This window comes from Neophocaena asiaeorientalis, unplaced genomic scaffold, assembly GCF_003031525.2.
Source record: "Neophocaena asiaeorientalis asiaeorientalis breed wild unplaced genomic scaffold, Neophocaena_asiaeorientalis_V1.1 scaffold202, whole genome shotgun sequence".
Taxonomy (NCBI): Eukaryota; Metazoa; Chordata; class Mammalia; order Artiodactyla; family Phocoenidae; genus Neophocaena; species Neophocaena asiaeorientalis.
Genome location: NW_020172627.1, coordinates 1207085 through 1278346, shown reverse-complemented (window position 1 = coordinate 1278346; position 71262 = coordinate 1207085). Strand labels below are relative to the sequence as shown.

At 46.7% G+C, this 71262-nt stretch overlaps 2 protein-coding genes across 2 annotated transcripts; both read left to right on the top strand.

Annotated features, from left to right (window-relative positions):
• Nucleotides 1-36556: 36556 nt before the first annotated feature.
• Nucleotides 36557-49093, top strand: TMEM273 (transmembrane protein 273). The gene is given in 7 exon segments (XM_024739084.1): nucleotides 36557-36560; nucleotides 37398-37451; nucleotides 38346-38353; nucleotides 38355-38487; nucleotides 39687-39717; nucleotides 43001-43053; nucleotides 48981-49093. Coding segments are annotated over 7 exon segments (396 nt in total).
• Nucleotides 49094-66557: 17464 nt separating this feature from the next.
• On the top strand, nucleotides 66558-68826 carry FAM170B (family with sequence similarity 170 member B). Its single transcript, XM_024739035.1, has 2 exons — nucleotides 66558-66721; nucleotides 68069-68826. The coding sequence occupies exons 1-2, from the start codon at nucleotides 66610-66612 to the stop codon at nucleotides 68824-68826; spliced, it is 870 nt and encodes a 289-aa protein (XP_024594803.1). The 5' UTR covers nucleotides 66558-66609.
• The last annotated feature ends 2436 nt before the right edge of the window (nucleotides 68827-71262 follow it).

Below are 71262 nucleotides of genomic sequence, written 5' to 3'. Positions count from 1 at the left end.
ACCAGAGACGTTCAAGGAGGCTGTAGGGGCATGTCTCGGAGGCAGAGGATGCCTAAAGTTCAGGCTCCTGGCCTCAGTGTGGATGTGGCCCCTTTCAAATGCCCAGCCTCCTGCCAGCTGCCGGTGACATCTGCCACTTACCAGGAAGCTTTGGGAGAGGCAGTGCATTTGTGGGAGCGCACGGAATGCCATCAGCTTCCGGAATGGATAACGTGGATTTGCACATGGCCGTTTTATTTCTACTCCACGTTTCTGGAGAAAGCCTAAGCCTAATGGCTTCGAGCGCTCCTCTCTGCTCGTGAAATTTAAAAGGGGGAACAAGAGAGCACATAATTATAATCCCACAGCAGGGCAATTGGCTTGCCTCTGACTATTAGGTCCCATTAAAGATGTAATATCTGTGGTGTCTCAGGAGAAATTCCTACTTATTTATGCTTAGTATTAGGGCAAATATTAGTTAGCATCAAAACAGGATGCAGTTAAGTCTAATCTGATGTCACCAGCAGAGCTTGCCTTATAAACAAAAGAAGTGGCAGTTACTTTCAAGCTGAACTAATAATTTTTTCAAGTGATTCCACTTGGTGTTCATCAGAAATGTTCACCGAAGGAAGGTGTGTTCCAGGCAAATGTGCAGGGTGTGCTTTTTAATCTCACTTTATTTAAATGTACAAATGAAGGCGGCAGGGCTGGCTTCTCTCTCCTTCTCCCTAGGTTTTCCTTTGGGACAGTAATTAGGAAATATGACCCAATATAGGAAATGAGCATTGCTGCTTTTATGGGGATTTTAAACCAAGTGACTGCTCCTGTAACTGAAGGAGCTGTTCCCCCGGAAGCCCAGTAGGCTGTTCCAGGCTACCTGTACTTCAGGCCTTTTGGAAAATTGTTCCTTAGCCTCCTGCAAAGGCCTTTTGTGCGAGAAAGGAGGGAAGGCCTGGGAGAGAGCCTGGGGGCGGGACCGTGGGTGAGGAGCGGGTCCAGCGCTCAGCCTGGCTGCATGTGACCAGGCTGGCTCTCCAGGTGGCAGTTTAGGGGCAAATCCCCTCCCTTCGCTTCTGCAGTGTGGTCTTCCTGACAGCCAATGACTGCACCTGGACCGTCAGCACATTCTCCTGAAGCAGAGGGTCCTTAGCCCAGAACTTCCTCAGGTTGCTAATGCTGCCCCCACCCAGGACTCTCTGTGCCTTTTTGAATGTGCCCCTGTAGTCTGAGCACACAGCCCCCAGAGAGACGGGCCTGTGGGGCTCCCAGAGGGCTGCACCCAGGCCCCAGGTGGTAGATGGGACCATCCAACCCTCTGTCCTTCTGGAAGGGGCAGCTGCTCTGACTGTTGTCCCACTCATGGGCACTTTCTCTGCACTGGAGAGATGGCCCCAGCCCCTACACTGGCAGGCACTTGGGGGCCATGCACAGAGCCATGCATCTAAGTCTATGTGAGTTGAGCACCCATCTCCCATGGGACCCTGGTTCCCAGCACCGGCCAGGGCTGGCCCAGGCCACGGGAAATTCTACAAGGACTTCAGATTCACTTCCCTTCCCAGGCCCCATCCTTTCTCCACGTACCTCTGTCCCAGTACGCAAACACTGGGCACTCTCTGTGGATCAGGCCTGGTGAGGCCCAGTGGCAGATTTAGAGAAGAATGAAGCCCAGATTCTGCCTACACAGAACCTGCACTTCTAGTTGAGAGAGATGGTAACAGATAATTAACCTAAATTCACCAGGCTGAGATGAGTGCCGCGTGGTAGGTAGAAGGTGGTGTAGGGAGGCATCATATCCATTTGGGAAGATGAGGAAAACCTTCAGGAAGGAGGCCGCATTTGAGACCTTAAAGGTCGGATACAATCCCCTACGAGGAGTTGGCTTCCGGGGATGATATTCCAAGCAGAGGGAGCTGCTGGAGGAAAGGCATGGAGCTGGGAAGTGAGGGGACTTGGACAAGGCCAGGTTGGTGGCTAAATTAGTTACATTTCTTTTATTCAAGCGACAGAGACCCAGTCTGGTTGTGGAGGTTAGTGACACAGATTAACATACCAGCCATCGTGGGCAAAGGGTTGGGGTAGAGTAACATAGGTGTCAGGGTAGGACGGAGGTCTGGGGCAGAGGTCAGACCCTCCGGGGCACTGCTGGGAGTGCCTCTGACCTGTCAGGGGACCAGTCGTGAGCACATTAGCGTGTCAAGTCCCTCCCCTGCCAAACCCACCAATGGCTCCTCATTGTGCCCAGGAAAAGTCCAAATGCCTCTGCTTAGCATGCCCTGAAAGTCCCAGAGCCGCCCTTCTTCCCTTCCACTTGCTATTACCCTTTAGAAATTATTTCATCTGACTCTAGTAGACGCTTCTCAGGGGTTGAGGTAGACAGGCCAACTGAGCTCCCTACAACTGCCCCCCCTCTCCAGGAGCACAGAGCTGATACCCCAGGGCATCCCTGCCTCCGAGGTCCGTGGGTAAGAACCTGACTGAATGTGCCCAATCACACCTGTTCTAGGAACTCGGAGAAGGGCAGAGGCTGGCGCTGGTCCCACTGCAGGGCTGGGCAGGGACGGCAAGGTCTGGCTGAGGTCACAGATGCTGTCATTGTACGGTTTCCAGCTTCCTGCTTCTTGGTTGTTCACGTCTTTCTCAGATTCCCTGAGATATGTGCAGATATAGATATAGATTACTTGAAAATAAGTATTTAAATGCTAATCAGTTCACCCTAAATGCTCTGCAAGGTATCTTCTAAGAAGGAGCCTAGGACAGTCTCGGGGAGTGGAGAAGGCTGGGGCTGTTGTAACAGGCATGAGCCATGGCTGCCCTGAGCCATGGCTGCCCTGGGCCAGTCGCTGAGCCCCTGCTTACTTGCCTGGGAAGTGGGCTCCCCACGTCTCCCCTGGCCCACAGAGTGCCACGGGACTCCATTGTTAATCTCACTCATCCACAGGAGCTGGCCACACCAGAGCCACTGGCTGCCAGGTCCAAGCCCCACCCAACTTTCACCTGCAGCCCAGAGGTGGGAGGCAGAATGTCACCAAGAGGGCAAGGTCTAGTACTAACAGAGAAAGGGGGCAGCCTTGTCAGGTTAACGAACATGTGCAGAAAAAAACCTGGTAAGAAGTTCTATATATGGCACAAATGTTTGAAACATTTTGCATGCCACGCTGGGTTGGTAGAAATAGAATGTAACGAAAGAGCAGAAATCAATGGATCTTCACCAACACATCACAGTCAGCAGGAAGAATGTGTCTTGGTCAGCAAGACAGCAAGAGATGCGGGGCTGATAAAGAGGAAGGGACTCTACAGAGCGGACGTTCTCCCAACCTCCAGAGGGAGGCCCTGGCTGCGTCTGGCCACCGCGTGTTTGTCAGTCGGCAGTGTGAGTGCACGCTGCCTGCACTGCATGGAGGGAGCAGTGGGCGGAGCCGGCAGCGTTCCTTTCCTGTGGCTGCTCTGAGCCGTCTGCCACGCCGGCGACAAGGGCAGCCTGCTGCCTCGACTGCTTCTCTCTGACCCCCACAGTGCAGAGCCTTTCCCCAGAAAGGAAGCAGGATACAGAAGAAGCCCCCCGGGGTCAGGTCACATCACTCTCTTTACCCTTTGCCTTAAAACATTTGAGGGTCCCACCATCCACCTGACAACTATTTTAAGAGCCATGGGGTGTTATCAGCCCGCAACATAGCGGGCTGCCTGGAATTTTTCCCTGGCGTCTATCTGGGAGCCGACCTAGGAAGCATTCCAACGGGCTGCCTCCCTGGGAGAAGGTCATACCCCACAGGCAACAGCTTTAGGTCTGCTGGCAAAGCTCTTTGACTAGAAGAATGGAAGCATTACATTTTCAAAGTAATATTTCAGTGGTCACTTAATCTTATGACTGGAAGGGCCTCCTTTTAGAAATCACCTAATCATAAAGGGGCTCAGCGAGGGACATCGACCTGCCTGGAGCTACTCAGCAGGCAGTGGGGACTGGGATTCTGATCTGAGGCTGCTGTGCCATGGAGGCAGGCATAAGTGAAAAGAGATGGCCGGGTGCCTCAGGGGAGGGCTGAGGACCGATGACCTTACGCTTCACCCCAGACTGCAGGCTGCTGCTGAAGATTCTAGAAGCTAACGCTATGGGATAGGAAATCTTGACTCACTGAGCTTCTGGTCCGGCCTCCTCACTCTGATGGGGATGGGTGAGTATATGGGAGCTGCAGCCCATCTGACCTGAACCCCTAGGCTGGCTGAACCCCTCTCCCATAATATTGGCCAGAGTCGGTCTCATGCACCAGTCCCTCTGCCCGCCTGACACCATTTCTTACTCCCAGGCAGCAAAGCTTGTTGCTTTTCGGGTTCCAGAGCTGTGTGTGTGTATGGGGGCAGGATAATGGCATGACTCTTAGTGTGGGTTATAGCATCACATAGACCTGGGTTCAGATGCAGGCCCCGCTGTGCAGCTCTGTTGAACTTAGACAACAACCAGAAGCCCTAACCCTTGGTACCCCTGTGTGGAAATGGTGATCGTTATAATACGTTCCACACAGGGCTGTCATGGGGACTAAATGGGATGATGAATATGCAGCCTGGGGCACAGTGCCTGCTACACAGTATGGAGCCCCGTGACTGCAGCAGTTTCCACCACTGGCTTCAGACCCTCGCAGTCTTGTGGAGAAGGGCAAAGAGGCTTTAGGAGTCCAGAGGACCCGAGGTTGTGTCCCAGCTCTTCCAACATGTCCTTGGGCAAGTCACTTCCCCTCCCAGCCTCAACTTGCCAACGTGTACTGGCGTTTAATAGTTGCACAACAGATACCTTCCCTGCTACTTAGGAGAAAATTTGAGGGTCAGTGTGAATATAGTTTAAAACACCTCTTTTATCTTTGATCTTGTGACACTTGATGCCAACGTTAGTATTCGGTAAGGTTCGGCTGACTGAAATCGACATGATAAACTGACAGCATTTGCCCCGTGTATTTGAAGTTACTCATTCAGGCTCATCCATGAAGTTTTCTGAATTCAGATTCATTATGATATGTTCGGTGTATTTATTTTTTTGTTTGCTTATTTTTGGTTCCTGAGACACGCAATGAAGTAGGAGTTTAAGTACCATAAAGAAGACTTGGCATAAGGTTGTCGTAATCTTTTTGCAATATATACGTGTGTCAAACTACCATGTTGTACACCTTAAACTTACACAATGTTATATGTCAAGTATATACCAGATAAAGCTGGAAAAATCAAGTATGAATTTTATACTAAGAGTAGATACTGTTAAAGTGTTTTCTGTGGGAAGTAACATGGGCCATTTTATGTTTTTGGTGTGTTTTTATGTCACTGTGGTTGCTGGGTGGGGAAGAGATGGAGCTGGGAGGCCAGTTGAGGGTATTGAAATAGTCCCGGCAAGAGGCGGTGGTGACTTGGACCAGGTTGGTCACAGCGGAGGAGAGCAGTGATGGCTGCGGGATTTGCTGTGATGCTTGGACATGGTATGTCAAGGAGTGGGAATCAATATGTGCACCTCCCATGTTAAGCGATGGAGAAACTGAGCGGGTGAGCGAGACCAAGAGATCGTCTGTAGGGAGGGGCGAGCCAGGAGTTCTCTGTTTCCATCCTGGTGAATTTCAGATGCCAGCTGGAAATGCAAATGGAGAGGCCAGGAAGGCAGTTGGATAGGGGGAGTCTGCAGGTTGGGAGGGAGACTTGATTGGAGAGTAAACATGAGAAACATTAGCATTAGGAGGAGAGTGTAGATGAGGCCCAGGGAAGAAAGACCAGAAAGGTCCTAAGGGGTTAACGTCCATAGAGTTGGTATGACTAAAGGAGCAGTCAATGAGCCAGAGAAGGAGAGTTACCTGGGAGAGCAGGAGAGCAAGGAGAGTGTGGGCACAGGAGCCAAAAAAGGCACTGTGCCAAGAAAGAGGAGTGGCCCACTGTGCTGTTGAGAGGTCAGTAAGAGGAGGGGAAAGACGTCATCTTGGTATTCAACTCTGGGTGGATCTTTGGTAATCTTGACAAGAGCCAGTTCCAATAAAACAATGAGGACGGATGCTTTGGAGCGAGTTGAAGAGTCCAGAGCAGGTGAGAAGAGTACAGAGCTAGTGTCGATGGCCTTATGAGTGTGTGCTGGGAACGCTCCACCCTCTGCATCCTCCCGAGAAAGTTTGGGATCAGAGAGTAGAGAGGATTTACGTTGTACTTGCAATCTCCCAGGAGTGAGCTAGTGAAATCGCTGTCCTGGGGCAACAGAGGAAAAGCGTGGGTATGGCATATCAAATATAAGAGGGCCAGGGATAGTTCCCTTTTCCCCAGTATGTTCTCTGGCTTCCCAAGGCTCAGTATAGTGTCTCAGTTTTTTCCTGGTGGGACATGGGAGTTAAGCAGAGACATAGCCAGCCTGTGGTGGGTCTATACAGAATTTAATCGCTGAGATGGGGGAATGCATGTAGAATAATACAGCTGGGAAAATCCCCTCTGGGATACTGGCTGGAGATACAGCTATGTGTCAGCAGTCTGACAGCTCGAGGGAGCTGCATGGCCATTGAGTCAGTGCCCGGAGACCAGGCAAGCCATCACCGAGAGAGCATTATACACTGGTTATGCTGTGGACCAAGTGGGATGAGTCCTGTTGAAAGCAAGAGGCTGAGTAAGACCTAGTAGAAATTCACACCAAGAAGAGGTCACCTTCATCCCTTTTCCTCCTTTGCCTGGTAAACCCCAAAGTTCAGCATCGACCCCTGAAGCAATGACAAATCACGAAAGAGGGAGAAATCCTGAAAAAGGAAAAATCCCTATATGGCTGAATTTTAACCCTTAAGTGACGAGAAATTACATGTATTTTGAGTTTAAAGGAAAACAGATAGATTGTCTGTAAAAGACAGAATAGGAGTAGGGAGCCAAACATTAAATTGAGTTGTAGAAAGCAACTCATTTTTGCACATTTGTGCTGGGTATCTTTCTTTTGCCTCCATCCCCCAGATACACAGCCCATAATTCTCCACCCACTCTCTGTCCAGGAAGGCTGATCTGTAGGGACCACATCAATGGTTTTCAATTGTGCTTGGCCACTGGGGAATGCTGGAAGGAGATCAGAGGGGTCAGAGGGAAGAGGGTGAGATCAGGGTGTTTCTTACCCAGATCCCTCCTTGCAGCTACCCTGGCCTTTGTTTCTTGATGAAGGTCACAGCTCCTCTGTCAAGGTGACCCTCTCTTAAGGTGACCCTCTCCACATGACTCTCTCCTTCTGAAGTCTATGGTGGTAACAGCCTAGAAATACTGGGTGCCATATTCTATATTAGCCAGTTGGGTCATACTTTTTATCTGCTGTTCAATATTCTTTTTCTGTTTATTTTGAGTTTTATTAACTGTTCGTTTTGTCAGTTGCTGAGGGAGATGTCTTAAAATATCCCACTATGATTGTGGATTTGCCTATTTCCATTTTAGTTCTAGAGATTCTTCTTGTATATATTTTGAGGCTATGTTGTTAGATGCAAAATTTTACGATTATTATATCTTCCTGGTGAAGCTTTTTTATCATGAAGTGTTCTTTATTTCCAATAACAATTCTTGCCTCAAAAACTGGTATTAATATAGCTACCTCAGCTATCTTTTGGTTAGTGTTTGCATGACATATTATTTTCCATCCTTTTAACTGTTCTATATCATATAAATGTGTATTTTGTAGGCAGGTAGTCTTTTTCTCCAGTCTGTGGCCTATGTCTTTTAATTGAAATACTTCTTCCATTTACACTTAATATATTTACTGATACATGTAGGTTTATAACTACCTTTTCCACTCTCTTCTATTGGTCCTGCCTGGTCCATGTTCCTTTTCCTCTCCTTTTTTGCCTTCTTTTGGATTGAGAATTTTTTCATTATTCTATTCTTTCCCCTATATTAGAAAGTTTCTTAAATGCTAGTTTACTAATTTTGATGGTTACCTAGAGATTGCAACATGCATCACTGACTTACTAATGTCTAATATAGATTCATACCTTTACCATTTCCCATACAATGTAAGAATGTTATTCTTTAATTCCATGTACCCTTCCTACCTTATGTGCTTTGTTGTCATGCATTTCAATTCTATACCTTACTTAAATCCCACAAGACACTGTTATTATTGCTTTACACAGTCAAGAGTCATTTATGTTTACTCATATATGTTCTCTTTCTTTTGCTCTTCGTTTTTTTTTTTTTTTTTCTCTTTTCAGTATTTCATTTAGTGACCAGTCTGCTGGTGATATATTCTCTGTTTTTGTTTGCTTGAAAATATCTTTATTTTGCTTTTATTTTTGAAGGATATTTTTGCTGGCTATAGAATTCTAGGTCCACAGTTGATTTCAGAACTTTGAAGACAGAATTCCATTATCCTTTGGTTCCCATCATTCCTATTGAGAAATCAGTGTTTGGTCTTACTGTTGTACCCCTGAAGGTAATGTGTCTTTCTTCTCCCACTTGTTCTTTAAATATTTTCTATTTGTTTTTGATTTACTGTTTACTTTGATATGTGTAAGTGTGGGTTTCTTGGTATTTATCCTACTTGAATTAACCCCCCTTTTGTATCCATCCTTATTGTTCTACTCTAAGTTTGGAAAATTGAGTCAGAGCAAGGATGAAGGATGGTTGATGGCAACCTAGATCTCTGGATCTTTTGGATCAGTATTAACCAGCCCCTCACTGGCAGCATCACACCCTTCTCCATGCCCCCTGATGAACTTCAATCTCACCTAACTCTACTATCTTCTCTCTTATTCCAGGGGTATTTTTAGTCAAAAATGTAGGCAATTTATCAGATCAGGAATAGTTTGAGCTGAGAAATATTCTTCCAGGTCATCACCATGCTCAGGTTGGTAGGATACATCAGACACCTCCAGCCATTTATTGATACCCCTTTTTAGAGATAGTCTAGAATAGTGGTAAAGATCCAGCTTCTAGATCAGATCTGCTGGGTTAACATCCCAGTTCTGCCACTCCTTCCCCCACCGTGTGACCTTAGGAAGGTAACCTCTCTATCCCTCAGTATCTAATGTGTGAAACAGAGGGCAATAATAGTGTCAGCTCAGAGTGGCATTACATCATGTTTCTTTTCCCCTTGAAGAAGCAAGGTAGTTAATACCAAAAAAGTCATTAGGACAGTGTCTAGAATAAAACTTTACATAGTTGTTACTTATTGTGTTTATTATGTGCAAGAGCTCATCCCTGCCTTCAGGGTACACTGTTTTGGGGGCTGGTGACCACGTATAATGACAGACAATGCTACAACACAGGGAAACTGAATGACAAATGTTCAAGGTGAAGCATCCCTAGACTCACTGTAACCTGAGTCCAGCAGAGTGGTCTGTCCCGCCAGCATATGTGTGCAGTACGTGTGGAAAGCCAGGCCACTAAGCCAGCTTGTCAGGCATGCTGGTGACACACTTCCAAGGAAGGAGAATTCTGTTTTGTCCAAACGACATCACGGGACCAGAGGTGTGTGCTGCTCACTATCTCTGTCCTAATAGAGTCTCAATAGCCATTTGGCTCCATGTCTCCATTTACCAGACACTACAACTCTCATTTTCCCTTCCAGCAATTAATAGAGGAGACATCTAGAGCTATTTTATGAACATGAGGAGCCACTCAAAGTGGCCAAATTGTTAGCAGCTGTGCTTGGAAATACAACATAGACATAAGGCTTCATTCCAGGGCAGTACATCACGTGTGTGTGTATGTTTTTTCCCCCTTGAAGAAGCAAATCAGTTATACCGAAAAAGTCATTAGAACAGTGTCTGGAATAAAGCCCTCTATAGTTGTTACATATTGTGTTTATCATGCGCAAGAGTTTGTCCCTGCCTTCAGGGTCACTGGGGCCAGTGAACACACAGGAAACAGACGCTATCCTCAGGTTAACCCTTTCGCTGACTTTATCAGCAATGCTTTTCCTTTGGCCCATCAGGTATTGTGAAAGGCACAGGTTTTGGAGACAGACATGCCCAGGTTTGGATTCTGGTTCCCCCCTGTGTTAACCTTGAAAAATGCCCCAGCTCTCTCCACCCCACCTGTGATATCTTCAATTTGTGCTTCCCAGCCCTATTGGAATGACTTCAGCTGGGCTGTGTGGGGGAAAAGGAGCTCATTGCCCCTCAAGCTCTGGGCAGGATGGCTCATCCCCCAATCCCACCTACCAAGAAAGCCTTGCACGATTCCGGATTCCACCTTCCCATGGCCTTGCATCTTCTTGACCACTTTGCCTGGAGACCTTGACCTCCTTGGGATGGGAGTCTTTCCAAGCCTAACACTGATGCAGGGGTGAGACTCATCCCTGAACTGAGCTCCAGAGAATCCACTCACACACACTGTTGAGACAGATCAGGGGAGACTCACATAGAACACCACTGTTTGCAAACATCTGAAATCACTTATTGATTCTTCTTTTTTCAGAAGTTCCCTCCAGATGCTTTCCACTCAGCCCATCTGTTGGCCTGTCCCTCAAGGGCCCCCACTGGCTTCTCATTCTTCCTTCGCTGCTGCACCTCCCTCCTCCCGTCTGCACCAGATAACACAGGAACACCAAATCCTCTCCCCAGAGTCACGTCTAAGTCACTCGAGTGCTCAGCAAGCAAAACGGCTTTTATTAAACAGCATTCACCTTTGCGAGAATAAATTGCAAAGTTCTTCATTTCGTTTGTTTTGTTTTGTTTTTTTTTTTTGAGATGCTTTTGTTTGTGTTTTTCCCCAAGCAGAACCTGAGACAAATCCTTGGGTGCAAAGAACCCATTTGGGAGGTGAAGCCAGGGAGCAGGAAGGAGGGAGTAAGGAGGATGAGACTGGGAAAAGCTCATAAAATGTGTATAGCAAGGTGATTTCTATAGAGAGCAGAGGCTGAACTCTGCAGGAATCTCTGAGAAGCCTACCCCAGCCAGAATTGTCTGTTTAAAACCGAAGAGGCTGTAGCACGCGAGCTCCCGTCCCCCATTATTTGAGTTGCCCAGGAAGCAGTAACTCCCCCGTATTTCCAGACTGCCTGTGAGCTGAGTAGGATGCCATGTCTTCAAAGAAAGCTCAGAAGCAGAGGCAAAGAGAACCAAGGCTCAGGCTGAAGTTGGGACGCGTGCTTGGAACTGTCCACCCGCTGTGGCTGAAAGTGGAGGTGGCCAAGTCGGCGTGGAGCAGGACACTGCCTCATACTGGAGCACGTGGAGGTGCCTAGCACAGTGCTGGTCCTCAGCAAGAGCTCAGCAGCCCTTCCTCCCCTCTCCCTCCCATCCTCTGACCCTTCCTACTGTTGGCTCGCCATGAGACGTAGACCATGCCTGGACTCCACCCGGGTCTGTCTCTAATCCTGGGATCCCACCTCCCTTCCTGGCTGGGTGCCTGAATATACAGAACACGGTAGAGTGCCTGCACATGTGCCATGGCCCCGGGTGTGCCCTGGGCTGACACCAGCAGTAAAGTTGGATGAGATGGAGGCGGCCTTCAGATTTCGGGAGGGAGGAGAGGAAGGTCCAGTGAGGGACTGTGCTCCCGTGCAGCCTGGGGGTGGTTGGTAGCCAAGGAGAGCCAGCTGCAAGCCTCTTGTGCTGCTGAGACTTAAGGACCCCCAGGGTGGGAGGCGAGGTGAGCGAGAATGTGGAGTAGTTGGGCCTCAAGGTGTCTTTGTCACCAGCGTTGGCTGTCTCTGTCTGGAGAGAAGGCCGTTGGTGGCAAGGTTGAGCCAGCCCCGGTGCAGGGTGTCCGTGAACCCCTTGTTTCTGGCCATCGAGGGGTGTAGGTGGAGGGCAGATGAGGGCCAGGCCATGGAGCTTCCCAGCTCGGAAAAGCAGGAGCCCAACCCAGGCACAGATGGATGTGGGACCAGAAGGAGCAAGGAGGACAGATGGACAGATGTGTTCTCCTTCTGAGGCAGCCGGGAGGTCGGTGAGGACTGAGGTCAGGTGGAATCAGCGTGAGGCATTCCTTCTGTGTCAGATGCCACACTGCATCAGTGAGGGAGCAGCAGTCTGGGCAGGTGTGCTCCTCATGGCCTCAGTGTATCAGCTCTCTCAGTGCCAGGCAGGTCTTACTGTGATCATCTTCCTGATCTGACAGATGAAGAAACTGTGGTCCAGGGAGGTCATGTGACTTGCTTAGGTGACACTAAGCATAGTTGGGGAGGTGGACACTGGGACCCAGGCAGCCTGGGTCCAGGGTGGGCCCCTAATCACGCATGACCCTCCCTCCTTTCTTGGTCTGGTACTGCTGTATGACAACCCTGTGGGACAACTATGGCTCATCCTGCTTCCCTGTGAGCCCTGCTCCTAGATACAGCCGGTAAGGTGCAGAGCCAGGACTCAAAGCCAGCACTTGCCGCTCCAAAGCTCAGAATCTCTGTTTAGACCTCAAGAATGCCTGGACCCCCAGGGTCTCTGCTCCAGATGCTTAGGACATGGCTCAGTTTTCTGGTTTTTTTTTTTTTTTTCAGAGAGCTGTTTCTCCAGCCCAACACTGCTCACGTCTTCCTGCCTGTCTGTTTTTGATCTTGGGCTCTGCATGCTCTCCTAGTATCCCCCCAAATCCCAACTTTAATTAGAGCGCACGATCGACTCACAATCTTGTTCCTTGCATTGGCTCCCCTGGCACTGCCTGCACTTGTCTCTCGGCTCTTCCCGGAGAGAATGATCCGGGGAGTTGAGGGATGGCTTAGAGCTCAGGTAATCAGCGGGATGGACCCCCAAGGAGAGCAGGAGATAATGCTTCCCCCAGAACCCCAAAATCTGCACTAGAAGATGATGTTTGACCCTGGAGAAAGCTCTTCCCAACTGCTACAAAGCAGGCAAGTCTCAGAACGGGATGTGATGAGAACACTAAATTCCAGTGGAAATGACAGAAGGATGCAGATAAACGGTAGATAATTGTCCCAGTTGAGACCTAAGGCAGAAGTTTGACACAGATGGTGCCTCGGTGACTTGCATAAAATAAAATGGAATGAAATCTTGAAAGCAAGGAAAAAACACATAAAGCTTAGCTCAGTTCCATGACTTAGAGTTGCTGTACATTTTCAGAAAGGTTGGATTTAGGGTCTTGTGAGCAGAAGTCACCAGGGGGTTGAACACAGGAGATGGCTTTCCCGTGAAAATCTCCCCAGAAAATCTCCTGGAAAAGATTCACCACAAAGCCCACTTGCCAGTCCGGCCGTGGTTGGCGGGCGTTTGGTGGTGACTCAGATGGTTTGGGCTGAGGGCTCTTTTAGAAGTGAGACCACTGCTGTGGCATCAATAAAAGTTTGGAAAACACGGAAAAGTTGAATGGAGGAGACATTGATTTTCCCATAGGCTAATAGCCCGAACACAGCTATTTTTGTCATTTTGGTGTTTCATTACCATTTTTTTCCCCATGCATTTTTGTGATCATGCTGTGTAAACAGATCTTGTATATAGTTTTCTCCTCAAATGGGCTTCTCCATGTTATCCCTTTGTAAAAATTATCGTTATTAGTTGCACTATATCGCATCAAGTGTGTGCATCCCGATTTGGTGTGTTCCTCTTTGAACGTTTAGGTTATTTCTAATTTTTCATTGTTATAGGTATATTTGTGCATTGGGCTATTTTCCATCTTTGAGGTTATTTCCTTGGAAAAGATCCCCAGTAGTACAATTCACACGTTGAAGAGCACCAGCCATTTTGAAAGCTTTTGTTAAAAATTACCAACCGACCTTCTCAAGGAGGCCCTCGTTTAGTTACATCCCTGGGCAAACAGGAAGCCACTGTCAGGTCCCACCTTATGGCAGAGGCATTGGCTTCTCTTTGCTATTTTCTGGTCCTATTCATTCATTCAACATTTATTGAACTCCTGCTGTATAACAGGAATTGCTGTGTGTGTAGTGGAAATGAAAATGAATCTGACACATCCGTGTTGCTCAGAGAACTCACAGTGTAGAAGAGATGGCAGACAGTGGGCCAGCATGAATGGGTGGTCGGTGGCGGTGGAGCCAGGTGCCATGTTTCCTGTGTCTGCCACTGCCCAGCGTCCAGCACAGAGCTGGACAGCCCTTGTTGAGACATTTGCAGCTCTGCTCCCACCAGGCTCAGGGAGCTCTTCCCAGGCTCTTCCTTTCCCCAGATTCTCTCTCCTCCCACCTCCTTCCCAATGCCTCTTGGACACTTGTATTCAACTCTCAGACAATTGTATTGAACTCTCAGATCTCCTGAGGTCATAATGTGTTTTCAGCTTTCTACCCAAACCATCCTACCTTCTTCAGAATGACCAGGTAGTCAGATTGTCTAATTCATTTTATCTCCTGGGGCTTCTGAATTTTTCCTCTGCAGCCCAGGGACTTTTTCATGGGCTCCCAGAGCCTCTGGGCTGTTTTCTCTATACATCTTAGTCTGTCCTGAGTTTCTCAGTCCCCAGCCTGGGATACAGAGAGGATATTTGGGTAGAGGCAGCAGCAGCATGGCAGAGATATATGGAAACCCCTTAGAGCATTTCCACAAACACCATGCTTCCTGGATGGCCTCTGGGGAAAGACGTGGGCAATGGTCTTTCAGAGAACTAAACAAATCAGGGTATTTGGGGGAAAAGAAGATTGTTTCCTTGCAGCTTCGTTAGGTGCAAGCTGTTGGCCTGGAGTTTTAATGCTCTTTTCAGTTTTTCTGTGTCATAACCTGTTTTGAGGTAAGAACTGTTCATTTAATTTGATTCCTTTTTTTTTCTTTTTTTTTTTTTGCCAGCTCTTGCACAGAGGCAAAGTTGATAAGAAGGAAGTCGTTTCTCCCCAGTCCCAGAGGACTGTAACAGCAACACTTTAGCTTGTCTCTAATTATAGCCACCATGACAGTTCATATGTTGTAGCAATAAAAATAACCATAAACCTTACATAATCATTAAAGTTAAGCAAACAGCCCCTCACTGCATCATAATGTACAGGTAGTTGCTAATAATCCAGGAACAGCATTGGGGCATTCAAGAAACATCTTTCCTATCTCCACAGTTTCTTAAACAACTTTAGAGATATATATTTTTAAGTATATGCAAGGCAGATGATCTTAAACCTCAAGAAGAGTGTGCAGAATAATTGTGTACCTTTCTAATGCTCTCCAAAGACCTATTCAGAGTCCATTCTGAAAGACAATAATATATCAAGAAGTTCTGCAAACTTCCTCCTAATGAAGACATGCCAATTTGAGACCAAGAATGTGGCCTCAAAGGACAAAATAACCACCGCTCCCAGTCTCTTGGTGTTTTGATACTTTATTTCAGAGTGATTCAAAATCTAATTAAATTTCTAAACTCTAATGAAATTACAAGAAAAATCATTTAGGATTATATTATGTACAATTGCTCATTACTGAAAATTACAGTTACTCTCTTTCACCAGGATGGAGTCTCCTGGGAAAACCCTTGTTATTTATCCACCATATAAATCTGACACTTCTCCCACTATTTACAGGTTGGAGGTAAAGCTGAATTAATTAAATGTATATATCCTGAGCTGAAACAGATAGGTGGGGAGGGGGTCAAGAAGAGGAAGATATGGGCTGAGATTTCCTTACATAAAAAAGGCTGGGATTGAGTGAGTAACGACTGACACTAGATTCTGTCTAAAAAGGAGGTTGCTCAGAGTCTGGGATCTCTTGGGAGCAGAAGCATTGCAAAGATTTAGATGATGAGCTTAGGTTGTGGGATGTCATTCAAGTTATGTTTGGCTTTGAGAATATTAGCTTATTTTTTGTAGGTAAGTGAAGACCTTGCTACTAGAAGTTTGCTTAGGGATGGTGGCTTGAATTTCCATTTTAAAAGGGCTCAATAATGTTATCCATCCATGCTAATATCACTAACCAGATGCTTTTGAGTCTTTAGCAGCCCGTTAGCAATTTCATGAAATTCATCTGCTCAAAGTCTTTAATTTCTGTGAATTGAGAGCTTTGAAGTTACCTCCATAGACACAAGTATTGTCTTGTATTGCAATGAGTTGGGCTATGGGGGACTTGGATTTCCAGGAATATAGACTAAATAATTTGGCTCTTTCCTCTTACTAAGAATGACTGGAAAAGCTAGACAAAATATGTATTTTAAAACATCTGTTTACAATTGTCAGAGAGCTAACAGGCAATGAAGAAATATGAGAATAAAATCTGGGAGAAGAAACTCCAAATGAGCCTGGAACTTGAAAATTTTTTCTCCCAGAGGCATCTTTCAACCCTAGAAGAGGTAGCTGAGAGGCTGAGAATTGAAGAGAGCTGTCAATAGATTTGAGGGGATAGAACTCAGAATCTGCTAAGGAAGAGGAACGCTGGAAAGCCTCCCAGCTTGGGGTCAGGATGCTAAAGGGCTAATCCTTAGGAGAAATGGTGAACCAGAAATAAACTGGCCCTCAGAAGACGTGAAGTACAGCTTTTATTTATTTTAGTCTCTGGCATTGTATTTAGTGCTGCTGTTTTTGCCAGTGAAACCTAGGAGACTGTCAAAAGCAATATAAATCTATTTGGAGGAATATAACATCATCCTAGGCTTAAAATTATTTTATTTCTCCAGTTTTTCATATACAATATCAGGGATTTGATAATAAAACCAAGCATATGAAAAGATAATAAAACATACTGGAAAGAAAAAAAAGAAAAACAATAGACAATAGAAACAGACACATAGTTGATCCAGGAAATGGAAGTATCAGAAAATACACTGTGAAAGAACTATACTTACCCTTTTCAAAGAAATAAAAGATGAGACTGTGAATTGGGCAGAGATTTGGAAAGAATAAAAAAGTATCAAATGAAAATTCTGGAACTGAAAGTTACAATAACCAAAATCAACTCAGTAGATGGTTAAACATCAGATTACATGCAGCTGAAGAGAGAATTAGTGAACTGGAAGATGGTTTAGAATAAAATACTTATATTGACACATGGGAAGACAAAAAGATAAAAATGCAGAAGATATTATAACAGTCATAGGGAATACAGTGAGAAAGTCTAAAGTATGTGTAATTAGAGAACCAGAAGGAGAGGATAGAGAGAATAAAACAAAAACAATATTTGAAAAGATAATGGCTGAGGATTTTCTAAAACTAATAAAACACATCAAGCCGCATATTTAAGAAGTCCTAAAAACTCTAAACAGAATAAATCAAAAGAAAACCACACTTAGACACATCAGAGTAAAACTAACAGAAATGAAAGATAAAGGAAAATCTTATTAGCAGCAAGAAAAAGAAGAAAAATTATCTTTGAAAGAACAACAATAAGATAGATTGCCAGAGGGACTTCCCTGGTGGCACAGTGGTTAAGAATCCGCCTGCCAGTGCAGGGGACACAGATTCGAGCCCTGGTCCGGAAAGATCCCACATGCCACGGTGCAACTAAGCCTGTGTGCCACAGCTACTGAGCCTGCGCTCTAGAGCCCACGAGCCACAACTACTGAGCCCATGCGCCACAACTACTGAAGCTCGTGCACCTAGAGCCCATGCTCTGCAACAAGAGAAGCCACGGCAATGAGAAGCCCACGCACAGCAACAAAGAGTAGCTCCCACTCGCCGCAATAGAGAAAGCCTGCGTGCAGCAACAAAGACCCAATGCAGTCAAAAATAAATAAACAAATAAATATATATATGAAAAAAGATAGATTGCCAGAGATGGATTTCTGTGACACCAATGAAGCTTAAACTTCAGGGTCCCTCAATTACATGGTGTCCTTCTGAGGCATCTGTTTACACGGCCATAGTTTTTTTTAATATATAAAACATGCCATTAAGATATTTTAACTTTAATTGATTAAGACTACTCTTTCTCACTCTGATTTCCTTCTATACACTAGCCACCATGATGGATGTGTTACAATATTTTCAGGATTTAGGGGGACCAGGCCAACAGGAAGTTGATTTAGGGATTCATCTAGTTTGGTTTAGTAGAATATAATTATGTGGTTCTTGGTTACTTTCACATATATTGGTATGGTATAGAAACAGTTTTCAGTAATACTCTTCTTTTGCCTAGCATGATGACTTACCATGACAAAGGTATAGTGTTAAGTGTTACACCTTAGTATGAGCATCCTTATGGTGACAGCACTAGAAGTATGTGTGTAGTGGAGAAAAACAAGCAAGTAAGCAAACAAACAAAAGATGGGAAATATACAGAAGCTAATCTATAGAAAATTCTTCCAAATTTTATAGTTTGCATATGAAATAAATTTGATATGGGTTTTCCCAATTTTGACAATAATCATTAACCTTTTTTACTACATTACCAAAAGAGTGATGCTAAAGAAATTTTTATAATCAATCAGTAAGAAAAAATAAATTTCAAACATGCTAGGGGAGTCTTTCCCTATTTTCTTAAAAAATTGTCAAATGAAGTGACATCAAAGAATATACAGCAAAAAAAAAAAAGAATATACAGCAGAAAAATGGAGGAGAAAAGTATAATAGTTTTGTCAGGCAGTTAATTATTTAAAAATATTTTGTTTTTCTAGATTTTTGATGTTTATAGTATATTTAGCTTTTTATAAACTTCTAATTTTCTGTGATTTCTTCTCTCATACTAAATAAATATTCACTATTGAACCTAATTTTGTATTTATAGTTTTGTATTCTCTTTTTTTAAATAAGTGCTCCTGAATTTTATAAGCTTCAGACTACATAAAACCTGGATCTTCTGTTATTGATAGCTGACTTGTAAACAAAAATAATAAACATCAATGAAATATTTTTAAGTAGTACAAAAAATTATTACTTACCTTAAACTCCAGAAATATCCAGGAAAAAATCCTATATAAATGAATGTGAATATGACATTCTTCTATTTATAGCTTTTTAGTTGAATTTGACTTGTTAATACTTTATGTAGAATCCAGCTGTGACATCTGTCACCCTATTGATCACCAGGGTTGATTTGGCTGATCAGGCTCGCTAGGTGGGTGTCCCCTTCCTCCCTCACCACTCAATGCGTGTCCCTCCCAAAGCTGTGCACTCGGATGAAGAGAATGACCTTCCCTGTTAGAGGAGGACCATTCTTCGGCCAAGTGTATACCATTAGCTGCGCTTCCCTGCTAGAACCTCCAAACAAGCTCTCAAGGTCCACTGTAGGAGAACATAGGGTAGTCAAGCTTCCAAGACTACAGATACATCCAAATGAGGCGTTGCATATGGCAGTCTGTCTTACTTAAAATAACTACTTTATGTATAAATTTTACATCTATATTCATATGTGAATGTCTGTTTTTATACTGCCCTTATCAGGTTTTAGTATCATTAATATGAACTTTTATTAAAATGAGCAGGACAGATTTTACTCAATTTTTTCTGTAAAAGTTTCTATAAGAATTATTTGCTCCTGTAGAATTTGGGAGAACTCACTTATAAGCTCATGTAAACATGAGCTTTTTAAAGGAAGAATGTCTTTGATTGCCTTTTCAATTATTTGGATGGTATTGGTATCTTTGTCTACTTTTTTCTTTTTCTTTTTTTTTAACATCTTTATTGGAGTATAATTGCTTTACAATGGTCTGTTAGTTTCTGCTTTATAACAAAGTGAATCAGTAATACATATACATATGTTCCCATATCTCTTCCCTCTTGCATCTCCCTCCCTCCCACCCTCCCTATCCCACCCCTCTAGGTGGTCACAAAGCACCGAGCTGATCTCCCTGTGCTATGCAGCTGCTTCCCACTAGCTATCTATTTTACATTTGTTAGTGTATATATGTCCATGCCACTCTCTCACCTTGTCACAGCTTACCCTTCCCCGTCCCCGTATCCTCAAGTCCATTCTCTAGTAGGTCTGTGTCTTTATTCCCATCTTACCCCTAGGTTCTTCATGACCTTTTTTTTTTTTTCTTAGATTCCATATATATGTGTGAGCATACGGTATTTGTTTTTCTCTCTCTGACTCACTTCACTCTGTATGACAGAATCTAGGTCCATCCACCTCACTACAAATAACTCAATTTCATTTCTTTTTATGGCTGCCACTATGGAGAACAGTATGGAGTTTCCTTAAAAAACTAAAAACAGAATTACCATTCGACCCAGCAATCCCACTACTGGGCATATACCCTGAGAAAACCATAATTCAAAAAGAGTCATGTACCAAAATGTTCATTGCAGCTCTATTTACAATAGTCAGGACATGGAAGCAACCCAAGTGTCCACCAACAGATGAATGGATAAAGAAGATGTGGCACATATACACAATGGAATATTACTCTACTTTTTTCTTGTGCTAATTTTGGCATTTTATGTTTTTGCCAATTTTTTGAGGTTTTTAATTTGCTCATGTAGATCTTTATAAAAATTTTTAAAACTCTCAATTATGTCGTAGTATATTATTTTTTTAATGTTATCTCTCTTTTCCCCTCTGAACAGTCTTGCTAGAGGTCTATTGTATTAGTATTTGTAAAGAATCAGTGTTTTGTTACTCATTTGTATTGTGTGGGGCTTTTTCCTCCCGTTTTACCTTAGTAATAAATCCCTCAATTTTATGCAGGGCACATAGATGAAAAACTTTATTTCCCAGCCTCTTTGCAGTTAAGTCTGGTCAAATGAATAATTTCTTGCCAATGAGATGTAAGAGGAAATGTGCTACAAAATTTGTATTCTTTCTTTATTGAGTATAAATGTATTACTATGAACTTATTTATATGTTATTCAGTTTACTTCTTGCTTACTTTTGTCTACTTGAAATCTCAGTTTCTAAAATAGATGTATGACATTCTTCAACTATAATTGTTTATTTCTCCCTGTAATTCTTTCAGTTGTTTCTTTATTTATTTTGAGATTATATTTTTGGTGCCTACCTATGCGTGATTATTATCCTTCCTTCCTTCCTTCCTCTCTCTCTCTCTTTCTCTCTTTCCTTCTTTCCTCCCTCCATCCCTTTCTTTCTTTCCCTTCCTTTCTTCCTTCCTTTTTCTACCAGTATGTATATCTATCTTTCTCCTCGTGTTAATTTGCACCTTAAATTCTGTTTTATTCAATATTAAAATCGCTACCCTGTTTTTTGTCTTTGCTCTATTTTTTGTTTCTTATTTTCAACTTTTATGAATTTATTTCTAAAGTGTGTATTTGTTCAACAACATATGGACAATGTATGGCAGAATTTTTAAATATTCAATATTAGTTATTATTTTATATTAATTATCCCTATTACATATTTAAATTTTTATTGAAGTTCAATATGCATACAGAAAATGTATATAAAATTTAGAGCTACAAGTATTTTTAAAAAGCATGGCTCATCCCCAACACTGTTTCTCCTTCTAAAACTCTTTGCCTTTTTCCCCATGTCAAGTCTTACTGTTTAGTAAGAAATATTCTGGCAGGAATATTACCCGTGTAGTTAGATCTTTGGGTTTGCGTAGGAAAGGAGATATTCCATTTATATGATGACATTTGTTAACACAAAGAAAATTGGTGTTTATACTAAGCTCCTGTGATTCCAGGGCAGTATGTTAGCTGCAAATTGAGAATTTGTAGATAACTTGCAACTTACTTCCTAGGCAGAGAAGCCAAGAAAGATTTTAATTCCTCCTGAGAAAATAAGGTGGAATGTGAGACTCCCAATGTTTGCTAGCATTCTCTAAGCTTCTTGCATCACCTAAGATGCCCAGATAGCAGACAATCCTTTACTCAAAATTGAAATAAAGAAACAGGCATCTGGGTTGTTTGCAGTTTTTCTGGTCTTCAAATTTAATAAATGCCAACTTCTGCAACCTTCTAAGATATACAGGCTGAGAATGAAGTTCTTTTTAATAGTGAGGGAAATACTGCATACACCATAGTTTCCTAATTCTCACACAGCATGCAGATGGCCAAGTATGGATGGAATTGGATGCCTAGCCTGAGAAAGATGCTCTGTCCCATACCTCCCTTTGAACTGGGCTCTTAGCAAGCCAGGCCTAGGTTTCTTTGGCCAGGAGCCCTTGAGCCAAGGGGGCTTTGTGTTGTTGAACATGGCGTCCATGGCTTCTCCAAAGTCTCACCAGTGGCTGCCCAGCTCCTTGGCTTCCCTAGGGCACTGGAAAAAATTTGAGAGTGAATGTTGCTTTTCGGTTTTGGTGGTTTCATTATTTCAAGATTGATTACTTTAATAATGAATTTTGCATTAGTACCTTCAAGGTACTTTATCCTTTTTATCATGACCTGGCTATATTTGAGAAAATTTAGAATCACAGTATTATTCTTGGGTCATCAGCAGAACTGCCTACAGCCATATGTATGTTAAGGCATAAATATAATTTTTATAATCAGGAAATAGTATTGAAACAACACCACATATATATTTATTTATGGTAAGATTTATGGATCACATTTATGTATAAGATTCCCTGTGGCTCATCCCGAAATGCATACTTTACTCTACCTTATTACTTCTGCTTACCACAGTCCAAGGTTGCACCATTCTTTAATTGAAAAAGATTTTGGACCAGAAGACTATATCACTGACCATGTTTGCCTACAACCTTTACCTTTTTTCTTTTCCTGGAAATAGGTATCTCCACCAATTTCCTTGTTGAAACTCAAGTGAGATGATGAAAGTAAAGGCACACATTTACTGGTATACACCCTCCTGTCTGCTTACTATTTCATTAAAGACATGGGCCAACTTAGGTTGGTTCCTGTCTTTTGCTTGTCATTCTGATTTCTAATTTTCAATAACTGTGTGGTGAGCATCCTTATATACACATCCTTGTACCTTTGTTCAATTATTTCCTTAAACTATGTTTCTTAAAGTGGGATTAATGGGTCAAAGCTTGACCTTTTAAAGCTGTGAATACTTAGGACTAGAATGGTTGTAAGAATCTAAATTTCAATACAACCATGTTAGTATTCACATTTATTTTAATTACATTCTAATTATGTAGCCTTTAATAAATATCAAATTCTCCTTAACATATGTGGATTATGAATAAGGAGACTATATAATTATGATCCAGATCTTTTGGTCTCTGTCAAACTTTTGGGAGTGAAAGGGTTGCTATTATAATTACACAAAGATAATGGAAATAAACCAGGACTTACCTTGGAAAAACTCAGACTATGATTTTCCTACAAATACCCATGTGCCCAACCGAAATTAAAGTGCTAGAACATTACCACTACTGCCTACCTGTGAATTCCTTCCCTTACGCCTCCCTCCTAAATTTCGTGTTTATCATTCTAATGATTTTTAAAAATATTATTCAGTGAAAAATATATGTGTTTTCTAGAATTTTTATTGTTTAGTTTTGCTTGTTTCTGTGCTTCATGAAAATAACATCATTCTGCTTGTCATCTTTTGCAATTTGACTTTTCACACATTATGTTTCTGAGGTTTATCCAAGTTGTCTCTGTTGCTGTAGTCCATTCATTAATAGTTATATAATATTCCATTGTAAAATTCATCATGAATTATTTATCCATTTTTCTGTTGATGGATTTTGTGGTTCTTTCAAGATCTTTTTTGCTACTACAAATCAGGCTCTATGAATATTTTTTCCTGTGTCTCTGTACAGGTGTAAGAGTGTCTCTGGTTATATCTCCAGGAGTAGAATTGTTGGATCACATGATAACCAAATCTTCAACTTTACCAGAGAACAAAAAATTGTTTTCAAAGATGTTATACCATATTTTTTCACAGTCTTAAATTAACTTTAGCATTACCCAAGATTTCCTCCCCCCATCTTCTTTGAGGTATTAATCGACAAATAAAAATTTGATACATTTAAGGTGTACAACCTGGTGTTCTGATATATGTATAAATTGCCCTTCATTGCTTTATCTGTGTCCTTCAAATTTTGACAGGCATGTTTTCATTTTCATTTCGTTAATAAAATTTTTAGCTCCCTTGGAACTTCCTTTTGGACCCATGAGTTATTTAGAAGTATTGTTAGTTTCCAAGTGTTTGGAAAATTTTCCTGTTATCTTTCTATTATTGATTTTTAGTTGAGTCCATTGTGATCAGAGAACACACTCTGTATGATTTAAATTCTTCTAAATTTGTTGAGGTTTGACCCAGACCATAGTCCATCTTGGTACATTGTATATGAGTGCTTGAGAAAATGCATATTCTGCTGGTGTTGAGTCCTGTTCTTTACAGTATGATTGAATTTTTAAATATTATTACTGATTTTCTGTATAGTTGTTCTATCAATTGTTGAGAGAGGGTTGTTGAAGCCTTCAACTATAATTGTGCATGTCTATTTTTCCTTTCAGTTTTATCTTTTCTTAAAATTATTATTTTGCAGCTGTTGTTTGACGTATAGGCATTTAGAATTACTGTGTCTATTTGGTAGATTGACTTTTTATCATTATGTAATGTAATATCTCTGGCCCTGATAATTTTCTTTGCTCTGAAATTTATCTGATATTAAAGTAACCTCTTCTTCCTTCTTTTTATTAATGTTTGCATGGCATTTCTTTTTCTATCCTTTACTTTCAACCTACCTATATAATATTTGGAGTAAGTGTCTTGTAGACAGCATATAGCTCAGTCATTTTTAAAACTGACTTTAAAAATCTGTTCTTTAATTGGCAAATTTAGGCAATTTACACTTAACGTTGTTATTGATATATTAGAGCTTTCAGTCTGACATTTCATATTTTTATTTCTGTTCGTTCTGTTTTTCATTTCTCTTTTTCCTACCTTCCAGTGTGTTACTAGAACTTTTTTTAGAATTCCATTTTGATTTGTCTGTAGTGTTTCTGAGTATATTGCTTTTCATAGCATTTTGAGTGGTTGCTCTCGGTATTACATTATAAACATAATGTATCACAGTCTACTGGTGTTAACATTTAAGTTTACATGAAATGTAGAAATTGTGCCTCTGTGTCCCTTTACTCTCTTAAATATTTCTTCTACATATATTGAGAACTGTATCAGACATGTTATAATTTTTTAGCTTTAGCTGTTAAACAATTTAGAAATCTTAGAGGAGAATGAATATCTGTTTTATTGACACATATTTTTATGAGTTGTGACAGACACCAATGACTCAGCCACACCTGACCTCAGGCCACATGCTGCTTCCAGGGGGAACCCCAAGGCCCTCAGCCAGTTTGCTTTCCTCTCTCTACCTTTCAGAATCTTCTTATGTGAGTTTTTAATATAAATCTTGTGCATTTTGCTATACTTAGTGAGCAATAGAGAAAAGTAAGCCTATCCCATCTTTCCAGAACGGAAGTCTGAAATGAGTTTTTAAGAGCCTGGGGGAATGGGTGACTTGGAGGAATGCTTTTTGGAGAGGGGCTCTGGGCTACTTAACATCTGTCCGACATACATCCCTGATCCTAGAGACTCCTGAAGGAGAGAAATGCCCTGTGAGGTGAAGGGAGGCGGTGCGACCTCAGCAGAGTGTCTGTTTGTGGGGAAATCCTCCTGGTCCTTGTACACTGGGTGGGAGCTACAGTCAAGCGGCTCAGAGCCGGAGATGACCTGGCTGACACACGAATCAGCAGACTTCTTCTTCTTTTTTTATTTTTTAACATCTTTATTGGAGTATAACTGCTTTACAGTGGTGTGCTAGTTTCTGCTGTACAACAAAGTGAATCAGCTATATGTATGCATATATCTCCATAGCTCCTCCCTCTTGCGTCTCCCTCCCACCCTCCCTATCCCACCCCTCTAGGTGGTCACAAAGCACCAAGCTGATCTCCCTGTGCTAAGCAGCTGCTTCCCACTAGCTATTTATTTTACATTTGGTAACAGATATATGTCAGTGACACTCTCTCACTTTGTCCCAGCTTACCTATCCCCCTCCCCATGTCCTCAAGTCCATTCTCTACATCTGCACCTTTATTCCTGACCTGCCCCTAGGTTCATCAGAACCACTTTTTTTTTTTAGATTCCATATATGTGTTAGCATACAGTATTTGTTTTTCTCTTTCTGACTTACTTCACTCTGTATGACAGACTCTAGGTCCATCCACCTCACTACAAATATCTCAATTTCGTTTCTTTTTATGGCTGAGTAATATTCCATTGTATATATGTGCCACATCTTCTTTACCCATTCATCCGATGATGGGCACTTAGGTTGCTTCCATATCCTGGCTGTTGTAAATGGTGCTGCAGTGAACATTGTGGTGCATGTCTTTCTTTGAATGATGGTTTTCTCAGGGTATATGCCCAGCAGTGGGATTGCTGGGTCACTCACTCCTAAATTAAACCCCTCGTGCTTCCTCTTTAAAGTCACGTAAGCATCTCTGTCACACCCAGATCCTCATTTATCTGCCAGAATTGCTTGAACTGCTCCTTTTATTAAATTTGATTCCATTAAATAACCGGTTAATGGTTCTCAGTAAGATGAACTGGGCTCACGCTCTCCCTCTTGTCTGAATGAAACAGATGAGCAGCTGGGGAATTTCTGCCTGGAACCTGGCTGCACCCACCGCAGAGGCCTGTGCAAACCCTTGGGCCACATCATCAAAGAGTTGATGTCCAGGGATTGAGGTGAAGGACTGGAGCTGGGCCCATGGGCTATACCACATGGACATCAGGGCTTTCTCTTATGTTAAGGAAACAATGTTTTTCACCAGACTCTGCTGGGACACAAAATAAGTGAGTCAGGCCCCAACCTGAAGGCGTTGACAGTCTATGGAGAGGACAGTTGTAATGTGGTGGGTTAAGTGCTGAGATGAAGGAACATGGAGGGAAGAGAGGAGGAGCCCTTGATCCAAACTAGGGTATCCAGGAGGGCTTCCTGGAAGAGGAGTTTTTCTGAGAGCAAATTGCTTATGCCTCTGCCAGGCTGAAATCCTTCAGCAGCTTCCCACTGCTGCAAGGCCAGACAGGCGTTTATGCTGCCAAAGGGCATCCCTAGCCCTGTCATGTGGCCCATCCCAGGGCTCCTGCTCCCCAACCCCACGAATATCCATCAAGTTCCTGTCCAGTCTCCAGGCCTCCTCAGGTACTGTCTCTGTTGTGTGGGGTGTGTGCCCTCCCCACCCCAGGACCCCAGAGATGCTCTCTCCCAGTTCCAACAGCATTCCTGTTTCCATGTGTGTCTTTCTGGGTCTCATTCCATCCTGCACTGTCACCTCGGTCAGGGCAGGGATCCAGTCTTGCAGGCCACCGCTCAGCTCAGGCCCAGTAACTGCACTTGTTTGAGTTGATTAGTGCATGAAGTAGAGGCTCAGATTCTAGGAGCCAGTCTGCAGGAACTGTGAGCAGGGAAGGGTCTGGCTGGCCCAGGAGGGCTGTGGGGAGGGCAGCGCGGGCTGGAGAGGAGTGTGAGGTGAGGCTGGGAGGTGAGCGGAGGAGGGCTGGGTGAGCCTCAGTGGGGGGAAGCTGCTCTTAGCCTGAGGGCGTTTTAAGCAGCCCTGGAGGGAGAGCCCCCTGGCCGGTGTAGCAGGCAGGCTGGCGGTAGGGAGACTTCCTAGGAAAGAGAAGACAGGCTGGATGTGTCTAGGGCCTCAACAGCAGGGTCCACGCTGGCTTCTGAGGCCGCATTACAGACTCATGCCAGCTTCCCCACTGGAAGCAGCGTGTGGCCTGAGGTTGGGGAGAGGCCGAGGTGCCATGTCTGTCACAGCTTGTGCCACAGAAGACAGTGTTGGACAGGCAGGCCTGCGACTGTGAGACAACAGCCCAGGGAAAGCTCTGCAGAAGCTCAGAGAGGGTCCATGAGGCAAACCTGCGGTATGAAGAACAGAGCCCCTTCCTACAGAGCTGTAGATGAGCCCTCGTCACTGAGCCACACGACACATTGTTAAGAAGCTTTAGTCAACCTGGAGCCACTGTAACCCTATGTGCTGGCCTGAGACTCTTCTGAGGAGCCTGGCCAGCCCAGGTTCAAACCCCAGAACACTGCTATTCAGGTGTGTGACCCAACAGGACACGTCACCTGCTGAGGCTTCCCTGTGAAAGGAGAACTGTGGTCCCCAAGAGAGGCCCCTGCCCCTACCTGGCTTTAGAGGGCCCCCATATCACACACCCATATCCAAATGCAAGAATTTTTTTTTTTTTTTTTAGTCTTGTCAGAAAGTCCTTGAAAGTTCTGGAACTGGGTCAGCACACGGATATAAGGGAGAGGGACTTGTATGTGTGCTGGGCAGCTGAGAGTGAGGGGACAGGAACCGCAGCTTGGCGGGGGCTGGAAACTAGAGAGCAAGCCAGGGGCTGCTTTTAGTTCAATGACCAAGGGCATTCCTACACAGACCCAGCTCCCAGATAGCTGCGCTTCCTCCGTCCACTTGGTGTTCTAGTTTGGGAAGATGTCTTAACACTGCCCAGGAGTTCAGTGGGGAAAGCAAAGTGTTGGTTAGTGGGAGGCCTCTTGGGGTGTCAGACTGAGCCAGGCTCCATCCCAAATCCTGGAGGGTCTGGTCTTTCCAGGAAGCCCAGGCCAAGCCCGACTTCTGCCTGCTCTGTTCAGAAGACCTTGGCAGCTCTTGGGGCCATAAGCAGGGCTGAGTTTCCCTCTCCAGGAGGTGACCCCTGGGGAGTGGACTGCAGGGCCTACCAGGAGGTGGCAGGGGGAAGTGTGTTGGGCCCTGTGTGTAGCTTGATCTCTAACCTTTAAATATTTAGATTTGTGGCATGCCCTGGGTTCTGCAAATGTTGGAAGTGGCCTTTGAAAAGATAATTATGGTGGAGATGCCCAACACAGACCTTGGCACACAGCAGGGCCAGATGATGGCAGCAGATGGCTCGGTGTTGCCAAGCTCCCCCGGCTCTCATTGGCTGGGTGTGGCTTTCCTCTGCAGCATCATGGCCCCTTCCCCGAGGGCCAGGCCACCTGTCATCCCACAGCCCCACCCCCTGGACACATACCCCCTCCGCCAAGTCCCCGAGGACTCCTGAGCGAAGCTTCCCAGAGGCTGAAGAGCACGGTACGAATATGCATGAATAATAATAACCCACCACTTAGCAGTTATGAAACGCTTTCCTCTTCCACGATGCTTTAGCATCATTAATTAGTTATTCTGCTCTGTTTCCAGCCTCCCCTGCTCTCTCTGCAAAGGTGGGCCCTGAGACTCGCTCCTGAAGACAGGCCTTCTCGGGTCCGAAGCGCCTATGTTGAGTGGGTGGGCTGTCCCCTAGATGGAATACCACAGCCTTCTAGAGGCAACAGCAGAGAGCTGGGACCATCTCCTTTCTGACCTGAGCGCCCCTCCAGAGCAGCCTCCTGGTATGCTCTGCCCCTGTCTGTCCCTGGTCCCCTGGAAAGCCGAAGATCCCGTGTCAATCGGTGGCTGAGTGCTCGTGGAAGACGGTTCCTGCCCTCACTTCAGTCTGTGCTCCCCCCAACCTGTGAGGGGATCCTCGCAGCCATGCTCCGTGTGTGGCTGGGCAGGCCTCCCATGGGCACCTCCGTTGCTGAGAGGCCAGCGAGCTGGGAGCCATGAGGGGTTCCAAGTATCATTCCTTCCCACCCACCATGGGGGCAGAGGTAAGTTTCATGCCCTCCCCAGAGACATTCAAAGATGGAGCGAACCCCTCCACTGGTGAGTGTAGAGTTGGCTGGGTGTTCCAGCTGTGGGACCTCTGACCCCAGCCTCCCTGGACATCACCGCCCACCCCACCAGGGCAGCCCCAAGCACCTTTGACTCCCTCGAGGTTTCAGCAGCTCCCCTGCCAGGTGTGATAGCATTTACATGTCACCCCTCTTGGCCAGCATGGACCTGGGGCTCCGTAGGGGCCCTGCCCCTTTGGGAGCACTCCCTAGGCCTAGAGCACCCTTGGTTCTACCTTGGGCCGGAGCTGGCTCCCTGCCTCCAGCCCCTCCATTAGCCTGGAAGGGTATTGCTCAGTTTGGCTTCTGTAGCTGAGTGTTTTAATCCCAGTGTGTGAATCTTTAAGAATTAATTAGCAAAGATTGCTCAGGAAAAACAAAGTGGGCATAAGTTTTGATACCGTCTGGTCACCCACCATTATTGTTTTCCTCTTAATTATAAGGTTATTTCTAGAAGCTGGAGTCATTTTCCCTTGTATTTTGTTGCCTTGAGTGGGCTCCTCCATCTTTCTGGTGGCCCTCTGTGGCCTCCTGCTTCCAGCTCCTGCCCAGGGCAGCCGTGTCCGGGCTGCCTGTCCCGTTCCCATCCTCTGGAAAGCCTGGAGAGCCTCAGTTTACCTGTGCCCCCTCGCTGCTCTGACCCACTGAGCCAGCTTCTTTATTCCCAAGCCCCTGCACCCCCTTGGGCCTCCTGGCCTTTGCTGACACCTCTTTCTCTGCTGGGGCACCTTCCCTACCTGCCTCCATTCCCCTCTCCCCCACCATCTTCACTAGCTCCTACTTGTCCTTTTGTTTTTAACTTAAATAGTGCTCACTCCAGGGGACCTTCTTGACGCCCCCAGGCTGGGTTAGGTGCCCCTTTGGTCCCCCTGGACGCTAACAGCTGTGTGCTTCCGTGTGTTAGCAGGGACCCCCTGCCTAGAATTCCTTACCCACTGCCCATCTTCCAGGAGCCAGGGCCCACTGCAGGCCGGGACCTGGGCCATCCTGAGCTAGGTTTGGGAGCGAGTGCGCTGGCTGGCTCAGCGTGCCCTCTTGCCTGGATGGGGATCCATGGAAACCAAGACGCTATTCCCAAGCTCCCAGGCCCATCGTGGAGCCGTCTTTGCTTTGTTCTCCTGGATCTTCTGATTTCCTTCTGCTTTCCATCTCTCAGACCCGTGCGGCTCTGCAAGTTTGGGTTCTGCCCCAAGTCTAGGTGCTTTCACAGGAAGAGAGGAACGCCAACAGCTGTGGGAGAGGAGTGGCAACGTCCTGTTTACTTCAAGTTTGGTAGTTGCAGCTTCTTTACTGAGACCGGAAGAGGGTATCGAGGAAACGCAATTTCAAGGTGGTTTCGAGGCTTGTGAGCAGGGAGCCTGATGTTCCTGCAAGTCACAGCCATGTCAGAGGAAGACTCTAGACCCCAGCGCAAACCCAGCAGCTGCTGGGAGCAGGGCTGCTGCATAACCCAGGCCAACTCAGAGGCTGGCATCCTGCTCAGGATAGGACTGGAGCCTCCATTCTGTATTGGGGCCGAGTGTGCCCAATTTCCAGCACCAAACAGCCCCAGGGTGGGGCAAAAGGACCAGGTCCACCGACCTTGTTTTCCTGAGAAGCAGACCCATCGTGAGCTCTGAAGAGGGAAGGGGTGGCCAGCACCCACAGCCCCCGAACTAGCCCAATTAGAGAAGCGTGCCCTGGGTTCCACTGGGAACCCAAGATCAGCTTCCACTGCAAGGAGGCTTCGGGACAAACAGGCAAAAGAAAGAGCTGTCTGGGTGAGTCCCTTCTATGTGTCAGGGGCTGAAGGCCCCATTTTCAGGTGAGAAGAGTGAGGACCAGGCTCAGACCACGGTGTGGAGCATCATTGGGCCAGGCCCTTTCGCTCTTCACTTCCAATCCCCTTTCTAATCCTCCCTCCCAGTGGGATCTGGCTGTGTGGTACTTGGACCCGGGGCCTCAGGTGCATCCACACAGATGGCAGCCCCATGTCCCATCTGTGTTGCACACGTGTTCCACGAGTGTTCCTGGTCTCAGAATCTTAGGAGCAATGCTGTCACTAGATTTGTGTCTCTGTGGCTGAACTTTACTTCCTCCTGAGCCCTGTTATCACTACAAAATTGATTTTATCACTGCAAACTACTTCTGGTTTAACAGTAATTTGGGGGTAACTTTCCCATCAGTTCAAGATTCTCCCCTTTTACCTTCTGCTTGCATCTCCCAGGAGGAGAAACTAAGTTCCAAGGAGTCTCACACGTCATCCTGGTCCTGGGGAGAAACGGCTCACTTGGGCTATCTGAAGTGTGTCCTTCATGCCACAGAACACCCTTCGGGGGCAAGGGCAGGGGTGTGACAAGGTTGCAGGGGGATCCTGAGCTGACAGAGAGGAGGGGACCTCCAGAGGAAGTGGCTTTGTGCTATGTCTTGGAGGATAAGAGCTTTCCATAGGGACAAAAAAGGTATTGCATCAAAAAGCAGCATGTGCAAAGACCCAGAGGTGCACAGGCTTGCTTAACTTGCAGATCCCAGTTGGGTTTATTTGAGGCTGTGCTGTAAGCTCCTAGTTCACAGCCAGCACCCTCTGCTCTGTGAAGGACCTGCTACCTAAGTCATTAGGATGTTTCTGATTGCAGGTGATATTTACGTAGCTCAGATAAGACTATAAGATAAAGAAGGTGTTTCCTTATTGAGGGGGCTGAGAATTCAAGAAGAGGTGCTTCAGGCACAGCTGGATCCAGGGGCTCAAAAGCCATCTTGAACTTTGTCTCAGCCTGACCCTTTTCTGTGGAGGCTTCAGTCTCAGCAGGTTCCCTCCACCCCATGGGCCTCCCTCTACCCCTCAGTTACCAATTCCAGAAGGCACTCCGCTTTCTTAATATTTTCCCCCAAAGTCCCAGAGTTGAGTCTCACTGGACTGAGTTGGATCACCCCTTGACCAGTCCCTGCTGACAGGAAGAAGTAATACCTGATTCATCAGGGATGGTTCACAGGTCCGTCCTGGAACTGGCCTCGAGGGAATCACAAGGAAGTGGTTCCCCACAGGAAAGCCAAGGTGCTGCCTGCAGCCGAGGGGCCAGGAAAGGTGGGCAGGCAAGTGTGGCAAGGTCAGCCCACACACCCCCATTCAGACTTTCTCCAACACCTGGAGGCTGAGGTTTGCAGGAAGATGCCGGACATCACCCACGACACTCTGATCCTTTCTTCAGTGTAAATCTTGTCTCCCCGTCACTCTGCAAGCTCCTTCATGGGGGACCGGGGTCTTGGGTTGCTCTTGGATCCCCCTGGTCACCAGGACCACGTGGAGCACAGTGGCAGGTACTTCATTCCTATGTGTGGATTCTGTTAGGGGAGGACGGATGTCTTTTCTAGACATCTGAAACCCCTTCCTCGAGTTGAGGACATTGGAATTTATACGATCTAAACTTAGGAGCCATTCTGCAATATTTAAGTTTCAAGATGAAAATGGCCAGGCATCAATGGACACTTAGGGCAGCCTCTCCCTATTTTTAGGTCGGATACTTATAGAACGACATCTGCGTGCATGCACGCCCACTGCCCCACAACTGGAAACACACAGCCTGATTCTGCCCAAATAAGGGTGTCGAAGAGGGCCAGCTCCCATGGAGGGTGGACCCAACAGGTGTGGACAGCACGGGAGGTCTGAATGGCAGGGATGGGCTCTCAGCGGGTCAGATTCCAACTGAGATTGGGCAGGCCACCCTGCGCCTTCCGCTCGCTCTCTGGAGCAGCGCTGCTGCTGTCTTCCTCTGAAGGCTGCCCCCCCAGTACTCGGGGGGAGGGGGACGGAGGGAGCCTCCAGGCCTCAGGACTGTTCAGCTTGCAGGAGATTCCTTCCTGTTGTGTAACCACTTGCAGAGAGCAGGCTGTGCTCTGCAGGACTGAGGTGGGAGGGGCTGTAGAGAGGGGGGTGGGACACTGTTTTGCAGGGAGGGGTGGAGTGTCAGGTCTCTGTCAGCAGCATGTCCAAACGGGGCCTGAGATGGAAGGTCGACTCTAGACTCAGAGCCGGAATAGTGGTTTTGTGCCTCTTAGCAAAAGGCACCATCCTCTGGTCAGGGGTAGCCTCAGGTGTGTGGTTTGGTGAGAGCTACTGGGTCCGATGTGGCACACATGGGGACAATGTGGGTGGAGGCCCTGGAACCTCAGCAGGCCCATCTAGAGGCAATCCCCCTGCTCTCTGCTCTAGGAAGCAGCAAAGGCCATGCCCTAAGACCGTGGCTTCTGCCACCTGGTTCAGTGTGGACGGTCCTAGCCAGGAGTGCCGGTGGTCAAGCCAGATTTGGGCAGCACTGTGCCTACCACAGCCCTGTGAATCTACCAGTCAGTGGGTCCCTGCCTGCCCCCCAGGAACCAGCCTTGGTACTGCCAGCCCCTGCTCAGCCCCCCTGGACTGTCCCTTGGGTTTGAGAGACTGTCTTCTGGATGCTAAGCTCTCAAATCATGTTTGCACGAGAGAACCCAGAGAATTTCAGCAAAGAAAGTGCGGTGTGGCTTCCTCATGGGTCTCTCACAGACCTGAACGCAGAAGCAGTCAGGAGGCTTCTGGCTGTGCTTGCAGACCAGCCCTGCTAGGGCCATCCATCTTCCAGCTACTTTGCGGTGCCAGGGGAAATCAGCGCTGGGGACTCATAGGGTCTACAGCCCAGGAGGGACTCCCCCAGCTGATGACCCTGGCAGGAGGCAGGGGTGTGGGCAGCTGGACACAAGTGTGCTTCTGAGAGATCCTCATCCAGGGGCTCTGAGAGCACAGGGCGGAGCTCGGGAGGAGGGCGGCATGGAGGATTTCCCTCCCTGAGGAGGGAAAAGGCTGCCGCCGAGTGGCTGTCTGGCTGGCTAGCAGGAATTACGGGGATGGGCTGTGGCTGGTGGAGTGCACAGTGTGGCCCACTGCAGCAGTCAGGGCAGCAGCCCCATGGAGGGCACTCACTCAGTCTCTGACCTTGGACCCGAGGCCCCGGAACCTGTTTGGGACCAGGGACTAGGGACAGCCTCCCACCTTGGGGCGGACCCAGGATGGAGTGTGGAGGGAGGTGTCTAAGGGGCCTGACCCTGTTGGGAGTGAGAGTGGGTGCTGAGCTGAGCCTAGGATCCCTGCCAGGGAGGGCCAGAAAGAGCACGGCATTCAGGATGATGCATTCGGTCGGTAAGGTTGATGAAAGATGCTGGGCAGCTTGGTGAGGACTGGGGCCTGGCGCTGTCGCTGAGGCTGGGGCCATGCTTCTCTGGACGCCAGTTGTTCTTTCTCCCCTTTCCTTCTCAGCCCACCTGTCAGTGGTCTGGGCTTCTCCGGCAGAGCCTACGTGTGTGTCCCACTGTCCCCATGTCTCCTTGTATCTCTCTGGCTCTCTGACTCTTTCCATCTCGCTTTTTCTGATCTGTGTCCTTTCTTCTTTCTCTGTTCAAGTTTCGTCTTGAGCTCATACAAAGTTTTTATGCTGCATGATGGTCAGAGCGATGGTCGCCAGGGGAAGACCCCCAATGGAGGACCCAGGAGAGATGTCTGTGTGTGAGGGGGCAGGGGAGAGGCTGTCCTTTAGTGGGCCTGGCCTCACGCACTTGCGCCTGCCCTGCCCCGTCCCCTGTCTTCTGCCCAGTAAACGCAGTGCAGAGCAGACTGGTGTCAGAAAGGCCCCAGCGTGAGCACACACAGCTCTGTGTTCCTGGCATCAGGCCGGAAGTCGGTTCCATTTGGTGGCTTTAGCAGCCCAGCCCTACCATGCGTGAAACACAGGGCTTTGTCCCATCCCTGGAAATGTTTACAACGTGACTGGAGCGGCAGGATTAAGGTGAAGAATTAATGTAAAGAGACAATGAAGCTCAATGGGGGCTTCAAAGAACTGACGAAACCAGGGTCATATTGTGTTGTGAGGTGTGGGTGAGTGGATGGGCCCCACGTGGGCCCATCAATGACAGAAGTCACCAGATTTCCAAGAAAACCTGTGATTAGAGCAAGGCTGTGTATTTTTGCCTCAGAATCCTCCAGCTTTTTCACCACCAATGCCACCAGAAAAACCCTAAACTCCATTACGATGGTCCCTTCCCCACCAATGCACTCAGAGTGAAGACACTCTGTGGAGTGTCAACCCGACCCCTGGGCAGCACTGAACATGGTCAGCAGACGTGGCCGTGTGACATCTTGCTGCTTTGGTGAGCAAGTGCTCCAGTCACCATTGACCTCCAGGAGGTCAGGACTCAAGAGGCGGACCTCTCCTGGAGCTAAGCTGGGGAACATGTCGTCCCTCTCAATGAAGTCACTTGCTCTCTTTTAGGAGAAACAGGGATGTTTTTGCTGCTTCTGCCTTTGCCTGGAAGCTTGAACCCGAGATTCAGGTTTGGGCCTCACCGTCTACCTGCCCCTGCCTCAGCCCTCCAGCCCTTGGCCTTGATGGTTTTTGCATCATTCTATTAGTTAGCCGCCTGGGATTTGAGTTTGCAGGGCATCACGGGGCTCTGGGTATGGGTGGCAGGGCTGCCACTTTCCACTTCTCTTGACCCTTGGGCACATCATCAAGTCCTCAATGCCCGTGTTCCTCACTCATCAAACGGCAGTGATGACTATGCCTGTCTCACAGAGCTGTTGCTGTCAGTATTAAATATATTAATGCAAGTTCTGCCCCCTCAGAGTAAGTGGCCAGTTAATGTACACTTCCCTCTCCAAAGCCCATGGCTCTGCTTTAGCTTTTCTAGGGCCCATCTTCAGGGATCAAGGTCCAGCTTGTGAGCCACGACTCCTGTCTTAAGGTTTCCAGCCCAGGCTAGAAGACTGAGACGCCCCTTGCAGCATGCTCTATTACCATCGTCCAGTCATTCGCCAAATGTCTATTAACACGTGCCACATCTTTTTTATCCATTCATCTGTCGATGGACATTTAGGTTGGTTCCATGTCCTAGAGAGGTGGGATAGGGAGGGTGGGAGGGAGGCTCCCTATGTATGCATAGGGCTGATTCACTTTGCTGTACAGCAGAAACTAACACAGCATTGTGAAGCAATTGTACTCCAGTAAAGAACTAGTTTTAAAAATGTCTATTAATACCTCCTGTGTGCCAGGCACTGTGTCAAGTGCTAGAGGTAGAACACGCCACAGGGCACTGTGCAGCTCCGTGGGGAGACCAGCCAGGAGATGCGTCAGTGGGCTAACAGCTGAGAAGCTCTGAGGACAGTGCCTGGCACACAGCAGTGCCCTGTAATGTTCTTAAATAAATGGTGTGGTCACTTACGATGGGTAAGTACAGCCGCTGTGGAGCACCCAGAAGGGCAGCTAAGCCAGGTGTGGGGCGTCAGGAGGAAGTGACACAGAACTAAGGTGAGATGGAGGATAAGAGGGGAGAATACGGGGCTGGGTAGAGGGCGTGGCCCAAGGGCAGCCAGAACCGCCTGAGTGGGGAGCTGGAATCAGTGCAATCTGACTGCAGTGAGAGGGTTCCTGGCAATGAGGAGGAGCCGAAAGAGGCAGGCAGCTCGGGGCTTTGTGACCACCTAGAGGGGTGGCCTAGGGAGGGTGGGACGGAGGGAGACGCAAGAGGAAGAGATGTGGGGATAGATATATACATATAGCTGATTCACTTTGTTATAAAGCAGAAACTAACACACCATTGTAAAGCAATTATACTCCAATAAAGATGTTAAAAAAAAAAAAAAGGCAGGCAGGGGTCACAGTGTGGGTCTTAGAAACCGTGTTAAAGAGCTGCTTTCACTTTAACTGCACCTCAAAAAAATTGTTAACCTAAAAAAAAAAATCACTTGTAAAACGAGTGAAATAAAAAGCAGTCTTCTAATAGGACAAAAAGAAGGATCGGGTTTAACTGAACTCAGCAGAACTTCACTCCTGGTTTTGCAGGGGACTCTAATGTCCCAGCAAGGCTCCCAGACACTCCATGGCGACCAGATGCCACCTCTGTGCTCCTCAGGGTGGTAGCCCAGGGGGAGGGCTTCCTGTGCTAGGCTTTCCCAGACCTGTGGGCATGGGTGGTTGGGGACAGGGGTTGCACCCATACCTCTCTGGCCTGATCTTGGCCAGAAGTTCTGTTCTAACCAGACTCTGGGTTTTCTGTCTTCACAGATGTTGGAGCAGCTCAAGTGTTAGCAACGGGCCAGGCTGCTGGGGCCGAAATTGGTAGGTGGCTGCCCAGCTGATTCTAGGTGCAGGGCGGAGGGGCAGGAGGAGGTACCCTGAAAGGCCCGGGCAGGTGGGGTGTCCTGGTAGGGTTTCCTGCCGGTCGTCATGGAACTGGGGCAGTGTTCACCCCCAAGCCTGCCTGAGTGGCTAACACAGCTTCATCCCGGGGGTGTGGTGCTGCAGGAGAGCCTGTCCTCAAAGGGGACATGAGTCGTCAGGGTCACCTCCATCCACTCTCGGTGGCTGCGGCCACGAGCCCGGGACAGCAGGGTCTGCTTGGCTTCCGTGGCCTGGCCGGTGTCTCTCTGCACACGCATGGTCCCAGCCTCTCTCCACCTCGGGGTTGAGCTATCTGGGTGCAGAGGTGCTCACCAGGCACAGTGCCGCTTGCATGTCACCTCCTCTGGGAAGGCTCTCGGCTCCTAAACTGGCCCGTCCCAGTCTCCTGGCGTTCAGGTGAGCTCTCGTCTTCTGCTGCTGACCACAGGCTCCTCAAGGTGGTGTCAGGGACTCATTCATTTGCCTTTAGCGCTCAGCAGAGCAGGCAATCAGCACATACTCCGCAAGTGAACTAATGAAAGAATAAGTGAGGAAGGCTACAGGAAGCCAGAGAAACGAGCCATCAGCCACTTGGGAATGATTTCCACAGCTGAAGGGACCATGGATGGAGTTCCAGGAAGAGAAGTTGGGGTGTGGGTGGAGTTTGAGGGAGGGGATGTGCTCCCAGGAGAGTGGAAAATCAGGCCGGCCTCAGTGAATTGGACTGTGGAACGTTAAGGACCAAGTGAATGACTTTGAACTTCATCCTGATGTAAAGGGAGCTGTGGAAGACCTTTGCCGTGTGGTGACTGATTGAAGAAGCTCCTTGTTCAATTCCTCCCTGCCCTTCAGATATCAAATAACGCCATCATTGGGATTGCTGTGGGCTTCACCACATCGGCCAGCTTCCTGGCCCTGAAGATCTGCACGATCAGGAAGCACTTGTTTGATAATGATTCCTCCGAACGGAGAAGCACTAATGTGGGCTTCAATGGTAAGGAAATGATGCTCAGCCCCATCTCTGCCTTTGCCTGAGACAAGACATGACCTGGCCAGTCACCTGGCGTGAGGCTCTGAGGGCAACACTGGCTGGAGAGAGAATAAAAAACATGGGTTGAAAAGAAATGCAGTGACCTCTCTGTGTCTCTGTCTCTGTCTGTCTCTCTCTGCTTCTCTCTCTCTGTACTTTTCCATTTAGTCATTCTTGAGATTCCTAAGAATCAACCCTCCTGCAGTAAAGGTGGGAAAGGGAGCTGAGCTGGCTTCAGACAGTAATTTCTATTCTCTTACTCACGTAGTGTGATCAGATGAGATCGATCCCGGGAGGCGATGAGGCTGCTGCTGGCATGGGTGGGTGGTGGGAAGTGTGGCTGGCCCTGCCTACCTGGGCCAAGTGGCACTTTTTTTCATAAATTGGGCAAGTCCTACACTGAGAAGCGCTGAGCGTATCCTCATGATCCAAACAGAGCTGGGCTTACGTGAACCCAGCGTGGCTCTCCGCATGCCGTGGCAGCCACGGAGAGGTGCATCCCATGCAGATGTTTTGACAGCAAGATGTAACATTGATTCGCACCCCTTTTCTCTCAAGGTGAGACCTGCAAAATCCACTCCCCGTATAAGACTGTTTAATGGGATGGGGTGATGCAGTTTTTCAGAGGATGAGGAGGAAGGACCCTCACCATGTATCTGGAAAATATGATTATTACCTGTGAAGATGTGCAGAGGGGGGCAGAGGGAGGAGGAGACAGCACTCAGGAGATTCCAGCGTGTCCAACTGCACAAGCAACTTCGTTGGTCATAGGACTTCACTTGTCGTTGATTTTGTATCACTAGGAGTATGAGGGGAGAGAAAAGTCTCTTCATCACACAGCAGGAGATGTTCTAGATCTCCTAAGGGCAAGAGGTGCCACTGGTGGGGGTGGGTGGGCGGTGTCTCTGGGGAAGCCTCAGTTTTACCCGTGTGCTGAGCTAGAGGGCTCAGTGAGGGACCAGATGGAGAAGCTGCGACCGTGCCAAAGGGGAGGAGGCAGAGCACTCAGCCCAAGACCACCTCCCCTCCAGTGACCCCAACCCAGGGAGCCTCTCAGCAGTGCCCAAGTCAGGTGGCTCCGACCCCTCCTGCTGGCCTGGCACTGAGTGAGCCGCATCACCATTGCAGGGCCCCCTTCCTAATGCCCTGCTTTCTCTGTTTAGACAGCATCGAGCTAAAGAAGAGAACTCCAAGGTAAGGTCGCTGCCAACTTGTGACTGGTATTTTCCCTCCTGTTTTATCCATCCTGCTCCATCGCCTGACATCTTAGCTCCTTTCTCCAGTTTGAAACTCTTCCTAGGGATCTAAGATGCACCACACAGCCCCCTCTTCTCGATCTCCCCTCCTTTGGGCAGTGGGCAGGTGTCATCTGAGTGGGGAGCCCACAGGGTATGGTAGCCAAAGGGAGCTTGGGCTCCCTTCTCCACACTGTGGGTTAGATTTTGCCCTACCTCTTGCTCAGAGTCATCCCAGTGCATCCCTCGCTCTCAGGATCACGTCCCGAGCTCCTGCCATGTCCCAGTTGGGAAACCACATGTGTTCTGCCCCCAGCTACCTGGCTTCCCTGCTACCACCCAGCCACACTACTCTTCTGCATAGAGCCTATGTGCTCCAAGGACAATCCTACCTCAGGACCTTTGCACTTGCTCTTTTGTATCATATGGAGTACTCTGCACCCAGAGAGCTGCAAGCTACCACAAAGGCCTCTGGAGCAAGGATCTGAGTGATACCAATGAGGCAGCCAGCCCCGGAGGCTGAGTGAAGGTGCAGGTAAATCCAGAACAGCCGGCATTTGTCGGGGTGGGGAGGTCCTAGCTGGAGGATGCCCTCTGGGAAGTAGGTGGTAGAGCAGGTGTGGGCAGTGGGCTGGGGGTGTGTGTCTTGGTGACTACCTTTTTTGAACATGGTAAGTCTGAGGCTTCTGGAGACTTCCAAGTAGAGGAGATGTTCAGTGAGTGTCTGGCATTCAGGACAGATGTCTGGGCTGAGACAGGGTGGTGGGCTTTTAGAGGGATGCAAAGCACAATCTCCCCCTCCAGTGCTTCCCTGGGACCTGGGGCTTGGTAAGTACAAAGTAGCATCTCTCGAAGAAATGGGTGGATCTGTGGATGGAGAAGAGATGGATGTGTGGTATGCGGCCATCAGGGGGATGCCCTGGGGATGAGCTGGAAATGGATTTTTTCAAGACTTTCACTTTCTGAAGGATCTGCCCTCCTTCAGACTTTCCAGTTTCTGGCACTGATTTCTGAGCATGACGCCCTAAAGCATGTTTCATCAACTCTATCTCCAAGCATTGCCTCTCTCTGTTTCTGATGCTCATTGTTTCTCTGTCTCTTTCTGTCCCGTCTCCAGTCTTCCCCCTCTACTGTCTGTTTGGCCACCCCACAGGGGCCTGGACTGGGGGCAACAGGTGTGATTAGGGTGACCATTTATCTTATCAAATCAGGACTTTTGGAGAGTGGAGAAGAGACATTACTGTACTGATAATAGTGTCAGGATGATAGGCGTAAAGCCACGTTGTCCTAGGAAAATCACCAAGTGGTTGTCCTGGGTTTGGGAGGCCTGGGAGGCATGGCCTCCAGGTCCTGGGGTGGCCACACAGCTGTCCTCTCACTGGCAGTGTTACCTCCTCTTGCACCCAGGGTTCTCACAGAGGGGTTAGGTACCCAGCTCCGGGGGATTTTGGAAATGTGTGGTGGAATTGGGGGCTTTGGGGGCTGGGGTAACCACAGATGCCATGTGTCTCATCTCATACGCACACATTCACACACACACCCAGACCCACACTGGCTAAGTTGTCCCATTTCTCTCTTTCCAGAAGAAACACGCTGAGCGGCTCCCAACTGTCACCAAATCCATGACCCACTCATGCAGGAAAGTAGAATTCCAAGTCAGCCAATGCCCCTCCCTTGCCCCGCCCTAAGGGCCCTTCTTCCTTGGGCAGCTCTACCTTCTTCCAGCCCTTGGGGGAATCGGTGTAACGACAGGTTCCCCTGAGCGTGCAGCTGCCACCACTCGCCAGGAGGGCATCCTCGTCCCAGCTCACCCAGGGCAGCACTCTGACTGCTCTCCCACTATAGGATCAGGGCAGACCGGCCTTTACCAGGGGTTCTAACAGGGCTTTGGCAGTCTGGGTCAGGGGAGGCAATAGACTAAGTCTGCAAGGATGAGGATTAGCTCTTGATGGTAGGGGTGAAGGGACCTGGGAATGCATAGATGAGCCCCAGGCTCAGAAGCTGCATCACCTTTGGGGGTCTTTGGGGTCTCTGGAGTGGGGAATGTAGGATAGGGGTCAGTTTGGGATGGATGTGGGCGGAGACTCTGCCCACAGCATGGTCTCAGGGGCCCTCTGCTGGGTGACTGAGGCACCCTGGCGTGCGGCTGCGGGCTGCTGTGGCCAGCTCTGGTCCTGTGTCAGAACAATCGAGTGGACAGGCAGAGATTCTGGCACAGTGATCTCACCACCCACGGTGAGCGATGCGGTCTTGACCCTCCAAACCACCCACACGCATCAGAGGACACTTTGGGTTAAGGCATCGTGCTTTGGAAGCTCCAGTGCCCCTGGAAGTTTCCAGAACTGTTGCAAACCCTGATTTAGGGACATCTTAGTCATGCAATTCACAAAATTGAAAGATTTCACAATGCCTAAATGCTTAATCCTGGTCCATGTGTACATTCATATGTGCGTGCTAGTGGGGGGAGGGGAGGCGATTATGTGATGACTCAAAATGAAGGCCTGACACACACGTGTGTGTGTGAAGATTCTGCTGTGAACGATACAAAGCAAACCAATTCAAAAGCATTGTTGAATGAACAGTCACTGTGCTTTTACGTTCCTACATATGATCGTGTTAGAGAGCAGCTCCGCTCTGTATGTTTGGATGTTCTGAATTATTTTGATACATTGGAGCTGTAGGAGATTTCCATAATCCAGGCAAGGTGGCTGCCGTAGTCATTCAACAATAAGCACTGCGAGAGTGAAGTACAGGAAAGGGAACGTGAAGGGTGCAGGGGGAAGGCAGGGTGAGGAGGAAGGGAAGGAACGGATGAAGGATGGGGAGAGGCGGGTGGCTGGGAGTTAATGGCTGGACGGGAGTCCCACCCCCATCTATTCCCCCACCATGTGCAGCGGACTGTTCTCAGCATGTATCACATCAGAGCTTCTCTGCACAGAAGGGAGCACAATTCAAGTTTCCAAAACTGACACTAGATGGAGTCAGGCTGAGTCGGGAAGAAGTTAGACCCGAAAGAAAAAGCAAAGGACAAGCAAGCCCTTCTCCTGTAGCAGAACTTTGCCGGTGCTTTCCGTCACCTAGGAATAATTAGTGAACATGCTGCCCTTCTGTTTTGCATGTTAAACCTCGACTTCTCTGAAAGGTGAGTTGTAAGAGTGATGGATCGCTCTTACTGAAAGGAGGAAAGGCAGTCCCTCTCTTGTCCTGCGCTGGCTGGTGGCTCTCCTGCACGCCCCCCACAGGACGGGAGGGGGATTGCTAGTCATGGGCCAGAAGTCCTGTTGCCAGGATGGCTGTGAGACCGGGAATCAGCATCTCTTTGGGACAGCTAATATGGGGGTATTTTGGCAAGATTTTAAATGAAGCTGCGGGCTGTTTGCCTGATTAGATCTGAGAAAACTGGGTTTTAACAGCAAGATAAATTTTATCTTATTTGATTTGATTTTCCAAGACCTTCTCTTTGACAGAGGCCAATCAACCGTTAGCCAGCTCAGTCCATTTGAAGACAAAAAAATTCCAAAACTTTTCTTTGTGTCATCAAGCTATCAGTTTGGCAGAAGTGTCTGCCTTTCAACGCAGCTGTGGGGTCTCAGAGTGGACAAGCCTGAGTGTGCAGGGCAGCCTTCATGAAGGGGAACAGGATCCTAGGCTGCTGGCTGAAGGAGCCCTGCCCCCAGGAAAGGAGGCACCTCCTTCAGGTTTATCTGAATGGTTGGTTCACAACTCACTTCCCCTAGTCCTGCTTTCCTGCACCTCATCACCACCCATGTGCTCTCACAGTCCTTCTTTTTGAAAAATCTTCAAAGCCACAGAAGAGTTGAAAGAACAGTGCAATAAAAACATCTCACCTTTCACCTAGATCCATAAATTAACATTTTGCCCTACTTGCTTTATCTCTGTGTACATAACTTTTTTCTGATTCATTTAAAAACTAATATAAATATCATGATATTTCACCCTTAAATACACCATGTATCTCCCACATAATCACAGTACAACAACATGAACGGTAAGAAATGAATGGAAATGGGTGGTAATTTGATAACATCATCTATTACACAGCCTGTATTCAAATGTTTCCCAAGTATCTCTTATATTTCTATTTTTCCAAGCCAGGAGCCACTGTATTGGATTTTGTCCCTTTTTAGTCTCTCTCTCGATGTTGCCTTCTCTCTGCATGGCACTGTCAGTTTTGAAGTACGTAAGCCATTCGTCTTTCATGATGTCCCATTTTCTGGATTTATCTGACCATTTCCTCTTGAGCAGATGCAAATTGAGAATTTTGTCAGGATTGCCTCAGAGGTAACGTTGCGTATGTATCTTTCAGTGCAGTGCACCAGGAGGCACATGACCCCGGTCTCTCTCAAGGTTGGTGTCGCTGCTTTTGATCACTTGGTTAAGGAAGCAACAGCTAGATCTCTGCACTGTAGAGAGAAAACCCTGCCTTTGTAATTAGTAAATAATAAAAGGGGTGGGACTTTGAGATGGTGGGAACACCGTGACCCCAATAATTCTTGGCCTCTCCTGTTGCGGAGCACAGGCTCCGGACGCGCAGGCTCAGTGGCTACGGCTCACGGACCCAGCCGCTCCACGGCATGTGGGATCTTCCCGGATCGGGGCACGAACCCGTGTCCCCTGCATCGGCAGGCAGACTCTCAACCACTGCGCCACCAGGGAAGCCCCACCCAATGATTTTATATTTGTTCATAATCCACGTTTGAATCAGCTATTGCACTGGGGGTTACAAAGTACTGAGTTTCTAGTTCCAGAATTCCTTCTACATTTAATAGCTGCATTCTTCTAGAAAAAGACGTCCTCTTCCCCTTTTCTCTTTCTCTTTCTTTTTGAACATTATTCCTATGGACTTCAATGCACTATAATTCATCACCATCATGAATCTTTTTCATGCTCAAATTGTCACAAGTTATCAGTACAAGTCACTTCTTGGTGGGTTTAGACAGGACCTCAGTAGTCATTGAGCATTTCCTAGACTTCTGACACAACAAAGTGTCCCAGGCTCACCTTGTACTGTTCCTGCTCAGACCTGGAATCACCCATTTCCCCTCGAACCATGTTTTTCTCCTTCTCCTCCTCCTCCTCTTTCTTTTTGATGTGGAATAGTTTTTGGAAACCAAGATCTGGGCACAATGTGTGCTCATGGCTGTTGAAGCATCATCGCTTGTAGGCCCTCTCAATGGACAGTCAGCAAATGTATATTTAAATCAAAAACTCAATACCATAAGGTTCTTCTTGAGATTTCCTCATTCCATATTTCTATTTTACTTCCTCTAAAGTGAAAATCTTGTTCCCCAACCATATAAATATTTTTACCCATTTGCTCTACCCTATAATACAAACAAAATACGTACTTCCAGAATTACAACACTGTACAACTATAAATTTGCTTAAAAATTTCTTTGCAGGGGCTTCCCTGATGGCACAGTGGTTAAGAATCCACCTGCCAATGCAGGGGACACGGGTTCGAGCCCTGGTCCGGGAAGATCCCACATGCTGTGGAGCAACTAAGCTCGTGCGCCACAACTACTGAGCCTGCGCTCTAGAGCTCGAGAGCCACAACTGCTGAGCCCATGTGCCACAACTACTGAAGCCCGTATGCCTAGAGCCCATGCTCCACACTAGAGAAGCCACTGCAATGAGAAGCCCAAGCACCTCAACAAAGAGTAGCCCCCCTGCTTGCTGCAACTAGAGAAAGCCTGCGTGCAGCAACGAAGACCCAACGCAGCCAAAAATAAATAAATAAATTTATTAAAAAAAGAAAGAAATATGCAGGAAGGGCAAATTTCTAGATACAGAAAGGTAAGTGGTTTCCTGGGGCTATATGTAAGAAGTGGATTGAAAGCGAATGGACATGAGGGAATTTTTTGAGGTAACAGAAGTGTTCTAAAACAGGATTATGGGGATGGTTGTACAACTCTATAAACTGCGGAAAATCACTGAATTATAAATTTACAATGGATTAATTTATGGAATGTAAATTATGCCCCAATGAAGTTTTAAAAAACAAAAACAAAAGAAAGAATCTGCCTGCCAATGCAGGGGACATGGGTTTGATCCCTGGTCCAGGAAGATCCCACATGCTGCGGAGCAACCAAGCCCATGCACCACAACTACTAAGCCTGCACTCTAGAGCCCGTGAGCCACAACTACTGAAGCCTGTGTGCCTAGAGCCCATGCTCTGCAACAAGAGCAGCCACCGCAGTAAGAAGCCCATGTGCCGCAAGGAAGAGTAGCCCCCACTCACCACAACTAGAGAAAGCCTGCACACAGCAACGAAGACCCAAAGCAGCCAAAAATAAATAAATAAATTTTTTTTAAAAATAAAAAAAAAAATTCTTTGCAGTTCTTTGTTCTTAAAATTTAGTCCTCCATGTGTACAGAGTATTGTGTTCAAAAAGAATTAACTATTTTCTCAATGTGGTTTCGCTATCAATTTGATACAGTGTTAGAGACATTTGTTTCAGTGTATATGCTGGTTTTAGTTTCCTATCTTAATCCTTTTAGTTTAATTTTAGAGTATGTGAAACATGCGTATGGTTCAAAACTAAAAACATGTAAACAGGTAAACTCAGAGACGTCTTGCTCTCATCCTGTCCACTCCACCCTGCTCCCACCCACTGCTTTGAGGTAGTCAATCTCAATAGTTCCCATTTTATTCCTCCTGTGTTCCTTTTACAAAAATGTACTTAATTAAAAATTTTTTTACATATGTACAATGTTTATAAAATTCGATAAATGTTTATACATGTACATATATGTATGTATATATAAATATATATTATTCTGGTTCTTATATGGGTTTATTTTTATTTGGATCTCTGATTCATTTGGTATGGTATGTGGTATGAGATATAGTTCCAATTTTATCTTTTTCCCAAATAAAAATCCAGTTATTTCAATATCATTTTTCAAAACCACCCTATTCTCCCCAGTGTTTTACTTGCCACCTTTATAATGTTCTAAGTTTCCACATATGTTTGGATACTTCTAGACTTCATGGTATTCTCCAATGGTATTTGTGGTTATTCATGTGCTTTTACCACACTCTTTCTTTTGGTGGCTTCATGTATGCTCTATTACTTGGCGGGGCTGGTTCCTGCATACCCTGCTATTCTGTTTTAGCTATTCCTGTGCATTTGTTTTTCCATATAAACTTTACAGTCAACTTCAGAATCTAGCTACAGAAACAAACATCTTGGTATTTTTATTGGAGTTGCATTATGTTCACATATTAAATTGAAGACAATTGACTTCTTTATGATATTATCCTTCACTGACAAGAAATATATTTTTTACAAGTCTGTTTTTTTGCTTGTCTCAGGAGAGTTTTCAGATTTTACTCTTATGGATTTTTCACATTTCTTGTTAAGTTTACTTCTAAATGTTTTTGTTGCTTTTGTAAATGGAATTTCCCATTATGTCTCCTACTTGTTCATTGACTGCTTATGGATTTTTTTTTTTTTTTTGGTGTGTTAACATGATAGCAGCTACCTTATTGAATGCTTTTATTGTTTTGTTCATTTTCTTCCTGATCTCCTTGAGTTTTCATCATATTATGTCATCTGCCAAATTGTAGATCTTCTCTCCCAATTCTTAAGCCTCTAATTGTTTTCTCTTCTCTGATTGCATTGGCTAAAACCACCAATGTTAAATAATAGTGGAAACAGTGAGTATACTTGTCTTGTGCCTGATCTTGGTGGAAAATCCTCTAGTGGTTTTCATTAAGTAAAGTGTTAGCTTTAGGGCAAAAGTACACGTGTTTTATCATGTTACGGAACACCCATCAATTCCGATTTTACTGAGTTTTTCAGAAATGTGTGTGGGATTTGGTCAAAAGGCTTTTCAGCATTAGCAGGCATTAACTTATCCTCAGCATTTATACCCTGGGATAGTTCCAGGCAAACCAGGACATATAGGCACCTTGTTACTAGTTTAGTTTTTTCCTTTTGTCCTTTTTGGTCTGCATGATTTTTGGAGGATGTGGTGGAAGATTTGTGTTTAGGCCACCACTATGACCTTAGAGTCTCTAAAAGTCTCTTTCTCTTCCTCTTGATGCCCAGTCCATGTCTGCAGCCTGATTCACTTACTAGTCCAGCCAGCAGATGCTATCCCAGCCTCTGCCCAGCTTATCTTTTCCTGCAGGTTATGTCTGGATCTCTAAGGGCTGGTGGCACACCTGTTTGTAGAGGAATCCCTTTCTTGTCAGAGAAGAGTTCCTCAATGTGGTAACTCACGGTTGCCACTTCCCCAGCTCAGGGACATTGTGGGTGGGAGGAGACTGCTCTCCTGGTCTGCCCATCTTCTCTGGGCATCGGTATCTCAAGTGCAAATGATGACTAGGTCCAGCCACTTTTGATCCTCTCCTTAGCGACACCTGAAGGGGTCCTTTCAACTCAGGAATTTTTTAAGATAATAAGAGGGGTAAACTTTCTGTTAAGCCCCTGGACCTCTAGACCAGCCAGGTCAAACTCTTTGTTCCTCTGGACTTGCCATCCTTTAAAGGAGAAGCACAACAACCTGACAGCATTTGAGGTTTTCTCTTGGAATCCCTTCTTCCTCTTCTCTCTCTCACTATCCTTGCTTGTTTCCAACTTGCTTGTCTTCCATGTAGGCTCTGATGCCATCAAGCTTTGTAACCCTGACCTCGACCTGTGCCCTTGGTCCTCCACACATGGGGTAGTTAGGTATATGCTGTCTTTTTTACGGATGTGGACTTGGCTTGCCCCATTGAGGCTTCATTCTGCCCTGTCTTTCTGCTATTTCTGCCCCTTCTCTCATGGGCAGATGCTAGACTCAAGATATTAGGACTGAATATGCACAATGGAATGGAATAAACAAGTATACAACGTAAGCCTAAGTATGTCATGCTGTTATAACTATGGGTAACATTTATGTGAAACTACAGTGAAGTTTTGGTGGGAATTTGGCCTCATCGTGGAAGTGTGGGTGAGACCCTTAGCCAAGAGTGGCTGCAGCAGGGTCTCTGCCGTACTTTCAGCCCAAGCTCTACCATATCGGGGTCTGGTTCAGTGACCATCTTTTCTTCCATGTTCCTAGCTTTTAATATATATCTTTACTGCCATTCCCTCATGCCAAAGCTGATACACTAAGTGTGGAGAAGTCTCACCCTCTGTAACAGTGTATAGTTCAGACTCGAAGGTATCAGTTTCTAGTTACATTCCCATCGGCCTGTCTACCTTGCAGCACCTGCTCAGGTCATTGCAAACTCTTCGAATACAGAAAGTGGCACTTTCCCCTCGATATGCTTATTAACCTTGGGGAATGACTTCTTCCCTTTTTGTCACCAAAGTGGATGAGGTTTTGTGGCCTTGGTTTGGCAGGCAGAAAACAACCTCTAGATTGAGCTCTATCTGAAAAACTCTCCCCTTTATCTAGAGCCACTGGTCTTCAGGTCCCTTTCTATGTCATACAAGGAAATGCCCCACCTTGCTAAGATTTGCTGATGAACTCTTTCACACCTGTTTAATTGTGTGGGGTGCATTAGCATATGCCATGATTAGTTAGAGCATAGCCACTCTTGTCAGTAAATCTTCCAGATGGTTCTTTTTCTTTCCGGAAATGCACAAGTGATTGAGCTCTGAGAAAGCAGCCTCTTCAGAAGGGGTTTGGCACTCTGGACAGCTGCCCAAGGTTGCAGTCTTGTAGATAGCTTAAGTTTGAGCAAACAAAGCTGGTGATGGACCTTCACACGGAACTCAAAATCCAGGGCAAATAATAGAACTTAGAGAATCTAAAGTGCCTCTGTCCTGAAGGAAAATATTGCTTCTCTTCTGCAAGAAGCTGACTGCATAGAGGGAAGTATGAGCCCTCTTTCCGGTAGTGAGAAAGTTTGGAAGCCAATAAATGCTCACTGGCTATCCTGGTTCCCCAGTCGGAGCTGGTCATGCTTCAGGATGGCATTGTGTCCACGTCAGTGGATCTTACTGGCAGCAAATGGCTCATGGAATGAGACCCAGACTTAAGACACAGCCTCTCCAGCACCACCATCTTACCAAGAGGTGAGCAGCATTTTCTAGAACAGTAGGCCTCACCTCAGCTGCCAAAAGAAAACCTTGTCAACATTCAGGGGCCCTGAAACATGGAAACTATGGGGCAGTCTCCATTCCTATAAATGAGAGACAGACCTTCCAAAGGATGAAATGGCAGGCTGGGCTGGAGTGGGAGAAGGGGGTCTGATGGCCATGGAATGGGCCTGCAGCTCTGTAGCTCTTCAAATGGTGGAGCCAACAAAGGATTAAATGAGAAAAGAGCTGCCATGCTTTGTAGAGAGCTATACAAATGCAAGCAATTATTGTTATGTTTATATAATTATTTTGTGGTGACTGTGACAATGTACATACTTTATCATGGAGAACACAGCTGGCAGAGGCTTAGGAAACCCACGTCTTTGATTATTGCCGTAAACGTAAGCCTCCGTGGCACAGGCCCCATTCACATTTCTCTCCCCTGTAATGTTAATCCTTTATTTCCAGGCTGCATTAAGGAATACTCTTTGCCTTTTCATTCAACAGAAATCTCGGTGGCTCTATGGACTGGTTCACTCCTTAGATAAGGTTACCCTCCTTGTGTGTGATGAAAGATGAGCTATATTTCAAAACAAAGTGCTATGTTGTAATAATTTGCCTGGATTCCCAGGGCATCTTTTATCTGACTTGATAACAATGTAGCTCATTAGCAGACTTGGTTAACTGATAACCTAATGCGGTAATGCGATACTCATAAGCAATTTTCTGTGTGTAAGATAGAATAAACCATCTTTTAAGGTATCTGTTAATTGATTTGCTTCTTTTAACAGCATTTTAATTAAGACAGCTGATTGTGAACTGAAGGTGAATGCATCTGGATTCTCAGTAATTGTTTTAATTTCTGTAAACTCAGTAGAATGTGGGATCCTCTCCACCATCCCACTTCATGACATATTTTCCCAGCACCACTCCCGGGTTCTGGTTTTGTTTGCGCCCTACACAAGGTCTCCTATGTGAAGAACACAGAGAAGTATGCTGAAGACCAGTGCTTTCTCCTTGGCTTATAAAGGCAGACATGCCCTGGGACCAGCTCCTGGGGATAAAGGTGCCAATGGGCAGGAGCCCTTGGACATGTTTTTGAAGCAACTGCAAGAAGTCATTGTGTCTGTAGGTGCGATGTCTTGAGCGAGGGCCGTTCCTCCTGCCCCACCCTGTGGTTTGGGAGGATGCTAGCAGAGGCCTTCCCAGCCCAGGGGCCCCCAGAACACATGCAGATCCCAGACAGCCCATCTCAGCGGGCAGAACATCCTGCCCAAAGGGGAAGGGACAGATGGTACTCAAATACCAGGAGAAAGAGTTAGCGCTACACAGGGGGAGTGAGCCGCAGATGGCAGCAGCCAGCCAGGATCTAAAGGCATGGCTGTGGTTTGCTGCCTCCAGGGCTCAGTACCTGGAGGAGAAGGTAAGATGGGATCGGGTTATCGGCAAGATCAACAAATTACACATATTATCAATCTCTATGTCTTTAAGTTAAAAATATATTTGACATGGAATCTATAAATCAACACATAAAAATTAAATAAATATGTGTATATACTCTTCTATTTGTGTTAAAAGTATACATATTGTGGAATTCTAATATATTCCATCATAGAACGTATGGGGGTTTGAATAAGTAGGTGGATAACAGCTCTTTTTATCTTCCAGGTTTGGAAATAGCTGAGAGGCAGACAAACAACTTAGGCAGATGGAGATGAAAGTATCAGTTATTCTGATTTTTGAATGAGTCATGACATGTCAATATCACTCTGCAGGCCCTAGAGTCCAGATTGGTCCTTGCCCCAGTCCAAGCAAGAGGTGAGCATGGCTGGGGTTGGAGTGCCAGCAGCAAAGATGCAGAGGATGGATGGGTTTGGGATGGGGTTTAGAGGTGGAGATGCCAGGGTTTGCTGACATAGATTTGGGGGTGAGGGAAAGAGTGACTCAGTCTCAGTCCTAGGGTTTGGTGCCATTTATGAGGATGTGAAAGACCCGGAGAGTGCTAGTCTTGGGAAGGGTCTGCAGCTGATCTCAGGTCTCTTGAATCAGCTCTTAGGGAGCCAAAGGATGGGCTGCACTTGGAGAGAGAGCGAACCCCGCGTTCCTACAAGAGTTCAAGCTTGTGAACTGGGGTTAAAAACATACATGTCGGAGATTGTTCTAGAATGTGCTCTGAGATCCATGAAAAAAGCAGGGGAGAATCGTCCTGGAGGAGCCATAAGGCTCTTTTACGGTGAGATGGAGTGTGCAGAGGGGTTGCTTAGGCAGAGGGAAGCTGAGCTGAGCTGAAGATGCAAGCAGAGCGGGTGGTGCCTGTGACATGAAGCCTAGAAGGGCCAGGGCCAGGCTGCGCTCGGGGCTCCTCCCACTGACTGATTCTTTCTCTTCTGAGTCATTTGTCATAATCCCAGACTTGTCAGATAAATTAAGCATCCTTCAAAGAATATGATTTTTCATGTGGACATTATCATTGGATGACAAAGGAGTCTCCCAGGCTGTGTATGCAGACTGCGGCGAAGTCATTCAGGCCTGGACGTGAGGAGTTTATGAGTCAGGGAGGAGGGCAGAGCATTCTGGAACCTGGTGTGCCAATACCCAGGAGTATAAAAGACCACGGCAAAGCTAAGAAAGGGCAAAACAATCACCGTGCCCAGGCTTAGGCTGCGTGGGAGGAGGGTCAGGAAGTCTGTGATACACAGTGCCCTGCCGTTCGGTTGTCTGGATTTGTGAAGTCTGTTTTCTCTTTCATGAAAGTAGTTGCAGAAAGACGGTAAGCGATTATGTGAAATAGAAGTTCAGAGTCATGAAGGAAAGATCCAGAAGTCCTACTCATTTACCAGGTGTTCTGGAAGGGAAGAGCAAACAGAACAAAAACAGGGACATATCAAAAGAGAGAATAAAATTGACCAAAGTTGCAGAAAGATACTAGAACACAGCTTAAAAGGAAGAATGCAGTGAGACAAATGCAAAACCAACTATATAAAGCAAAATCAAAGTAAAATTTGAGAGTACCAAGAACAAAGAAAAGCAAATGACCTATAAAAAATGGGACTTTGACCAAAATTAGACTTCTCATTGGCAGAACTGAATGAAAGAAGATAAAGAAGCAAAAATGTTTTCAAAATTCTCAGGGGATATGATTACGCACCATAGTAGTCTCTTCCCAAACAAACTATCATTCAAGTGAAAAGGAAAAAAAACCTCAAAAACTCAGAAAATTTACTACCCCAAAATTCTTTCTGAAAAAAATGACTGGAAGATGAACTTCAGCAAAATGAAAAATGAATTTAAGAGGAATGTGTGAGATAAAAAAGTAGCAGTGGGCTTCCCTGGTGGCGCAGTGGTTGAGAGTCTGCCTGCCGATCAAAAAAAAAAAAAAAAAAAGTAGCAGTGAGTAAAGAAACCGGTAAAATTTAAATTTAAATAAGTCAGGATTATTTTTAAAATTACTATACATTGCCATTCGTGTACATTGAAATCCCACATGATCTCAATATGGGAGGTTGTATGGGAGACAGATATGAAAGCATTATATTGTTCAGGGACATAATATATTAATAGAATATTGATTAATTCTCAGCAATGATAGAAAAATATAGTACTGAATTTGTGTAATGTAAATTCAGGAAGAGCTCCTAGAATAAAAAACATGGTGGGGGGCTTCCCTGGTGGTGCAGTTGTTGAGAGTCCGCCTGCCGATGCAGGGGACACAGGTTCGTGCCCCGGTCCGGGAAGATCCCACATGCCGCGGAGCGGCTAGGCCCGTGAGCCATGGCCGCTGGGCTTACGTGTCCAGAGCCTGTGCTCCACAACGGGAGAGGCCACAACAGTGAGAGGTCCGCGTACTGCAAAAAAAGAAAAAAAGGTGGGATGGAAAACGTCAAAGCAATTACAAGCATTTAGGGGAAAAGAAAAAGGAGAAAGAGAGGAAGAATTTGGAGGAGGAGGAGGAGGAGGGAAAGAGGAAGAATGAAAATTCTTGTGCATATTCTTTTGGCACAGACATGAGAATTTCTCTAGGGCAGATACAATTTTTATTCCTAAAAATGTAGCATACGTGTGGCATGGCCAGTGTGAGATGATCTGAGCGGCAGTACTGTGTATAATAGTATCATCCCTTAGTATTTTGGGGAGCCTGGTCTCCAAGGCTGCTGGACCCAGATATCGCAATGGAAGCACATCCCTCTCTGACCTCTGTCCTCGTTTGCACCTCAGACTTGGCTCCGATGCCAGACTGCCCCGGGAGAGAGTAAGAGAAATAAATGCTGTTTCTGCCAGCCTGAGAGGGTGGCCTCCAGTGGTCTTGGCCAAGAGAGTCCTCGGGTAGGGGAGCAGACAGAATGAACTGTGAAACCACTTTGGCAGCAAGGGCAGCAACATGGTAAAAATAAGAGTAGGGGACAGGACAGCCCAGTGCCTGGTGAGGCTGGTGAGGCAGAGGGTGGGGATGCTGTGAGGACAGCTGCGGGTATGGGCTGAGTCAGGCTGAGGGGGACCTGTGGGTGTCAGGAGAGGTAGAATAAGCAGGAGGAGGGGCAGGGCTACACTGATGTCTGTTCTCCGGTTTGGGAGGAGTAGCTAGCGTAGAGATGATGGCTGTTATTTCCATCAGTTGGATGGACTCATATGGAACAGGCCTTCAGTATAGGAATCTCTGAAGTGACAGAAGGCACAGAACCCAGACCTTCTCAACTTGTCATGGTGGCTGTGCATTTATTAATGGCTCATCCCTAAAAGAACCATCAGTGTTGTAGAGGACCATGTGGAGGGCTTTTGTGCACCTGAATTGCGGGTGCCTCCCCTGGTCCCCAAGAAATTCCAGGCAGAGGGGTGGACTCCACTTCCCCAGAGAGGGAGGTGGGCAGATGAGCAGAATGGTGGGAAGGGAGTTTGCCCTCAAAGAAAGAGTTTTTTCCAAGCAAATGAAAGCTTTTCAGAGGAAATAATATCTAAAGAAGCTTTATCAGAAGTTGAGCCATGTAAAACCCTTGACGTACGGATAAAGAAAAATGAGTGCCAGCCAAGATGGGCATGACTTGGCCTCAAGCAGGCTAAAATCATCTCTTTTCATCAACTTCTTAAATGAGGATGGCAATGACTCACCCAGTTGAGGGAAGAGGGGTGAGAAGGGGGACGAGGAATGGGCACAATCCCAGGGTGGTGACAGGAGCTGACTGAGCCCTGCAGCTGGGGGCCGGTCATGCTCTTAGACATCACCTGGTCCTGAGGGAGCCCCTCCACCTCCTCCCCCATTGTGAGTGGGGATCCTATGTCTGAGCTCTGAAAGCAATGAGTGGGAGGAACAAAAGGTCAGATTTAGGCCAAGGACAAGAGAAAACTTAAGTGTAGTGTAACTTCTAAGCTTCAGCTATTGTTCATGAAATCAGCTAGGCATTTTGCCTCTCAAAGGGAAACATCTCTTCAGATTAATGATAATTTACAACATGTCTTAGCATTTGCCTGGCACAATTGAAAATAAACATTGTAAAGCTGCCTTAGCCTTTGCAAGATGGAAATGATGCCAAGGCTGAGGCTCACACTAGCTCTTTAAGGGGCTCAGTTGCTCAGGACTGGTGGATGGCAGGTGGGTGGAGGAACTGTGGGCAGGGGCAGGTGTCCAGAGGGGGTGGGAAGGGAGATGGGGAAGGCACTGGCAGGACTCTGGTGGTCGCCAATGACAACCCGGCTTTCTGTGATAGGGCAAGCCTGTGCTCTGCCAATGCAAGCGGGTCCTAGTTTGGACACCTGGTTCACAGCTCAGCAGCTACTTGACCTTGGGCAAGTTAGACAGGCAAACTGGCAGGAGTGGAAGGGCCTGGGGGTTCTCCGGGACCATCATAAGGATGAGAAGACATGATGAAATGCCTTCCTCTGTGCCGGGCACATGGCTGGTGGTAGATAGATACTCATTCTTTTCTGTTTATGAACTTGGGGATGAGAAGACAGAATCTGGGTGATCCTTCCTCCCATCCAAGTGACTGGAACAGCTAATTCAGGTCTCAAAATGCCTGAAGCCCAGTCATACGCAATTTCCCCTCTCTCACCCCCTCAGGCGATGCGTGGCTAGAGAGGCTGCCCGGCCCTGCCCCCAGGCCCGACCCCGCCCCGCCAGCCCCCAGCCCGCCTACAGCTGCCCTCTTCCCTGAAGTCAGGGCCTGCTTGCCCAGCTGGCTTTGATCAGTCTCTCACTGAGCCACTTTTCTGTTTTCATTCGTCCTTGTTTATGTTTCCTTGCAAACACATGTCATGTCTTTCCCACGGGCTTCTCTGTAGCCAGTTTATTTTATCCTTGTGTAGATAGGGCCAGGTTTCTGCCCTTTGCCCCAGCCGCATTTCCTGCGCCCAGTGAGCCAAACGCTGCTGCCTTCAGACACCTGTCCCGAGGTACTGGAGTGAGGGACGTGCCCACGGGACCTGGTATGGAGCATCCTGGGGATGGATGGGCAGGAAGTGTGGAGTTTCGCAAAATCTTACTTGTGAGCATATGTGTGTGTATATATACATATATATATTATATATATATATAAATATTTTTTAATTTAGTATTTTTTAAAAAATCATTAATATTTAAATAAAACTAGAAGTAATTTATTGCTTATTTTCTTACATGTTTATTGTACAAAAATTAGAAAATAAGGGTAAGCAAAAGGATGGGAGAACCCCTTTTCCAAAGATAAATGTTGCTCACTTTTTGGTATGTATCATTCCAGACTTTACATATGTGAGCGTGCATATATATACATATACTAGGTTTCCATAACTGGGATCGTATGGTACATTGGACTCTTGAACAACACGGGTTTGAATTATGAAAGTCCACTTATACGTGGATTTTTTCCAATAGTAAGTACTGCAGTAGGTTGAATCCGTGGATGAGGAACCTCGGATATGGAGGGCTGACCTATTTTTAACTTGTGCAGGATGGGTGCCCCCCCTGCCCCCCGATGTGTTCAAGGGTCAATTGTATATGGCTGTACTTCCTATATTGGGAACATATTTTCCTGAGCTCTTCATGAACTGCATTGCATCCCTTTTTTGGTTGTCCCATATTTTATTCTCAAACTCTAGCAGGCATCTGAATCAATCACACAGAGGGCTTATTTAAACCCAAATGGCTGGAGGTACTGGGGTGGAACCCAAGAATCTGCATTTCTAACAAATTCCCAGGTGAGGCTGATGTAACCCAATCAATTGAACCTCCTTGCTTGAGACACTGGTTGCTTCTGAGTTTGTGCGTATAAATAACACCGTATTGAAAATAGGCCAGAGAAATCTTGGCATACTGTTAACTTCCTCAAAGATAAAGTTCTAGAAGCGAGATTGCTGAGACTGAGGGTATCACAGGTTTAAAGTTGTTGCTACATATTGGCAGAACATTTGTTTCAATTAATATTTCTAACCAGTATACCAGTTCTGGACCTTGTGTTTATTTAATTCTTTTTTTTAAAGCTAAAATGTGTCCATCTGATCTAGCTAATCTAGCTAAGGAAGCTGAATTCCCCTCCCACAGGCTGTGTGACCCCAGGAAACCGCACCCACTGCTCCACGGCTGTTTCTTCATGTTGATAGGGAAAGGATACTCCTTTGCCCACATGTCTAGGTTGCTGTGAGAATCATAAAATGATGGTGGGAGTTAAGTGCTTTTCCTACACTGTGACCCACATGCAGGTGGGAGGGTCTGAGCACTTCCCTGAAGGATTAAGAAACAGCCTCTATTGTGGAAACTCCCAGAAAGTTAGAATTACTGGGGGAAATTTGCCTAAAGGGCTTGTTTTCCCAGCCAGAACTGTGGGCTCCACTAACTGAATATAGGAGCCTCCAGTGGTGCAACGGTAAATGTTTAACAACCTGCTCCCTCCCTGGGGTGGTGGTGGGGTCCGGGGTGGGGGTAGGGGTGGTAGGAAAGGCCTTGACTGTAGCCTTTGCCAATTACCATGGTGTAAATCCACCCTCCAAGCCCTCTTACAAGCTGCCAGTGTGTCATGAAATGTAGTAAAATAGTTAGGAATTGATGAGTTCTGAATATTTATTACTTTTGTGTATAATATAATCTATTTAATTGGAAGTTTATAAGATTTTAATTGCAATAATGGCTATGTTTCACAATTGGCTTGCAAAAATTTTTGAAAGATTTATTAATTGGCTTTCCTTAGCCAGTCCTAGGTGGCCCCAGCACACCACTGGATGCCCCTCTTGGCTGGGAACTCATTAAAAATGCAAGTCACTTTTCTATCTTTCTGGAGGCATAATGCCTGGTTATGCTGACTTCAGTTTTTACATTTGGCTGTGGGCAACAAACTGGCAATCTGGATTATTTAAGTTTCCAAAGGTTTGGCATTTATATATTAAAATAGTCCAACATTAGGCTGTGCAAGGACTGAGGTCTGGGGTCCTGCTAAGACGTTTGGCTCTCATGCAGGGCTGCCAAGCTCCTCCAGCATACGTCTGGTGCAGAGAGAAACCCAGCAATGTGGGAGAAGCAGGCTTTGTTTCCAGAACCTCATCACTGATGTCTTGAGAGATCCGTTTTCAGTTGCTGCCATTCTTGCCTTTTAATTATCTTTGTTTGGGTTTATTGTGATCAATTTAATTTGTGTGCGTTGGGTGGTGGATCCTACAGTGTGACTGCTTCTTCTCACATTACTAGTGTTCGTGGCCCGTCATTTTCCAAAAAGCCGACCTGAATTTGTGTATACATTGTGGTCCAAATACGAGCTAGTCATACTTCTTTCACAAAGGCAGGTAAATAATATGAAACGTTATTTTGGGGTCTCTACAACGCTATTTCACTGTCATGCACCACTGCCTGTGAATTTGTGCTATGTCAATAGTCTATTATGTGTTGTAGCTAACAAAGTAATAATATATTTGCTGGGTTATCTTCAAGTTTTAGGGAATCATTTAAAACTATAACTCAGGGCTTCTCTGGTGGCGCAGTGGTTGAGAGTCCGCCTGCCGATGCAAGGGACACGGGTTCGTGCCCCGGTCCGGGAAGATCCCACATGCCGTGGAGCGGCTGGGCCCGTGAGCCATGGCCGCTGAGCCTGCGCGTCCGGAGCCTGTGCTCCGCAACGGTAGAGGCCACAGCAGTGAGAGGCCCGCATACCACAAAAAAAAACCACACAAAAAAAACAAAAAAAACTATAACTCAAAATTTAAATAATATGCAGATCCTTTTAGTCTTCTCTTGCAAATAATAAAAAATTCACGTATGCTCCCCTCCGATCTTTATCATATTTGTTGAATTTCTGACAGCCAGAGTGGACTTGGGATGGCATCTGAGGAGAGCTGTCTGTCCCCTTGTGAAGTGAATCAGCGCTGACCTCCTTCTCACCAACACTGGCGGGGCTTCTCTTTCCTCCCCAGGATTGGTGCTCATAGCGCCAAGGATGCTGGCTGGTTCAGGTGACAGGTAGGAGGCGCACTGATCTCGCTGTTTTCTGCCCATTTCCTGTGCACTTGTGGGCGTGCTAGAGCCTGGTCCTGCCTCTTTGACCCTGAGATCCTCCACTTCACCCACCTGGACATGCTGATCACATGAAGCAGCCTGCCTACTGCAGCAAAGCCAAATGGGATTTAACCTGGGAAGGCAAGGGTGGTTCAACATTTGAAAAATCAAGCAGTGTAATGCATCACATAAATAGAATGAAGGGACGTAATCATGTCAATTGATGCAGAAAAAGCAATCCACAAAAATCAACATCCTTTCATGATAAAAGCACTCAGTAAACTAGGATTAGAAGGGAACTTCCACAACATGAAAAAGGCCCTATACAAAAGCCAGCGATGTTCTCGACGGTAAAAGGCTGAACGCTTTCCCTGAAGATAAGGAATAAGACAAGGATGCCAGCTTTCAATTCAACAGAATACTCAAGTTCTTGCTAGAGCAGTTAGGCAAGGAAAAGCAATAAAATGTGTCCAAATTGAAAAAGAAGTAAAACTAGCTCTATTTGCAGATGACATGATCTTACGTATCAAAAACCCTAAAGAATCCACACACCCCAAAAAAACCTGTTTGAATTAATACGCAAATTCAGCAAAATTGAATTTTAAAAAGTCATATTTCTGTACAACAGTAATGAACAATCTGAAGAAGACATTAAGAAAACAGATCCATTTACACAGCATCCAAAAGAATAAAATACTTAGGAATCAGTTTTAATCAAGGAAGGCAGGGTTTGTACACTGAAAACACACAGACACAAACCCCACTGTGGAGGGGGAGCTGGAACCAGTCTCACCGCCCTGCGGGGGTCAGCCAGCAGCAACGGGTGTGGCTCAATGGGCTGCCTCACGTGGCGGCCCCTAAGTCTCGGCCTTGGGTTCCTTTCTTGGGAACTTTCCTGTGGTAATTTCACGCAGCCTGATCCAGCCTTCCCAGAAATCCCCCACCTTACCGCCACTGCATTCCCGGAAGAAGGCATGGGATCAGCTGCAAGGCTTTGGGTGGTAGGTTGGGGAGAGACAGTGGCTGGGTTCCCCTGGGACACCTCTACCATCCAATAAGCAACTGCATCATCTTAGAAAAGAGCCACTTTCCCTGAAGGACTGGGATAGGAAAAGCCAGTCTTAAGACGAGAGTCTGCAATAGCCGTTCTGATTATGGGGATAAAAATAAATCATCCTAGTTCTGCTCTGGCGATCCGTGAGCTGCTTTTCAGCAGGCGTGCAAATACCTTGGATGTTGGCTGAAGGCTGCATGGGGGTAAGCCCAGCACGTTTAGAAACTGTGCTAACTCACTGTTGGTCTTTAGGGTCCTGGGATCTCCCCCTCCAGGTGGGAGCCATGCTTCCAGAAGGTTCACTCAGTACGAGGTAGCAGCTGATGTCCTCAGAGCTGGGTCCAGGGTGACCTATAGCCAGGACATTTTGGACATAAGAGAGAAGGAAGACTCAGCCCTTTCCCCAGAGCTCTCCGCGTGGCTCTCTAAGAACATTCAAGGGGGAGAGACCAGCAGCTGCGATCCTAGAGCTCCTGGGTCACATGCGTGGCCTTCAGCTGGGATGTCCTTCCTCCCAGCTGAGGTCACCTTTCCAAGGAAACACAAGTTGGAAAAAGACACTTCTGAATCCAAAAATCTCGTTGAACCTTTGCAGTTCCATGGAGCCAGAGCTGGGGTGGAGGGGCTCTGGGCCAGGTTGGGGCTCTGGGGCCTGGAGCACAGCCAAGGACATGCCTGAGGGCCCTGCACAGGTGTCCCTCACCCTGCTCCCTGATGACAGAGAAGTCCTAGGCTATTTGTGTGGGCGTCCTGAGGTTAAGGTCAAAACCCTGAGACAGTTCCAAACAAACCACAGAGAAGCAGCAGCCTGTTATTAAGTCTGAAGGAAAACAAAAGCAAAACTCCCTTCTCGGTTTGCTTGGGGAGAGCTCTTCGTATTATATTTCTCTGTGGCTGGGTTTTCCCTCATGCGGTCCACTGACTCACTTCTTTTTAAATAGTGACAAGAAGCAACAGAAAATGAACTCGAAAGATGATACTTCCCTACTCTGATCCTCAACTTATCTTCTGGCACTTCCTCTGCAGAGTTAGCACAGGCTGAGGCCGTCAATAATTCCTGGGAATAGGCTTTCAGTGGGACGGACTCCCAGGCTGGAGGTAGCCCTCTACCTGGCCCGCAGCATCTAAGGCAACTCACCACTTCCCCACCTCCCTCGGTGTTAAGTCTGATAATAGGAGTTTTTTGAGCAAGGCAGTGACAAGGTGGCTGGTGTCCCCTCAGGGGGCCCTATTTTCTAGTGTGAAGAGAGGAGTGCTGCCCACTTTAAACACTTTACACAGCGGCTCAGCCGTAGAAATGCTGCGACCGGTGCACCACCCCAGGTAACATCAGGCTCCTTGGCCAAGTGGACAGGCTATTTCTGGAGGCTCATCGGCTCTGGGATGAATGATCTGATTCTCCCTGTAGCCTAGATTGTGGCACAAGCCCATCTCTGCAGTTAGAAGTGAAGGGAAGAAAGAGGTGGCATCTCTGCTTCCTGCTGGGGCTGTGGCTGGTTCATTTCCTGTTAGCTTCTTCTCAGCTAAGAAAAAAATAAGTGGGGGGGTGGTGCTGAGAAGAGGAGGTTTTGGAAGAAAAGTGGAGACTGGAAAATCCTCCAGGCCTTCTTGATGAGGTTTAAGACTCACATGTGATGTGTGAGATGAGTTGGCCAGGAGTCAGAGCTCCGAGAAAGTGCTGCGTTGGTCCTTTTGGGGTTTTGCACACCAACCCTGCCGGCTTCAGCAGTGGAGCATGAAGTTCTTGGCGAGGCTGGAGACCCAGCTGGAAAACTGAGGGGGCTGGGATGTAGGGGGCTGGGTGGGTCTGGGCCATAACACCCCCACCCCTGCTCTTCCCCAGGGAGGGCAGAAACCCTGTATGGGTGGCCTTGGCTAAACATCTGCTTGGAGCAGGAAGCAGGGCTGGGACAGAGGACCTTCTTGTGGCTGGAAGCAGCCCAGAGCCCACATGAAAGTGAAGGACAGTGGCACACTTCGGTGGGGCTTTGCTCTAAGCCGCCCCTGCGCAGCAGCCGGGGGGTGGGGGGACAGCATCGGACAGTCTGACAAAGCAGCCCTGCCTCTGGGGTGAGGGGTCAGCACCCCACCCTCCTATCTCCTGCCTGTACTTCATCTAACCCCTTGGTGTCTCTACCTCCCTCTGAATATGTGGTTAATTGTGTCTCCCTGGTGGGATTGTTGAGAGGGTTAGAAGGAACATGTGCACATTCTGGGGCAAAAAGGAACTGACCCAAGTAACTTTGGAAAATGGTGTTTTCAACTAGAAACTGTAAGGCTAAAGGCAAAAGGCACTGTGTGTAAACACTGTACTCTAGTTGGTAAAGTAGTTCCCAAGGGCTAACAACTTTGAAGCTGTTATACCTGCATACTGGGGTTGAACAAGTGGGTAAATGGACAGTGGGTGGTGGGAGCCTTCCTCCCAAGTAGTGCTGGGGGAGCCACAGCGCTCAGCTGGGCCAGGATGGTGCACTGCAGTCCAGATGCTGGTCGGTGAGCTGTCTCACTAGAACATACTTAAACATTGCATTGAAAATCAAAGTCTGCTGAATTACTATGGCTGAGTAACAGATTGCCCCCAAATCAGTGTGTGAATCTATGCTCACAGTTTCTGAGGGTCAGGAATTCAGGCAGGAGACGGCTGAATTCAGAGGTGGTGGCTTACCTCTGCCCTGAGATGCCTGGGGCCCCAGCTGGAAGATTCAAAGGCTGCAAGTTGGAATCATCTGAAGGCTGGTTCATTCACATGTCTGATGGCTGGCTAGGACCTTTGCCGGAACTGTTGGCTGGAACACCTCTATGTGGCCTGGGCTTCCTTACAATGTGGTGGCTGAGTCCAAAGGAGAGTGGAGAGAGAGAGAGAGAGACAGAGAAGGAACCCAGAGGAAGTCATATTGTCTTTTATGACCTAGCATTGAAAGTCTCCAAGCCTCACTCCTCTGCATTCTGTTGGGGGAGGTAGTTAAAAAGTCCACTCTGGTTCAGGAAGAGGGACCCTGTCTCTTGATGGAGGACTGTCAACTTCACACTGTAAGAAGATCACATGGGATGGGAGCATTGGTGTGGTCATTTTTGGAAAAGACCTACAATCTCCCATAGCCCCTCCTAATTTTTTTCCCTTTCCCTGAGATCACCACTGTTCCCAGTGAGGTGTGATTATCTCCTCTGTGCCTTTGCATTCATAGACAGTATAGACTCGATTTAGGGCTTTTGGGGGAGGGGATACATATTTAGTTTTTATGTAAGTGGAATTCCCTTACATCTTGTTTTTTTCACTTAACATGGATTTACTTATTAGTACATGTAGATCTCTTTATCGCAGTATAGTATTCCACAGTTTGGTTATGTTGTAATTTATTTAACTACTTCTTTATTTTGATGGATCTTTGAAAAGTTTCCTTTTATTTTCTAGTATGGATAATACTGTAATAAATATTTCTCGATGTGCTATTTCACCCACATACACAAAATGTGAACGTTTCCCAGGAAGGAGGTGTTAAGTAAATTGCTGAGTTGAAAGAGCCCACTTTTTTTTTTTTAAATATTTATTTATCAGCATCTTTATTTGGCTGAAGTGGGTCTTCATTGCTGCACTGCAGGCTTTCTCTAGTTGCAGAAAGCAGGGGCTACTGTTCGTTGGTGCACAGGCTTCTCATTGCATTGGCTTCTCTTGTTGCAGAGCACGGGCTCTAGGCACACAGGCTCAGTAGTTGTGGCTCGTGGGCTCTAAAGCGCACGCTCAGTAGTAGTGGGGCATGAGCTTAGTTGCTCCGTGGCATGTGGCATGTGGCAACTTCCCAGACCAGGGCTCGAACCTGTGTCGCTTGCACTGGCTGGTGGATTCTTCACCACCACACCACCAGGGAAGCCCTAAAAGAGCCCACTTTGAATTATAATGGGTGCTACCAAATTTCCTTTGAGAGAGGCAAGTCATGCACTTACCAGTAGAATGTAAATGTGTTCATTTCCTTTTGTTCTCACCAGCACTTAGCAACTGTCAATCTTTGAAATTCTTGCTTGCCTTGTGGGTGAAAACAATATACTATATAGCATGTGTTTTTAATTTGTAGTTTCCTTCCTAGAGTTAGGTTGAACATCTTCTCATATGCTTATCAGCCATCTGCCCTTGTTCTCCTGGGAATTGCCTGTTCATTTCCTTTACTGAACTGTTCATTTCAGTTTTACTGAAAAGCAGAGAAATGCAAATGTAAACAGTGAGATGTTTTCTTTAGCAATGAAATTAAAAAACATTGACATGTATACACTGATGTGTATAAAATTGATGACTAAGAAGAACCTGCTGTATAAAAAAATAAGTAAAATAAAATTTAAAAAAATAATAAAAAAGATGACAAAGATTCTCAGTGCTTGTGATTGATAACATTTAAGTTTAGAAAAGCCACCCTATAATTACAAATGTTAACTTATATTTTCTCTCTAAACATTTTAAATTAAAAAGCAACCCCAGAGCCATAAAAAATAGTCTTAGTTGTCTTATATGAGGTGATACCAAAGTTGATTTTTTTTAAGTGAATACAAGTTTTCAGCATCATTTTTTTTTCTCCCAGACTTTTGTTATTTACTTTATCTCTTAAATTCAAATACGTCATGTGATCTTTTTCTGGACTATCTTTGTCTTCCATTGATTTAATTTTTGTGCTAGTACCCCTTGTGTAAAGGCAAGTCTCTTAATTTATTAGGCAAGAAAGAATACATTTGCAGTGTTTCCTCTTCCTGCCAGGGAACATTGTCTCTTTGTAGGTGCAAGTGTGACTTTCCATTGCCCAGTAAAGCTCTGTGGTATTTTGCTTTACATAGTGGCTTCTAGTTCTGGAGAGGAGTATATTCCTAGATGCTGGCTGTGCCGGTGGTGTTGGTGTTGCTTTCAGGATATGGGGATTGTTTTCAATCTATCACCTTTTGAGCTGTTGAGAATTTGAGATCCAGAGGAATCGAGTTGGTGAGACTGAGCAGGGCTTGGGGGAATATGGGGAGAAGTGTTTTGGAGGAAGTGTCTTCAAATCCTAAGACATCCTGGAGCAGAGAGAGACGGCAAGCTGGAAGATGTGCCAGAGTGATTGTGTGTGGAGTGAGGTTTGTGCAGGTGGAGAAGCAGGAGGGGACTCTGAGTTGTGGGGTAAGAACCAGCCTGCCTTGGGGCTACAGGGATCTGAGGGGTGGAAAGAAGGCAGCTCCCTTAGGCAGGCAGGCCCCTGTCAGCTCATCCAAATACTGTCCAACGTGTTCATCATTTATTTATTCATTAATCTGACAATTATCTCTAGAATGCTTGTTAATGTGTCAGTGTGTTCCAGATGCTAGGGATATAGAGGAGGAAATGAATGACATCTCTCTCCTCCTGGAGCTGACATTTAGGAAGAAGCAGATGAATGCAGGGAAGTTGTTATGTATATACATGCATATGTTATAGAGTCTGAGGGTGATGGATGCTAGGTGGCTCTGATAGGTGCTGTTTCAGCAGAGATTGCAGTGACAGAGTGAGCCATGCGGGCCCTAGGGGAGGGCACTCCTGGCAGAAGGTAGGGCAAATGCAAAGCCCAGAGGCAGGAGCACCCCTGGTATGTTTGAGTCGCTGGAGCTGAGCGAGGGTGAGCACAGAGAGGGGAGACTTGAGGAGGTGCCTGGGGACGCAGGCCACGGAGCTCCAAGAGCCCTACTGAGGCAGCAGTGGCGACTCTGGAGTAGTGCGGGGGAGGCAAGATTTCAGGTCACCTGCTGCTGCCACAGTTCACGGTAGGCCCACTTTGATGTTGGGTGATGATAGTACGTGTGTGAGCATGTATGTGGTTAAGTGAATATGGTCTGAATTTGTATGTGTGAGTGTGTATGTTTCTTCATGTTTAAATGTGTGTTTATGTATGTTTGAGTGTATGTGTGCCTGAGTGATTATGTGTGTGTCGGTATGAGTATACATGTGTTCACATGTGTGTGTCTATGTGTGTGTGTTTAGGTGTTTGTGTCTATTTGTGTGTACATGTGTTTATACGTGTGTGTGTCTGTGCTTTATGTTTGAGTCCCTGACAATACACAAAGCAGGAAAGGTCCCGACAGGGAATGAGATCCTGGTGGGGAGCCTCTCTTGGCATCCTGGCTGGGTCTCTGTCCTTGCCATGGGTCACAGAACAGACCAGTGTCACTGATGAGGTCACAGAATAAAGCCAGGAGCCTAGTGACCATGGATGCCTAGAGGCCACTCGGCCTGGGGCCAGCGCAGGGCTTCAGCACTGCCCGAGCCAACTCTCACCCAACAGCTGGAGCTCTGAGTCCCTGGGCACTGTTGTCATCATGAAGCGTCACTTCACGGACCATAGGGGAGAACAGTCACCAACGGACGGGACCATCCTCAGCCTGGCCGGCCCAGGGTCCGTGGAGGAGAGCGTGGAAGTGCACTGGTCATGTAGGTCGAAAGAAGGGGTGTGGCTGATGTGTCCCTGAGAGGGTGGTCCTGGAGGGGGTGGGGAGGGGAGGGCACCAGATTGCCCCTTGGTGCTGTCACCAAAGTGCTTTGTTGACCATAAAAATGGACATGGGTCTGACTGAGGCCGCTGTTGTGAGCACATGAGGTGATTTCAGAAGGTATGAGGATGAAATCCTAAAATGTTAGTCATGTATTTTAATGTGCTTTGAAAAAAACAGAATTGACATGTCAGTTCTGTGATTTCAGCAGTGATGTAAAAAATTCCTTTATAATAAATAGATTAAAGTTAATCTAGAACATCAATTTGAAATGACCATGGGCAGCACCTAAGGGTCACACCAGCTCTTGGGACTGAGTGACCGGAACCAGCTCTGGCTCCATCAGTCATTTCAATGCTCTGTGCCTCAGTTTCTTAATTTGTCAAAAATCATAACAATGGAATTTCTTAGGATTTTTTTTTTTAATATTAAATGAGTTAAAATGTGGCAAGCACTTAGCACTTATACGGTGACGGGATCCAATGGATGTTCAAGGAAAGGGTGAGATGCCCCTGGGGGAAGACGAGACATGTTACAAATGCCAAGGGGAAGGTTGGGCTGAGTGGCCTGGCCAAAGCACTTCCCAAGTCTGGCTTCCTAAACTGGCTTTATTGAGCTGTGATTTAAATACACAAACCTCACCGATTTTGTGTACAGTTTGAAGAATTCTGACACGTGCACATTTGTTTAACCACCACAAAGATCATGATGCAGAATATTTTCATCACCCTCTAAAAGTTCTTAGTGACCCTTTGCGGTCAGTTCCCCTGCCGCCCTTAGCTTCAGGTAACCCCTGTTCTGTTCTCTCTCCCTATAGTTTTGCCTTTTCTAGAATGTCATCTAAATGGGATCAAATACTCTATGACCTTTTTACCCTGAGTTCTTTCATTTAGCAGAAGGCATTAGAGACTCATCCATGTTTTGCATGTAACAGTAGTTTATTCCTTCTTATCAACAAAGAGGATTGCCCTGTGTGGGTAGGTGTCCCACAGTCTGCATTCAGCAGTTGATGGCCTTTTCGGGTTTAGTCAAGTGCTTGGATATTACATTCATACATTATTTGATCCCCGTCATCACATCCATAACTTTAAGATATATCTGTTTATACATTTGATCTTTATCCTCGCCCCAAGAGAAAGGCATTTCATCCCCACTTTATGGGGAAACAGGCACAGGGAGCAGAAAGTACCTGCCCAGGGGTCCCTGGAGCCTGCATCCTTTCAGAGACCTGAGGTGGGTTGTGGCACGGATTCCTCAGCACCGATGCAAATGTCCTTCCACCTCCCAGGGACATCTAAGAGAGAGGAGCCGTCTCCGTGGCCTGGCCTGGCCGTTCCCCACGAGGAGGACATCTACTTCTCGGGCAAGGGTCGGGGCATGCTGGGCTGGAGCAGCTCGCCATCGTCCCGGCCCTCCTCCGAGTACCAGTCCTACTCCCAGGACCAGTCATGCTCTTCCAGCACGTGTGGTGGCGAGGACACTGCCCGGCAAAGCATGTGCGCCTTCTACACCCATGTGAAGACGGTGCAGGGTGTGGCCGTGGCCTGGGAGACCGACTGTGGCTTTGAGCCGGTCAGTCGGCAGCCCCGCATCCACGAAGCAGAGTTCATCAAGAGGCAGAGGCGGAAAGGCTCCTCCTTTGAGATGGCTTCCAACACCGACCTGCGCTGGGAACTGGAAGATGGCAAGAACAACACCTGCCCAGAGCCGGACGACACGGAGCTGCTGGTGCCCCTGGAGTGCTGCCTGCAGGAGCTGCGGGCCACCCCGGACTGGCTGGTCACCACCAACCACGGGCTGCGGTGTGTGGCCTGCTGCCGGGTCTTCCCCACGCTGGAGGTGCTGCTGGAGCACGCCCAGTATGGCATCCAAGAGGGCTTCAGCTGCCAGATCTTTTACGAGGAGTTGCTGGAGAGAAGGTGGGCCCGGGGCCAAGTGCAGGAGCAAGAGCCAGAGGAGGAGGGACAGAGCACTTCGGACAGTAGTGAAAGTCCAAGACCCCATGTCAAGTTGCTTCCGTCACAGTCACGGTCAGAGAAGCAATGAGCTGGAGGTGATGTGCCCCACCCTGCGCTCACCTCCGGCACCGCAGCTGCTCCTCTCCCGGCCATCAGGACCACAGCCACGGGTGCAAGGAGAGAGGATGAGGGCCGGGGAAGGAAGCGTGCCGAGATGGGAGGGCCGTGAGAAGGGACGGGGAACGCACCCTCCAAAGGGCACAGCGTTTCAGCTAGAGTCCATTTCAAAACCCGAATCAAGTGTTTCTGACGGTGGGTGCAAGACCTGAAGCCCGCAAGCGTGTGGCCAAGGCAATTCTTAATTTTTCTGGTGGGTCTAGTGGGTCGTGACTCATAGGAGAGCCAACTGCAAATGAAGCATCAGCCCTAATTTTTTCATTGTTAGGAACTCATCATAGGCCCTAGTTCTATGTCTTATTTTAATGGGATTAAACTTGAATAACTCAAAGTTTAAGGCAATGACTAACTGAGTGAATCATATTATTGGACCCACTGGAAATTGCCATTTCTGAAGGTTACACGCTGGCACGGACATCCCGAGACAGCAGGTTCCCAGAGGTAGAGATGGGGGCTGGGTAAGTCCTGCTGATGCATGAGTTCAGATATGTCAACTCTGTTTTAAAATGTTGCTACAGAATTTTTCTTTGCCCTTACAGGGGGCTGCATTCATTCAAGAAAATACATGGATGGCCCACTGTGTGTTAGGCGTACTGATGAGACATGTACCCCAATCGTGCAGTGAGAGGCAGGTAGGACAGACAATTGCAAGCCAAGGGGATGAATCACCTAAAGGAGGTTTGGGGAGCCCAGCGGAGGGCCCCCAAACTCATGCTGATTGTGGAGGAAGGAAAACGTTCCAAAGAGGTAGGTGTTCACAAAGGCTGGGAGGACAGGTAGAATTAGTGAGAACCAGGAGTTTTCTTCAGAGTCATTAAAACTAACAAAGATTGTTTCTAGGAGTGGGTGAGCCCTGTTAAAAGTGAGAGTGAGTGGGAGTGAGCTGAGGGTAAAATGTTTCCTTTCATTTGGCACATGGAGGTTGCTGATGGCTATGATGAGAGCAGTGCCAGGGACTGAGGGTGGCAGAGGCCAGGCGGGCATGGGGCAGTAGTGGGCACACAAAGAACCACTGGACACAAACATTAGACAGCTCTGCTGGCAGGCTTGTCTCAAAAGGAAAGCAATGATGGCTTAGCTGGACAAAAGGAGACTACAAAAAGGCAAAGATGGGGAGAGAGCACGTTTATTTGTAGTGGGAATGATCCGAAAGAGAGAGGGAGGCAGGGAATGCAAGAAAAATGGGGAAAGAAGAGCCAACTAAGAGGAGGCTGGATCCTGACCAGATACGGAGAAACCAGCCCCTGACGAGAGAAACTTCATGTTCTCTGTCGTAGGCAGGTGGGCAGTTAGGTCAAGTAGGGTTTGGGAGCCAAGAGGATGGAACTTGAATTTTTTTTCCCCTGAAAACTGCAAGGAGCTCCTGAGGAATGTTCAGCAAATCAGGTTGGCCTTTGTGAAAGATCTCTGTGGTGAGCAGGGTCAAGAATGGATGAGAGAGCATCACTGGTGCCAAGGAGCGCAGTTGAAGAGCTGTAGGCAGGGTGAATTCGAAGAGATTTAGGAGATGCGAATCACAGGTTTGGGCTAGTGTTTGATGAGGGTGGTAAGAGGAAGTTGTCCACAACAACTTCCAAGTTTTTTTTTTTTTTAACCTGAGTGGTTGGTGAATGTGGGTTCCATTTTGGAGCACCAAAGGACAAGATTTGCTGGGATGCCCATGAGCCCACTTTTGAATAAGCTCAGTTCATGATAGAAACCTTTGGAAGGGAGCTAGTTAGAAGGATCTGGGGCTTTGAAGAGTTTGGAGATAGATTTGTGGTCATCTGGGTATGTGTGGTTACCATGGCCCTTTCCGTGGCCTTGTGTTAGATGCATTCTCTGTACCAGTCCCAGTGCAGCAGAAGCTATGGGATCATTTTGGAATGGATGTCAACCGTGGGGATGATACTGCAGCACCATTTTCAAGATGCAGCAGGGTCACAGACTTTCTCAATTCACTTTGAATAGGGCTGGAGGACCTTCAGGAAGAAAAGAAAGGATAGGACAATGGTCCAAACTTTGTCAAGCTCTTCTGAGAAGAGCTATGTGGTGTTGGAGGGAGCTCAGTAGGCAGGTCGAATCCAAGGACTATCTAAGGGGAGAGGAGGCAGCTGAACCAGAAATAGCGAGCACTGGTGAGGAGGAGAACATTTCTATTTAGAAACCAGGTGCAGAGGGAACAAAATGAGGCATGGCATCTAGGCTCTGGAATTTCAGCCTTTAAAAGACAAGTGTATTTATGTGTTAAACATGGATATTCTAAGGGCCAAGCATTGTTCTAAACACTTTATGAATAATAAGTCGTGTAATGCTCTCCACAAACCAATGAGGTGGGTCCTAGGATTAGTCCTGTTTTATAGGTGAG

What these genes read in the sequence shown, in the direction of transcription:
- FAM170B (XM_024739035.1), top strand. Translation starts at nt 66,610, where the DNA reads ATGAAGCGTCACTTCACGGACCATAGGGGAGAACAGTCACCAACGGAC. An exon ending in CGTGGAAGTGCACTGGTCAT is followed by an intron (nt 66,722 to 68,068) that starts GTAGGTCGAAAG and finishes TCCACCTCCCAG; the next exon opens with GGACATCTAAGAGAGAGGAG.